We start from the raw sequence: 72,089 nt of genomic DNA, 5'->3' as shown, positions 1-72,089 counted from the left end.
AGGCATAAACCATGTATTTACAAACATTTGTTTTATTTACTATGAACAAACCATTCATAACTTTGTGAACAAATGCTTTACTGATGATGAATTATGCATGAACAATAAATTACTAATGATGAACAAACCATTAACTAATAATTAACAAATGCTTAATAAATGATGAATTGTGTGTAGTTATTATAAAGTGTTACCGAATTCTGTGAGTTCCTGTTATCAAGACTTAATGACTGACTTATCTCTTGCAGACCCTGTCTTATATTCAGTCATGGGGCAAACACAAGGTAAATATTGCATCTGCAAATCCCACAGACACACTCACATACAAACATGTAGCTCAATGTGTAGCCTAATATCCTTGCTTTCACAGCATCATAGTTTTGTGAGAATCAGTGTTTTAATCAAAGCCTGGCAAATCATTTACCTACAAAACCCACAATTCTTTAATGAGTGCACTTGTTGTGGATTTAAAAGACAAATCTTGAAGCATGACACACACACTCACACAGGGAGAGAGAGAGAGAGAGAATGTTTTGTGTCCAATAATGTTTCCCGGCAGTGCACCATCACCACCATCACCCACCGCACCAGGTAACTATAGCACCAAGGCCAACACCACCACCACCACCTCCACCTGTACCAGGTAACTATAATTAGCCTTATACCATAATATGGTAATATATGGTATACTGTAGTTATATCATATGTAGGGCCCGAGCACCAGGTGCGCCACTGAAGTGTATTGTTTTAGCTCAGATTAAATTTCTTCTGGGCCACGTTTTGCCTTTTTTCACCAACTTGGCATGCTCTAAAACTCTTGAAATTTGGCAGCTGTATGTGGAATTGGCAACGCTACTCAGCGACAGAGCTCTGGCCAAGGGCGTGGCTCAGGGACTCTATAGCGCCACCTAGCGCGTTGTCTGTTGTGGTTGACACATACATGCATGGAAATGAACCAAATTTGATGGGCTTGTATGTTATTGCTATCGCTAGTCAGAGACAGAGCTCTAGCCTAGGGTGTGGCTTAGGGACTCTATACTGCCACCTAGTGCATTGTCTGTTGTGGTTGACACGTGCATTCACGAAAATGAACCAAATTTGGTGGGCATGTGTGTTATTGCTATAGCTATTCGGAGACAGCGCTCTGGCCAAGGGTGTGGCTTAGGGACTCTATAGCACCACCTAGCGCATTGTCTGTTATCGTTGACACACACATTCATGAAAATGAACCAAATTTGGTGGGCTTGTGCGTTATTGCTATCGATAGTCAGAGACAGAGCTCTGGCCTAGGGTGTGGCTTAGGGACCCTATAGCGCCACCTAGCATTTTGTCTGTTGTGTCTGACACATACAGTGCCTATAGAAAGTCATCATACCCTTTTGAAATCAAAACCCATTTAAAAAAAAATCTTTTCCAGTTTTATTTACAAATTTAGCTGTACAACATCAAAATAATGAAAAAAAAGTAAACAGTTCTGAAAATTAATAAAAAATTAAAAACTAGAATAACAGGGTTGGAAAAGTCATCATACCCCTGACTGAATACTTTGTAAAGCTTCCTTTTTCTTTCATTACAGCCATCAATCTGTTTGGATATGTCTCTATTATAGCTTTGCACACCTAGATAGAGGAATATTTGCCCAATTTTCCGTGCAGAAATGGTAAAATTTAGTCAAATTCTGTAGGGAATGGTGATGGACTGCTCTCTTCAAGTCAATCCACAGATTTTCTATAGGATTTAAGTCAGAGCTCTGACTTTGCCACTCAAGGATATTCACCATCCTATCCTTAAGCCACTGCTTTGTTCTTTTGGCAGTATGTTTAGGATCATTGTCGTGTTGGAAGGCGAATGACCTCCCCATCTTCAGCTGTCTAGGAGAGGGACGCAGGTTTTCCTTAAGAATGTGGATGTACTTGGCAGCATCCATTTTCCCTTCTATCCTGACCAATTGCCCAGTCCCCACTGAAGAGAAACATCCCCACAACATAATGTTGCCCCCACCATGCTTCACACTAGGTATGGTGTGTTTTGGGTGGTGTACTGTGTTGGTTTTCGCCAAACATTGCGCTTGGAGTTCAGTGCAAAAACACATCTGGAATATTCTGCTACCATGTGGAAAAAGCTTTTATGGTCAGATGAGACTAAGATCGAACTTTTTGGAGACTAAGATTGAAGTTTTTGGACTGAGCTCCAGGCGCTTACCAAACACAGTATACACACCCAAACACACCCAAAACACACCATACCTACTGTGAAGCATGGCGGGGGCAACATTATGTTTTGGGGATGTTTCTCTTCAGCGGGGACTGAGCAATTGATCAGGATAGAAGGGAAAATGGATGCTGCCAAGTACACCCAAACTCTTGAGGAAAACCTGCGTCCCTCTCCTAGACAGCTGAGGATGGGGAGGTCATTCACCTTCCAACACGACAATAATCCTAAACATACTGCCTATAGAACAAAGCAGTGGCTTAAAGATAGGATGGTGAATATCCTTGAGTGGCAAAGTCAGAGCCCTGACTTAAATCCTATAGAAAATCTGTGGATTGACTTGAAGAGAGCAGTCCATCGCCATTCCCTACAGAATTTGACTACATTTTAACATTTCTGCACGGAAAATTCCCCTATCTAGGTGTGCAAATCTATAATAGAGACATATCCAAACAGATTGATGGCTGTAATGAAAGCAAAAGGAAGCTTTACAAAGTTTTAAGTCAGGGGTATGATGACTTTTCCAACCCTGTTATTCTAGTTTTTATTTTTTTATTAATTTTCAGAACTATTGACTTTTTTTCCATTATTTTGATGTTGTACAGCTAAATTTGTAAATAAAACTGGAAAAGATTTTTTTTTAAATTGGTTTTTGATTTCAGGCTGTAAGACAAAAAAAGTAACTATTTCAAAAGGGTATGATGACTTTCTATAGGCACTGTACATTCACAAAAATTAACCAAATTTGGTGGGCATGTGTGTTGCTCATGCACATGCCCACCAACACGCACAAGTTGCTTTGTTAGATTCTGAAATGTCACAGGTCCTCACCGCAGGTGCTCGGGCCCGCCATCGCTGCTTGCGGCTATATTTAGAAATGATGTTGCCCAATCTCAATGAGAGAGTGTCACTTAACAACATTGCCGAAAAAGGTGTCCTGTGATTCACCACCTTAACAGAATACATTGAAACAAGTCCTATAAAGCACCCCTGTTACAGACAATGTGTACATGTAGGGATGTGTGTGTATGTGTGCATGCCTATGTGTATATGTGTGTGTGTTCAGTGTGAGTGTGACTGACGTTCAGTTCTACTGTAAGTATAATATGAATATCAGGCCTACGTTTGGGGCAGAAAAAGGCAGAAAAAGGTTGATGTGTGTAGGTGTGATATGCAAATACATTATTGTAAGTCGCTTTGGTTAACCCTCATGTTGTCCTAAAATCTTACGACGTTCGTTGTCCTTGGGGTCAATTTGACCCCAGCTACAAAAAACTCTCAAAAATGATTAAAATTATTTTTTTTACCCAATTTTTTTGTGGTAGGTACTTAACAAGAGTGTAATAACCACTATCAAAAGCCCTACAAAACAATCCCACCCCCCCACACCCCTTTATGAACCCTGGAACCCTGACTGGCAATATGGCCAATCCAGTGTCAACAGCCCAAAGGCTGACTTTTTGGACTTTTTCAGACCTGCCAAAATAACTTATATGTAATATGTACTTGTATATGAAATAATGATAATAGCTACATGTTCTCATACTATTACAATAATAATATCCATAATTTGTCAAATATTCATTTTCATCATGTTTCATAAAAATGGGGTCAAATTGACCCCAATACCACCAACGTAACTATTTTTTTTACAGGACATTGGAAACATATTTTTGTGCAAATTTCATGTTTACTCTGTTGTACCCTTCAAATAAGGAAAAGTCGTGAAACTTGAAGCAAAACAAAAAAAGTGAACCATATATTTTATGATGTTAAACACTGCTTGGGGTCAAATTGACCCCAAGGACAACATAAGGGTTAAAAAGCGTCAGCTAAATGTAATGTAATGTAACATTATGTATGATATGATGCGCAAACCTATCACTTACATTTAGTTTTGTTTTTTCTTTGAAGAGTGTCGCGTACAATTAACAAATGTCAATGTGAAAATCGGAGGAAACATCATATTCTACTGCGAGGCAAACACTGAAGTAAATGCCAGTTGGATGAAGGGGACTCAGATTCTGTTGAGTGATGATAGAATCAGCATCACTCAGAAAGATGAGAAGTTCTTCACTCTAAAGATCAGCGAAGCCAGGGAAGAAGATGGTGGTCAGTACACCATAAACCTGTCTAACCGTACTGGCATGGCCTCAAATTCGGCAATAGCCAATTTACAGGGTAAGAATGCTATTTGTTCAAATCAGTCTTTAAAATGTAGCCTAATGTGTAAATGATCAGCACTGCAATAGCTCTGTTCTTGGAATATGTGCTTTTCAATTTAAAATTGTTAAAGAGTCCTATAATATACTTAAGCAATATAACATGAGTGGGAGTGGGTTGTTGCTGGATATTCCCATGGGTGTTGTTCGGCCACAAGGCCGGAGGCCTAATTCGCTAATTTCCCATTATAATGTAAATGTTTAAATCGCTAAAACTGTCTTGGTTGTAGGACAACTTCTTCCCGCCACAAATTTCTCTTACGTTCAAGACAAACTGCCGTTACTACAGTAGTTCTAAATGGATGGTTGCTATGGTCAAAGGCCAGTTACCCAGGGGGAAAAGGGGGTTTTACAGACATGGGCTGCTGTAAAAGGTTGTCATGCAAAAATAAAATCTAGGATGTCCCAGGATCACAACCTGCATGGACAACCCGGTCAATAAGCTGCTGTATGTGTGTTATCGCCCTTTTTATGCCCCATTATAAGTCTATGGACGAATATATTATGGGGTGAATAGGGTAAACATTTTAACAAATAGATATCCCCACAAAAATTCCTCAGATGATTATTTACATTAAGGCAATACTTTAGAAGCGACCAAACACCATGAGCCAAGGCCAATGTGTTTGAGTTTGAAGAAACAACAAATAGCATACTTTTTTCTTTTACTAAATATTGAAACAGTTCTTACAGACCCAAACACCTTACAATGGTTAAACTGTTTGTTTTTGAGTTAGACAAAATAATGAATATCTTCTTTCATGGGTTAATTTGTATAAAAGCAAAATTGCTGTTAGTTTGACTGGGTTAACATTGCACATCTTTTTGTCTTGTAGAATATGCAAAGGACTGGAGGACAACAGATTGGGAGTAAGTGATGATCAAGACTAATGATCATCCCTTTAAAAATCCCAATAGGCCTATACAGTATGTTCCCAAATACAGTGCCCTCCAGAATTATGACACCTCTGAAGTTGACCAAAATCAGGTGTAAAGAAATCATCTTTTGGGGCTTCTGGAATTGTTTTGCCCCTCTCACTGCGAGTATTCAAGCATGTTGTCACATATCTAATTGATTACAACCTTTTAATTATTGTGTGTGATTAGCTGGAACAGTTTTGGGCACAGGCTTGCTACACTCCAGTTCTCCGAGCCATGGCTGGTGTTTTTTTCATAGAATGGATCACTGAGGCTTGGCTATTGTTTACTATCGCTTAGGTTAATCTTTAACCTGATAGTGGAGCTTTGATTCATTTTATCTCTGGCAGTAAAAAAGAAGAGATGATATGCAGCCTAAGGGAGTTTAAACCTTGCAACCCAGAAGTGAAACACCTTCGCTTCCTACTACATGGGCCAGTTGGAGCAGGGAAGTCCAGCTTCATTAACTCCCTCAACAGCACCTTCCGTGGTCGAGTGACCGTAAATGCACTAGCTGCTAAACCCACGGAGAAAACGTTCACCACAACTGTGAGTGGAGAAATGTGGATGCATGAAATTACAGAATCACAACAAACTGCTTTAGTTTTAAAGGAAACATTTACAGTTTCTGACATGAACAGGTTTCATAAACATAGTCCAAAATCAGTAATCATATTCTCAAAATAGATATATGTAGGCTACAAGTTTGCATTTACAACTTCATGTGTTCATAGAAATACCAGAATAGAAACTTGGAAATTGTGACCCCTTCAAATGTGTGTGTGTGTGTGTGTGTGTGTGTGTGTGTGTGTGTGTGTGTGTGTGTGTGTGTGTGTGTGTGTGTGTGTGTGTGTGTGTGTGGAAGTGATTTGTTCCCATTTTTCTTTCTTAATCAATAAGGCGTTTTATCTTTCAGTACAAGACATATGAAATTAAAGACCATCGGAGAAAGGTGTTACCATTTGTTTTCAATGACATCATGGGCCTGGAAAATTATGAAGGGGGGATACGGATTGATGACATTATCATTGCCTTAAAAGGCCATGTCAGTGATGGCTACAAGGTAGGGCAGTTCATTTAAATTAATTTGCAACATACGCTCTATTGCCAGAAGTATTGGATCACTTGCCTTGACTCGCATGAACTTCAGTGACATCCCATTCTTAATCCATAGGGTTTACAGGAGACATACTGTATATGATATATGTTATGTTGTATTATGTTATATATTATGTTATGTGTGATGTACAGAGATGTGTGATATGTTATATGAGACTGTGATGTGAATTCAAATGCTGCTGTCTGTCTATGGAATGTATTGACCTGTGAAGAAGAATATCCTTTAGGACAATAAAGACTATCTATCTATCTATCTATCTATCTATCTATCTATCTAGAATGGAAACCATTTTTATCTTGGTTTTGATTAATTAAGAGAGGTTGTGCATAACCAAAGAGCTATCATGAACATAATAAATGATTGTGCCCTCCTTGAACATTTTGAACAAAGCCTACTTGTGATGTCAATTGAAGTTCAATTGGGGTTGCCAAAGAGGGCGCCATTTTGTCAAAAGGACCATTCATTTCAATACCCAGCCTAAATAGGTTTTAATTGGGCTAGTAAAATTGCAATTGAGTTTATTTTGTATCAATACAACTTATATACATACAGTATGTATATATATATATGTAGAGAGAGAGAGAACACAGTACAATACTCCATTCATCCACTCTATGTCCTCTTCAATATGACGTCGGAAGGTAAGTTAGACATAGTAGTTTTAATTAAGCATTTTCACTTCCTATGATTGAATGAATGAGAGGCATTGGCAATGAAACTGAATTAACTGTGATTGGCTAGGAATGAACAGATGACGTAGCGAGAAACCAGGGGGTCAAGGCTGTGTAGATTAGCTTCGGCATGTTAGCATATGTCATTGTCAAGTATGGCGCTGCATGGAGCCTAGAACCAGCTCCGTGCACGAAAATCCGTGTTGGGCACGAGCTCTCATTCACGTACATGTTGGTGGACGGGTACCTATCCGGTACTCAGTGCAGGACTCCACTCAGACTCAGGTGTGCGTTCCCGAGCAACATTTCCTTTCTTGTTACGCGGCAAGCGATTATGTGCATTATCGCCACCCTCTAGCCTGGGTGTTTACCATCCTGCCTTGCGCGGTGATTTCATTCAAGCTGCTAAGGCAGTCTGGACACTAACACCCAAATTTTCGCCCGATGTTGGTGACCAATCACAGGACATCCGAGAAGTTTCTGTTGCCTTCTTACGTCTACATTCGACGCCAAAGGATTTACACTGGTGTCAATGGCAGCCCTTCGCATTGCATATGAATGCGCGGGGGCACCTTCGGCTTCCGATATTGACGCCAGGGGGCTTGGCATGCGTCCTCGTTCGATGGCATGCGTCCTCGTTGGGTGTGAGACCGTGTTGGATGAGCTATGCGCATTTGATAGACATCCGTGGCGCCCAATGAACGGATCTGGGCATTTTTTCAAATACGAGAAAATGAACGTCTGGTTGCCAGACCACGTCTCATTTGAGAAGTGGTAGGCGCTAGCTAGGCTAGCCACCCTCTGAACTGAATGATGACTCTCTTTTTACAGAATGTCCAATAAAAATCAGTGTAGGTCCAAGCGTCATTTCCAGCTTGGAACTTTGCGCATGGTCAGAGCCGACTGGCACTGGATCGGAGCTCCAGTGTTCAGTATGGCCAGAGCCCATTTATGGAGAGCCGGTCCACTCGCTATTAACTCCAGTTCCTGTTGCAGTTCCACAAGGGGCGATCACGAGCAATTGATCAAACAATGGGGGTCTATGGGGCTAGACGGCTAAATTGGTCTGTTTCACCTGATTGTCATTAAAAAATCGAAGATTGGATTTTAGTTTCTGCAAGCTCGATATGGGTTTTAGGTCGAAAGTTGAATGAACAATTACTTATGGCCCTTTGGTTTCTCACAGGCTTGGTCGTTGTTGCCCATAACACACTAGCACCCTGCTAATGAATGACGTCATTGACACGTTTGAAAGGCTTTTTAGAGCAATTAAGGGACTTAAAAAATCTAATACTCAGCCGTGTGTATTTTCCTTGACCCCCTTTCACATGCAATATTCCGATTTCTACACAAAAAATCGTATCCAGAGAAAAGTGGATTTTAGGAGAAACTCAATTCACCTCCATTCATTCTCCACTTGCTCACGATCTCCCTCTAGTTGCAGTACCATGCGGAAGTATTCAGCGAGTGGTTGTTCTCCCCTTATTAGACATTCTCTGGTATGGCGTTGACTATGAATTGGCCGGATTTAGCCCCCGCCATTTATTTGAATGGAGGGCGAGACTAGTCACGCTCTCCAGTTATATATAATACCTCCATGCGAGAAACTTGCTAGTAGTACTTCTGCTTGTGTTTCAAACTGACATAAATGTTAAATTGACACCATATTCCTTTTCAACAAATTTGTACAACATGATGTGTTATATTTACTCAGAAGTGATTGTAGTGATTTTTGAAAAGGCCCCTATACATTTTTGCGTTCCTAATTGCACACAAATATTTAAATCCATTACTGGATAGTCTTAAACACTAATCAAAGTGAACTTTTTTGTATTCTCTCCAGTTTAACGCCAGGTGTCCTTTGATAAATGGGGACCGCAACTACAAAAGCTACCCCACTCTAAATGATCAGGTTCACTGCCTGGTGAGTGTGATTCCTGCAGATGCTATCTCTGAACTACCTGACACTAAAGGCAGCATCATGAAGATGAAAGAAATCAGGAAAGCCGCCAGTGACTTGGGTGAGAATCATGGACAAGTATCAAAATACTTGACGTTATTGGTATGTTTGCATGCACAGTTGAAGTGTAATTTGATCCCAGGGTTTTTTCAACATGACAACGAGTCAAAGACTTCCTTGAAATTATATTAAAGGAGTACCAAGTTTGACCAGCTTTAGCCCTTACTACCGACATGGCTGACAGTAAACATATCAAAAATACTATTTTGTTTATCGATTAATAATGCTCAAAAAACATAATTTGATGTTGTTTGAATCAGAAATGCAAAATATATTGTTGAATATCATTAAAAGAACCACACATTGGCTTTTGCCGATCTAGCTACTCCCCTTCTCACACTGAAATCCCTTTTTTGTAGGCACACCAGCGCAAATGTCAAATAACCATTAAAAATTCCACAAGTGGTGTTTGTCTTCTCTATCATTAAGTTATTCAGTTAGGCTAAACATACAGTAGCCTTAACTATTAACAGGTGTTTTTGTCGTCATACCTGCTTACTGCAGGTCATAATATTCTATATCCATTCATTGAATGCTTATCTGGAATGATCTTTTTCACTATCAATCTATTTTTAACTCATTGGTTGTCATTATCAATTGTAAGTTTTTGCCTGAAATTGCACAGTGCCTGCTTCAGGGATCATCAGGTGATTCTACATTAAGGGTTTCCCGCAACCGTCATTCGGTAGCCTAACTGACCGACAAATGCTAAAGGCTAACGTATTCTAAAGATTGAGGCTGAAACTTTGCTATCGCCATATAGCCGTATGTATTCTGAATGGCAGATTGATTTGGTGATGGAAGTAATTACACAGGAATGAACACATCTTTTTTGGAAGAAAACATGTGTTTTTGCTAAGAATTGACCAAAACAAATACACAGTGGAGCTTTAAGTAAAGTGTATATGATGACTTATTCAGGACTTGAAAAAGATTGGGACATGGATTTGAACTTGACTTGTCCTTCTCTGTCTATACTTGGGACTTGACTTGGACATGACTGCTACAGTAAGACTTGGGACCTCTGCTTTCTACCAGATTGGATAACAAGCATCTATGAACTGACCATATTTCAGCCCTCTAGGTAACTTAAGGAAACACAACTGAACCCTACAGTAGCATCAGATCTTGGGAAGCTGTGTGCAAAAGTAGATCAATATAGAAGAGAATATGAGTACTTTAGACCATATTTGCCAATGTATGCTCAAAGTTTTGTGAAACACCCTCTGTAAACTCCCCATAGGACTTTTGGTTATCTAAAATGCATGCTGACAATGAAATGTTTGGTCTCAAATGAAAGGTAGGCTAACACGTTAAGTTTCAGGCTTGCATTTGGATTATACCTAAGGGTTTCTGGTATGGAATGACTTCACTAAATATGGAATAACAATACACAAAGAAACACAAATAATCTTTACAATTTCTATTTCAATTAAATTGGTGTGAATAAGATGGACTATACATATGCACAACTGCTATTTGATAAAATACATGATTATTCCATATGCATTTTTGTGAATATTTCTTGACCCAATATGCAGTTAGAAGGTAAACACAAAAAGTGGGGGAGGGGGAAGAGGGCATTTTTGATAAATATAACTGGGGGGACTGTTGGACAATGCGGACCTTGGAGCGGTCCTGCTGCAGCCAAGTAATTGTTCATTTTCAACAGGAATACAATATTCTGAACTGTACTAGTGCCAACTAAATGTTACAAGGCCTATACCAAAAACACGTGTTTTACTTTCTCTCTGATTCATGCATTAATATATCCCACAGGCATCCCACAAGTTGTGTTTCTGACACATGTGGACGAAGCTTGTCCTTCTGTGAAAGAGGACCTGAAGCACATCTACACAAGCAAGAAGATCAAAAAATGTGTAAGTTACCTATCTCTATCTGAACCATCCATTAGATGCCACCTGGGATCAATTTGTAATGCTTGTTATAAAAACATAAATGATTATAGAAATGATAAATCACTCAGCTATGGCCAAAAATATGTTTCTATTATTTTTCTTATCTAACGTATGTGCGTTAGAAGATTAGTTGTAATTAACTAATTAAAAGCACACATACTGCACATTTACAGGCAGGAACTGAACACACAACATTCCAGGCTATTGTATTGTATGCTTGCCCAGTGCCTTAGCCACTACCCATTACTTAACCACTACTTAACCATTACTTAACCACTACCCATTACTTAACCACTACTTAACTATTACTTAACCACTACCCATTACTTTTACATGCTACATGGTTTTAAATGGTGTCTTTATGTGTGTTTCAGATGGAGGAGTGCAGCAACAAGCTGGGAGTTCCCATGAACTGCATCTTCCCGATGAAAAACTACCATGAGGAGAAAGATATGGATGATCAGATCGACATTTTAATCCTCTCGGCCCTAAAGAACATAGTTAATTTCGCTGATGACTACATTGACATTTAGAGCAAAGGAACATACTGAAATACTTCTCAATATTGGATACTATAATAGAAACCTGGTGGTAGCACATGCACAGTGGATGATATTAGGCTACAACACATCACATTAACAGGCGAACATCACAAACATACTGTACATCAGATACAGAATGAGGCAGTAAATTCGGTAAGGGCAAATTAAATGAACTAATGTATATCCTTTATCAAAAGGTCTGTTAGGATTCCAATCAGATTTTGGAACCAAAATCCTGTAGGATTCAGTAGCAACAATCTTATAGGATTTAGGAATCCTGTAGGATTGTCCAAATATATATATATATATATATATATATATATACATACAGTCATGGTTGAAATTGCTGGCACCCCATGCTAAAGTTGACTAAAAAGAGGAATATAAAATCATCTTTTGGAAATTGATTTGAATGGCTTAAGTAATAAAATTAGGAAAAATCCAACCTTTAAGGACACACCAATTTTCTTTGTGAATGAATAATGTATCATAAATAAATAAATGTTCTTCCCAAAATACTGGGGTCAAAAATATTGGCACCCCTATGTAACCCTATGGGAATTTAACTGTACTGTATGTTGTGTAATCATTTGCTTCTGCCCACAGCTTTGTCAGATGGTTATAATCAATGTGGTACATAATTGACAGAATGCCATAAATCCTTTTCATGGAAGAACAATATACACTATAATATGATAGACATAGGTCACATAATGTCACTGCTTGTGTAAATGTTGTGTGGCAGTAGCCCCTTTACATGGACATTTTGTTTTGTCATTAAAGGCGTCAGGAAAATAGATGCTCTAACTGGCTGTTTTGCTGGTCTATTGCCACATATGAGCACATTGTGATCATCAGATATTCTATTCAGGAGACACAATCCTGGTAGTTATCATTTTGTGTCTAGATGACAAACTCAGTTTCAGCTTCTCAGCCTCCTTCCTCATATTCTTGATTGCCTACTGTATATGACATACTGTCTTTAGTGATGAGTGTGGAAATTGTAAGCTAGAACTTTTTTTCTCTCATTTGGTATCTGCATTGCTTTTGCATTAGCAATCAAATGTTGCCAATGTGCTAGTTGATAGTGGGCAAGCACATGCACGGTGGATTACAACAGATTACAATAACATCACTAATTTACATCAGATACAGAATAATCTAGATCACAGTCCTAAAAACAAGTATGTTGTGTAATCAATTGCTTCAGCCCCCTGCTTTGTCAGGTGGTTAAAATCACTCTGGTTCATGATTGATATAATGTCATAAATCCTTTTCATGGAAGAACAATAGACACTACAACATAATAGACACTAGGTAACATTTTTGTATGTGACTGCTTATGTAAATGTTGTGTGACAGTTAGCCCCTTTACATGGACATTTTGTTTTGTCATTCTGATTAAACTTTTCCAAATGAAAATTGTGTGTGTGATCTGTTTACATGACATACATTATATATACGTGTTTACTAGAACTTGCTGTTTTGCTTTTGCTCGAGAAGTAATGTTTTGAGGGGGCTAATTTCCCCTATTTTTATTTGACAATAGAAAGACATTTCTTCCGTAATTTTGTTTTCTGGTTTTTGATTACCCTTTGGTAAGGGGGATTTTGACAGCCCCTATGTATTTTCCAGATTACCGGAAGTGGCTTCTGATGAAGTATCTTACTCTGCCTTAGCAAACTTTAGGTAGATGAGCTTTGTGCACAGGTAGATCTAATAGGAATTTTGCTGAAGCCAAACTTTTACATCTTTGGTCAGAATTATGGTTGGACAGGTGAATTCAGCAAAGTCAGCTGTTAGAGTATGTGTTCTTCCATGACATCAACCAAGATTAATTTGCTATTGTGTCTAGATATTGGACCTAACTGTGTCTGGACCATAAACTGGCTTTTTGAACCCACTTAGGCTTCCCTGTCACTTCAAGCTGACCTTGTTATTGAAGAGTTTTAAAACTTTATCATTTGGAGGAACTGCTGACTGATGAGTCTTCTTTGTTCTCAGTGCACAAGCCTTGTCCCATGTGACTGTCTAGATTACTATATTGTTTTATTTGTTTTGGCCTTCCTTTGGTCAGAGCTTAGCCAGGTCACTCCAGATCTCCATCCCACACACACATACGCACACACACACACACACACACACACACACACACACACACACACACTATGTTGTTCTCATCACTCAGTGCAGTTGCAAGCAAACAATCAGATAATTATTTACTCTGATTAAAAATATTATGTAAACAGAGTTATCTGACCTCCTATTTTATGAAATCAGATAAGATATTTTGGATTTTTGATTTCTATCTATTATTTTTCTAATTTGTCATGTAACCAAATACTCTGATAACAATTGGAGTTTATGAACCTTGGAAAAAGGCTGTTCTATTCTCATTTGCTCTCCCAAAACGAACACAATACAGTTAACCTCTAAGGATGACAACATGACACCATGTCTAAACTGACTATATACAGTTAGTTAACTACACCCCAAAATATGAAATGAACACAACATATATCAGTTCCAATTAAAATACCATTTGTATGTAACCATATTCCACAGATAATTTATACTGCTAAACACACTGCTAATTCACAATATCTTCTTACACCACTTATGATGAAGTGTCAACCAGCTAGCATGAGTCGTTATTTGGGAGGTGTGGTCATAGCCAAAGTGTGACCAAGAGTCAGGGCTGAACTAAACTATGATCCTGAGCTTAACCCTTTTACTGTAGGTGGCAGCGTAGTTCATTGGTTGTCTGTGTTAGATAAACAGTAGCTCATTCTCCGTAAAACAGAAGATAGTGCAATTTCAAAGTGTTTTCCAGGTTTTCTGATGTGTGCATGAGAACTCTGCACTACAAAAAAATCCCAGAAGTCAGCGGCCATTGAAAGTTTATAGAGTAAAGCACTGTGGAGTGAGAAAGCAGTTTCACAGGTAAGTCATTGGCTTAAACAGCGCACAAAAGTAAAAAGGCTAGTAAAAAGTGATAGATATCAGTTATCAGATATGCAATAACCATGACATTGGAGTTTTGTGACTTCAGGTTATGTAACCATAACGATATTTAATGTGATTTGTTGTTGTTGTTGCTACCCTTCTTGGGGATGAATAAAGTATATCTATCTATCTATCTAGGCTATTCCATCAACCTTGTTAAAAGTCAAAGCCGGCTTATATTGAAGTGTCCCTAATTTTAGTTTTAATGAAAGTTCCGTTCCATTAGTGTGGTTAACATGAATCTCAGCTTGCTAACTATAGGGATTTGTGCCACAGAACTAATCCGGTCCTTAGCAGGTTAACTTCCAAGCTTAATCAAGCTCTGTCGCAAAAAAACAGAATCAGATGGATAGAATCACGCTATCTGGCAAAATATTCTTTAGTCACCGCTATTTACCAATTTGCAGGTCCATTAACACACAACACCACTGACTTACACCAGCAACCATTTCACTTTGACAACCATTTCACTCAGACTACATCTTGGTAGCCTACAACACATACAGTAAGAATAAGAGAATTTGTCTCGCACAATGTGGAGAAATCTCGGGAGGAGGAATATCCACCATCTAATGCCGCCATCTGGTGGCCTGAAATGGTTGTTGAGGTGCTATATAGCAGGCTTTAAAGAACCCTTTGGGGTTCCTTTGATGGACCCTTCAAAATGGTTTAAAGAACCATGTAGGGGTGCCATAAGAGTGTAGTTCGGGCCAGGCTACTTCTGATAAAGGTGAACTATGCAAGGTTTTTTGGCTTAATTTACCTTAACTAATCAGCTTCGGAGGCATTGGAATGTTTTTTTGTCTTCTTTCGGGTTGAATGACTGCTGTCTCGCTTCCCTCTAGCGCCTCTGAGCGGAAAAATCACGCATGCAAGTTTGTGCCACCGGGACAGTGGCACTGGAAAAACAAAAAGTCTCCAGCCTCGCGATCATGCTCATGTAAAGGCAGACTGATCGATTGAGGAGTGTTGTAAAATATACACGCTAACGTTGTAGGGGAAGCTCTGCAGAGAAATCTGCAAGCGTAAAAAAAGCGAAAATGAAAAGCGAAACGAAAGCAGCGATGAAATCGCCAAACCTGCATAGTTTCCCTTTAAGCACTGCCTTCAATTAGCGAGGTTGATGGAACACCCATCTTGTTGGGGAGGCCAGCTATACAGTGGCTCACTGGTGAACATTTTGATATTGCATTAAGTTGCATTAGAAGTAGTCTGTGAATATATGTTATCAAGACTTCATGACTGACTTAATCTGTTACAGACTGTCTTATTTTCAGTCATGGGGCAAACACAGGGTAAATACCCCCCCCCCCCCGCCCCCCCCCCCCCCCATCTCATTAACTTATCTTAATCTAATTACATAAATTTGCACACACACACAATACACTCATGTGTTTAATCATTTCTCTCCTGGCAGTCCACCACCACTACTACCCATCACAAGCACCAATTTCACCAGAAGCATCAGGTACATTATTTCCCATAATTACTGTAATGTGTTACAACATATTCAGCGCAGTGTAAAATAATTCTTTAACTTCAGTTAAAGATACAGACTAGACTAGTAACACGAGTAGTCACACGACTAAGTATGGTGAAACAAAATAAAACGTGGTGCATTTCTAAGCGGGTAAGAGGGATAGCTATGTTGTGTGGCGGAATAACACTTCGGAGCACTTCGACTTGGCGCAGTTATATCATCACTCTTGCACTTTCAGTTTCACTTTGGAGTGAGGATATTACTGTGCCGAGTCTAAGTGCTCCCAAGTGTTATTCCGCCACACAACATAGTTATCCCTCTTACCTGCTTAGAAATGCACCATGTTTTGTTTTGTTTCACCATACTTGGTCTTGTGACTCCTCGTGTGACTGTATCTTAATAGAGAGCTTGACTGGCCTGCACAGAGTCCTGACCTAAACCCAATAGAACACCTTTGGGATGAATGAGAGCGGAGACTTAGAGCTAGTTTCTTCGTCCAACATCAGTGTGTGACCTGACAATACCTTCCCAGAAGATATGAAGCTGTTTTGGCTGCAATGGGTGGACCAACGTCATACTAAACCCAATAGATTAAGAATGGATGTGACTTAAGCTCATATGTGAGTCAAGGCAGGTGACCCAATGTTTTTTGGCGATAAAGTGTATTGTATATACAGTACCCTCCAGAATTATTGGCACCCTTGGTAAAAGTTGACTAAAAATAGGTATAAAAAATAATCTTTAGGTGATTTATTGTACTCCCACAATGAAAACAATGAGGAAAAATATACCCTGCAAGGCAAGCAAATTTATTCTGAGAAAAAGGAAAATCTCATAAAGAAATAAATATTTTTAACAAAAACAGCTTGCTCACAATTATTGGCACCCCTGAAACATATTATGTACAACATTTAACAGGAGCATTTTCCTATGTAAATGCAACGTTTTAAAGTAAATCAGAGTGTCTGTGAACTTTCAGAAGTAGTTCATGACGTTCTTTTTCACTATGGTATGAAAATGAAGTCACTCAGAGGCTATATCCTCTAGTCATTTTTCAACATTGGAGAGACAAGAGAATACACTAAATTGAAATAAAAAGAAATTGTGTTGACATTTGTAAGTAAGAGAATGTCTATGGAAACTAGGTATTTTGTTGAAAATGCCTATATTTCCAGTTAAAATGATGACTAAAAGGTTCTAATCATCTGGAAATGTGGCAAACATGCTTGGACAAAGACCCATGGCTATTTTGCTCCCACGCACAGTATGGAGGATGGCATGATAGGCAAAAAAATCCATAAGAACCACTGTTGAGAGTTACAGACAAAGCTATCATCTTGGGGTCACCAAGTCCCCCCCAAAAATCTTCAAAAGTGACCTCACTGCTAATAGATTATTTAGACAGCATGTCAGGTTAAAGCCAGTAGAGTCATTTAATGAGCAATGTAAATGGCAGGAGTTACTGAATGGTACCATGACATGTCTGGGAGTGTGGTCTATTGTCAGATGAAAATAAAATTATGCTCTTTTGCTAAAAACACTTAAGGTGTCTTTGGCGTACATAGAAGAATGACTATACTAAAAAGAACCCCATGCCTAATCAGAATTATGGTGGAGGGGCTGTGCTATTGTGGGGCTGTTTTAATTCCCAAAGGCCTTGGGAACCTAATTAAGGTGCATGGCATCATGAACACCAAGAAAAACCTGAACATATTTCAAAGGAAATCAAACAATCTCTGCCAAGGCCCTAAAAGTTGGTCATGATTGGATCATTCATCAGGTCAATGAACCAAAACAAATGCACAGATCAAAACAAATATGGTTTACTGAACACAAAATCAAGCTTCAGACATTGCCATAGCAGTCCCCTGATCTAAACTCCATAGAAAAACAGTGGGATGAGTCAACGAGAAGAATGCACAAGTGTGGACCTAGCAATCTGGACGATCTGGGGAGGTTTTGTAAAGACGAATGGTCTTAAATCCCTTACTTTGTATTCTCAATCTTTATGGGGTGTCAGAGAAGAATATTACATGCTGTTTTATTGACAAAGGGAGTTTTAAGAAGGTATTACAAGTAGGGGTGCCAATAATTGTGAGTGACGTGTTTTTATTAAAAACATTTATTTCTTTATGAGATTTTCCTTTTTCTCAGAATAAATTTGCTTCCCTTGCAGGGTGTATTTTTCCTCATTGTTTTCATTGTGGGAGTACAATAAATCACCTAAAGATGATTTTTTAGACCTATTTTTAGTCAACTTTTACCAAGGGTGCCAATAATTCTGGAGGGTACTGTAGATAATGTGCTGAGCTCAGTGGCAAGCACAACAACAATCTTTGGAACATTACATCAACCAAGTGTAACATAGCAGTGAGCGCAGTGCATACCGTGCACACATATTACAGCTACCGTTTAGCGACCAAGTACACATTTTATTATTATTCTTTTTTTTTATCATAATTCACCACCACTTACCACAAGTGAAGAGGAAAGCTGAGCAGGTTGGAAGTGAAGCAGTCAAACTGGCGTGCTGACTGACTGAAAGTTCTGTAACGTAAACAGCTATTTAGACCATTCCAAACAAGTCCATAGATGACTGAGATTTTTTTTTACTTAGATGTTTGTCTATCACCGTAAGAAAACGCTATTGTTTGAAGACACAATAGACTGGGATGAATGTCATATATTAATACAATACTTGAAATATGATTTTATTAGACCAAACTGAGACCAGAGAAAACCATTCAGTAACACACAATAAAGGTGGAAGGACGGAGTTGAAGATAAATGAAAATACAGGACAGACAGACAGACAGCACTTTGATGCCTTTGAAAAGTCTAAGGGTAAGTAAACCTTGGAATTCTTGACAAAGCATAAGGCACAACATATTGTTTTGCAACTGTAAAGTACTGGGTATTTTATTATTATATGACACATTTTAATCTAACATTGCTTGGTCAGTGTAAGCAATTGTTGTAGTTAACTGCATGTTTTCATGAGACATGAATGCATTGACTGTCCTCTGTTTAACAGCACTACCTGCACCTACCACACTACAGCTACAAGGTCATTTATGGTTTAATCGAAAAGCAAGCAAACACACACACATGACACATACACAATAGAATAGTGATCTGAATGTGTTATCTGCACAAGTATTTTAAGGTTTAAACGAAAAGTAAACACACACACACACACACACACACACACACACACACACACACACACACACACACACACACTGACACACACACACAATTTGATGTAAATTATCTGTCCCATGCCATGCTATTGGGGAATACACCTGGGAACTGTCGAACAATCAATCAGGATCTGCAAAGGTTCAAGTACTAGATAGGTTTTTAAAGCATATGATTTCAATTCGCCTTGGTCAATGTAGTCAACTTTGTTGTTGTATTCTGGAAGTAGTGATTATTAACAGATGGAGCAATATTTTCATTTTGTCATTCATTTACAAAATGTGCAGGAACGAGTATCTGCCCTGGATGTTACTATATTGGTAAAGAGTAGAAACTAATGCAATGACTGATTTTTTTTTTTTTTTCAAATTGAACGCTTTTTAACAGCACCACCTGCACCTACCGCACCACAGCTACAAGGTAATTTAAAGTTTAACCAAAACACACACAAACACACACACACACACACACACACACACACACACACGCTGTGTGCCTGCTATTGAGATATCACACAAGCACTGTATCATTAGAGTATTTGTCAAATTCAAGGTAATCTGTATTTCTTTTTTTTTTTAATTCATCAGACCAAAGTGTAAAAAAAGGAGAAGACATCACTTTTAGCTGCAAAGCAAACTGTAATGTAACTGGCAAATGGAAGAAGGGGAGTCAGCCGCTGGAAACTGGTGGCAGAATCAGCATCACAGAGAAAGACGGAATCAAATTCTGCCTGACGATCAAAGGTGCCAGGGCAGAGGACGTGGGGGAATACACCTTAGAAATGTCGAACAGTCAAGGCAAGGCGTCAGGATCTGCAAAGGTCAATGTACTGAGTAAGTTGACTTTTGAGGTCATTTCAATTCACCTGCTTACTGTAAGAAATTAAATATGTTGATAGTTGTTTAGTCTTTATATGTTCTCTCTTGTTGCCACTGCTACGTGTTCTTGTTTTACTTGTTGTTGCCACTGCCATCATTGTTTGCTTGAGTAAGTGTCTATCAACATTCAATTAGGGATGGATGGTACACCACTTTCAATGATTCACACAATGTTAACATAAAACACTCTTAATATGACCGCCGGGCAGCGCAGGTTTAGTCAGATTTTTTTTTTCTTTGTTTTTCGCATGAACAATTTTCCGTGACACTGAAAGACCAGGGTGCATGGAACTTGGTGGGCATGTAGCCCCACAAGGATAGCATGGAACCATTGTTTTTTGACTGGACCCCTAAAAGGAGGGTAGGGCGGACACAGTTTTCAGTGAATATCTCAAGAAACATAAGGCCTAAGAGGACTAGGTTGATATGGTAAAAAATGCACAAAATTGGCAATTTTGGATCATTTTGACACCCTCTGAATGCACATTGTTTTGTGGAATTACATTCATGGGGGGGGGGCATACAATAAATTAATTTATGTTACTGTACACCAACTGGAAAGAAGGTGGCCGGACACAGTTTTCTGTGAATATCTCGAGAACTGCAGGGCCTCGGAAGACCACCTTTTTTTGTATATTGGTCTTAAGGGGCCATTACCATTACTTTCTGTGAAAAGTGTGTGACTGACTGGTGGACCCAGTGTAGCCTGGGCCTGACTCTTCTGAATTATCTCTGCAGGAAATGTACTTCTCCTTGAGCTTTGGCATACTACAAACGCCCCAAAAGACTTCATGAAACGTCTCGGGTGGGTGAATGAAGTAAAAGATATCCAAGCTTGTGACTTCATCCTTGCGTTTTGTCTGATTATCTCTCGCGTGGGAACTGACATGGAAGCTGCCCTCAAGAGAATCCCAGGTAACGTTGGCATGGGAACAGGGAACATGTGTGACTATGTTAGGTGCATTCACTCCATAAGTTTATCAACCGTGTTGTTTGTGTTACAGATACAGACAAACCCGTCATTCTGGTGGTGCTCCACAGGACTTTTGACAGAGACTATGTCATACCAAGCACGCGTAGGTTTGTACAGCGAACCAACATCACAACGATCGACTGCCTCTATAATAAGGATGAAGGACTGCTGCCCTGCTCTAGGAACGACACAGCCATAGGCACTGTGAAAGCTGAATTTGAAAGACTGCAAACTGAATTTAAAAGACTGCAAGCTTAGCATGCAGATGTACTCTTTTTGTCTAATAATGTAATGTTTTATTGCTCCATTTTCTGTTTTACCTTTCCTTTTTTAGTCTTGGCAAAGGTATCCCACGCTGAGAGTTTGTTCAACCACGTTGTCACTCACAAGGCTGATAGACGCTGAATCTGTCACTCTCAAAGAAAAGGCTCTCACACTCTCTGCAAGCAATCAACAAGTAGATCATTCTCTTTCATTAGATTGTAATCACATCCAGTGATTACTGACCTCAGAGCCTCACTTGTAGGTTGTATTAGCGCTACAGAGAGACAGACCCTCCTAAGGGCTCCACTTAAAAGCATCACAAATGGCATGCAGGTCTGAATTTAAGTGAAGCTATAGGGAATGAAATGAGCTGTGGACTCCGTTTGCATTTATTGTGGTGTTGTTGTTGATGATGTTGTTGTTAAAATAATAGTGTAGAATGAAAAGAATGATGAAGGTGATTGTGATTGTCACCTGAATGCCATTTTTCTTCTCAAATTCATTTTTTTCCCCTTTCTAATTTATATTTCATATATTGTAACCAATTGTTTGTGTACTGTTAATTGGTTGCCTATCTATATGTCTCTATAGAGTTAATAAAAGTACTGTAAGTAAATGCATTTGAACAGTAAAGTCATTAGGTAAAATTATTGTACTACTTAAGTCCTGTTGTTTACTATTATATCAAACCCAAATGAGTTTTTAGTGTACAGTAGAATGTAAAATGTTGAAGTTGCTTAGTCGGCAAAAGAACAATGTGACAACACTGAAAGACAAACGTTTCATTATGTACTAAACTGTACCACTATTTCAGTATGTACTAAACTATACCACTAAACTATACCCGTATGTACTAAACTATACCATATATGCTCAAGAGGTGATGTTTTATGGACCTGTCGTTCCATTTTAGAATTAAATGTTTTGCCAATTATAGCCACTAGGGAGAGCCAAATACAAATGATAGATTTGTATTTTTGTAGGCAAACTTCAGAGGCCTAGTTTAACACATTCTGGGGTAAGCTGTGACATACAACAAATGGAAACCAGGCAATATGCTTCAACCCCAGGGTCACTGACTTATAATAACGATCCCAAACCATATCTGCTGTGTGTGTGTGTGTGTGTGTGTGTGTGTGTGTGTGTGTGTGTGTGTGTGTGTGTGTGTGTGTGTGTGTGTGTGTGTGTGTGTGATACTATTTGCTATTTTAATTGCTAACAAAACAGCACAGTTAGTCTACATAATGTCAGAGGTTTATCATTTAAATTGTAATAGTTAGTTTATGATCATGGCATAGTCATCATTGCTTGCTTATTCTCTGTTCTTTATGATGTTAGACATCTAGACAAGGAAGCACTCACTCATGGATGCAAATGCAAATGTTAATTCAGTTAGTCTGCCATTCAGTTAGTCACCCCATTTACCCTGATTAGAAATGAAATACTTCACTTTCTTGTTTGTCTCTGTTATAAGTTGTAGCACAGTTGATATGATTAATTGATTTGGACATATAACTGTTTTACTAAACGTCGGATCCTGAAGTAGTCTGAGACTGACTGTCTCCTTCACAAAAGGCACACGGCTTAGGGCATCAGCGACAACATTCTGCGGATCTGGAACAATGGTGAACATTGGGTGGCCAAGCTAGCAGGCTACAACTTTGATATTGAGCATGAACTGTTCAATATCAAAGTTGTTGTAGCCGGCTATTGGCCACCCAAATGTTGACAGCAATCCAACTTGGGCTTTGTCATGATGTGTCAATGCATTGTTGTTTTTCCTTCTACAGCGTGAACACATGGCCCTTAAACCAGTGGCTGGACACAGATGACCCACTTCAGCGGCGCCAAGAATTGTAAATGGTATGCTGGGTAATTCTAGCCTATAGATTTATATAGGCTAGGCTTCACATAGATATATCTATATCTATAGATATCAAGACACCCCTAGCAGCAGCAAATGGGGTAGTCTAACTCTTCGTTGACTTGAGAGCTGGAAAAAGTAGACTTCTATCAGGCCAATCACATTGTGTGTAGAGTCGGTAGGTGGGCTTAACATAATGTTGACTGACCTGCGACCAGAAGTTGTGACCATTAAGTGTGTGAATTCCCCATCCTGCTACTTGAAAACAAACAAGAAGGTGATTTGTTGTAGTGCTATCCTATTGCGTCGAGAGGGAATCTGAAAGACAACCGTTTATCCCACCCCTCCGATTGAGCCCTGCCTATGGTGAGTTCCACATCTTGATGTGGGTCTGGCTCGTGAAGCTAGGGTAATTCTTCTGAGACTGAGAAAATGACTTGCTGGAAAATACAATGGGCTTTTCTTCTTCCTTTATCTACACTTGAAAGGCACCAATAGGAGGCAAGAGTCCAGTCAGTGGTACTCAACTACCTGCTCTAATACCTGTTTATTCATTGGTTTCTGGTTACATTTTTGTTTCTGGCCTGACAACAGAGAAAAGAGGGGCTTAGCAATAGCTGAGTAATTGAGTACAAAGTACTGGTAGTGGTTGATAATTCCCAAGAAAGACCAGGACCCAACAACAGAGAGAAGAGGGGCTTAGCGATGGCTGAGTAATTGGGTACAAAGTGCTGGTAGTGGTTAATCATTCCCAAAAAATGACAAAGGCCTAAATGCAAATAAGTATGACATTGGCATAATAGTTTCTGATTCTGTTTGTCTAAGTGGACGCTCAAGAAATGTGGTGACCTTTGACCTCTAGGATAGCTGAAATTAGCAAAAATGCATGTTGACTTTTAACTTCTGACGTGCTAGAAATGGAACCTGCTCTGTCAGCTTTCTCTGATGGCCATATGTCTGATTGCAGCATTGAGTTGCCAACTGCTGTTAACTGCTTAGCCCCCTCAGTGCTGCTTGCTAGCAGTAGTACAGTGGGTACGGGTTGAGAATGCACCTTCTCCCGCGGGACTCCCGAAGAGATCCCGCAGGCCGTCAAGCCGATTTTTTTCGAGCCTAAGGCAATGTACCCAAACAGCCACCAGGTGGCAGAAAGTTTCATCCCGCATTTCAAAATGATAAAGACCGCATATCCGTCAATAGTCGACTCCTTAATCTCATTTAATCATTACAATGAAGGTGATGACTGGCGAAATTATTCAAACAACGTTTCAATGAACCATTGTTGAAATGAATGAAAATGGTTATAGAAAATCGCCTACAGCCTAACGCCGACACAGCTGATTCTTTGATTGATTCTAAGCTGTTTTGATGTAGGGGATGGGTAAACTGGCGCGCTACAAACATGCTACCAATCAAATGTAATATTAGTAGGACTAGCCTACTTAGACACTTTAGTCATAGGCAACGTTGCCATGTTAATTTGGGCTAGAAGTGCTTGCTTGTGGTGGCGCTCCTGTCCGCTGCTTCTCCCGAATTGTGTGGCAAATTTGTCAGCAATCAGCTTAAATGTCAAATCATATTTATTTCTCTTTGTCGCCATGGTATTGGGGGAAACGCGGAGAAACGAGATGGTCAGTCCTCGTATTTTTTCTTCGCGTTTCGTTATAAGAAATAGGCTATATAAGTAATGTAATGGTCAATTTGCTGCGCAATTGACCAAGCAACCGCGGACCGACAGAAAAAGAAAGCAAACGTTGCTGCGGAAATGCTTGCTAATTTGATGTGTTTAAACGTAGAGCCATACAATAAGGTGTGTCTGTTATTATGATAATTTTCGAGCATAACTGGTTGTCCATAGCTCAGTGACAGGTGTTAATAGCCTTGCCATAAGCACTGCTGCAGGTGCTTCTTTTATTATGCGGTTAGAGCATAAGCGCTTACTCATATAGACTATAACTCAGGGACAGGTGCAAAACCACCAACTGGGATGGATCGAAGGGCAAGCAAGCACTGCCACACAACGTGAAGGCCTTTGTGTTGTAAACACTAAGCAGAAAGTTTCCTACGATGGGGAGAAGTGGCCGCAAGGACTGCATCGATAAGATCAACGAATAGCCTACAGTAATGTTTTACAACCCAGCTGGTATCCGCTGTTCATTCCGACATATCCCCACTCGGCGGTAGGCCTAGGCCTATTTAACTTTTTTTTTTTTTCAAACAACGTGCCATTCCGACATGAGGTCATTAATAGGCTATTAATGTCATAACTATTAGGCTATCATTAGGCTTACTATGCATGGCTGTAGGCAGCTATATGAGGACACTGAGATCTGGACCTCATCGGTTTTGAGAGCTGGAAATACATGTGTTTGCTAAATATCGGTTGTTGTGCATGTTACGTTCGCGACTCGGGGAAGTGAAAGCAGTTCTGTAAAGACATTGCAAGTTTTCATGGCGATCATCTGCGCCGCGCTGCGCAGCTGTAGCTGATTGTGAAAGCCGATTGGAAATACATAAGTTTAGAGCGAACGTTTCAACTATGTTTGCCATGGTAGACAAAAACACTCAAATAAAACAATAGCCTAACAAATAACTGCATGCGTAATGGACACGGCTCTATATCCTAAATAATTTTCGAGGTTCGCCATTTGGTAATATGACCTATCCTTACTGACAATATTTGGATTGGACAATTTAGATTGAGCACAACTAAAGTTGCACGAAGGCAAAATACAGTCCTAAAAGCCTATTCTATATAGCCTGGCCAATATTGTAGATGTGCAAAAGCAGCATTTGCGTGCGTGCTTGCCGGTGAGGTGTAGCCTACAAAAATGAGCATAACATCTGATTATTAAAGTATGGCTATAGGATATAGGCTAGAAGAGTTGGTTTAAAATTCAAGTGTAGTAAAAAAGTTTGTGCACATCCCCGGTCAAGGTGCAGAACAAGAGTAGGCTAAATCATAAAAAATGGAAAAAGGTTCGCACACTTGAAATCCTTCTTTTTTGATTTTATTTTATTTTCTTTATCACAAAGGAATGACGTTTCGACCGTGTGGTCTTCTTCAGATTAAAATTCAAGTACGTGCGCTATTTAACCCCTCGAGACCGACTGCAGTCTGCTGACACAGCCAGACGACTCTCCCAACCCATTCATTCGATTTGGCCGAAATAACCCATTCATTCGTTTTGTGCGTATATAGATTCCTGCATGCTGCATTACCCTTAGCCTGCCTTGTGGATGATTTTTTCTCATTGGAATACAGCAGGACAGAATGCCTTTTATCTAACAAACGCAAAAGCTGAGATTGTTGGAAGGACTAGGCTACTCAACAAACTTGTTTTTCGTTTCTGGGAGATCTCGTTATCGTTTTGGATTGTCGGATTTTTATACTTATTGTTTGGACTTATGGACAATGAACTTTGAGGGGTGGTTGTTAGTGCTTTACAAAGCTTTGTGTTAATAAGTGTCGGTCCTCCTATCCTTCAGCTCACTGCGCGATGCAGTTGCGCATAGTGGCCAGCCACGAAGTCATTAACTGTTTACGACACAATACATGATATTTGTGTTTTTCGTTTCTTAGATGTAATGCATGTTTGACATGTAAACAGGCCTTCAGTCCGTTAACTTAAGGCCTTCTTTTGCATGGGGTTGCTCGCATCCGCCCGTAACCTAGACTATTATGTGCGTAGTGGCTGCATACTCTTATAATAAGAGGCAAATTGTTACAGGACAACTTAAACTGACTTCCCCAATGCTTCCCTGCAGCACATTACATTTTAATATAGGCTAATATAGGATGAACAAAGTCTATGCTATATTAAATCCAGTAGCCTAATAATTCTATGTGCCACGTCCGATTTCGCAAGTGATGTAGTAGGCTACGTTTAAACATCGACAAACGTCTGTGAGACTACCCATTTCATGAAGAGCAATTGTCTTGTGCGATCATTCCCCCTCCCCCACACTTGTCTAACCAGTTCACTAGACATTATAGCCTACCTGTATGCGGCATTGGACGATTGCCTCCCTCCCCCCTCTCTCTCGACAGACACTTCCTGACACTAGGGCTCGGGATCATGACATCAAAACTTCGCGGGCACAGCCACATTGGCAGCTTCACTCCTTAGTTTACTATGGATTACTATGGATTTACTCCCGCCTTTTAGTGTGTTCCTGTTACTTAGTTTTTGCCTTCTTGGTAGTATGTTGCTGTGTAGTGGGGTGTAACAGTGCAACCCACGATCGCAAGAGGAAAAGAATAAATCGCTACTATTTCTGCTTCTTGTCTTGTGCATTTGAATGAATGGATATTACGTTCAGTGCGCTACCAAATGGCGGCGATATTCCTAGAATGCAAGGCGTGTGCCCGAGCCCTATTATGTAAATGTAAAAATGTGTGTGTGTGTGTGTGTGTGTGTGTGTGTGTGTGTGTGTGTGTGTGTGTGTGTGTGTGTGTGTGTGTGTGTGTGTGTGTGTGTGCGCTGAACCACGAATTCACATATTAACTTTTCTTTTCAGCAGACATCGCAATCATAAAAAAATCGCAAAACTTTTTAATAAAATAATGCCTCTTGTCTTAATGGGTTCCGGAGGTTCGTAGAGTAAGTTTTGAACCCCGGTCGCTGACGTATGATTAAGAAGCCTCAACCATTTACGCCACAGTTCGAGTGTCAATTTCTTCGCACTTAGCCAAGAAATATAAAGGATTCAGTCAGTCGAGTTCATTTAGCCTATTCGCGGCATGCACTTGAAACGCCGATCAAAAGTTCTGACATGTTAAACTGACGTTAGTCATTAATTCACCACATGATAAAATGCTGTTATATTGACGCACAGTAGCCCACGGTAGTCTATGTCTATCTCTGAATCAACATGAACATGCATAACGAGATCCATAGGCTATATTCTAAGTTGCTAGAAACTTCTTTTGCGGAGCTAGGCCTACTAGTCGATGGTTACAATGAATCACCCTCACTGCCCTATCGCATATCTGACCATCCATTGTTATAATGTTACAAAATGCGCGATCTTCTCCAATCATGTAGCCTACGGTTATAAGTAAAGTGACATGATAGGCATGTAGGCCTATTAAAGATATTTCTGTTAAATACGTTTTATTTTCAGTTGTCAAAAGTGGTGGGGACAAAATCTGTGATAAAGTGCTGGGTAAGCTACCCAGCGTCGCCGGTTAAAATGAACATGCCTCCGTTTTAAAATAGCCTATAGGCCTACACATTTCTAAGTATTCCTAACATAAATGTAGCCTAAATGTCCATCTTGTCCATCTCTTTCGTCTTCGCCTTGACAATAATAGCCTATTCACGGAAATGCGGTCTTGTAACCGTAATGAATTAATGAATTAATCTAAGGTTGCCTATATCGAGTCTTTCAGGTTGAATTGAAGGCTTCTAAAACCATTTTCATTAATTTCAACAATGGTTTATTGAAACGTCGTTTGATTATAATTTCGCCAGTCATCACCTTCATTTTAATGATTAAATGAGACGGATTAAATGAGACGGATATGCGGAGCATTTCTCTCCCTCTCCATTGACCAAAACGTTGCTCTGGCATCTCTGCTGGACTGACTGAGTTATAGGCTACGTCGAGTGAGAGAGCCAGCTGTGAGGTACGCTGTAAAACATTCGAAAACTCTGAAACTGCAATCTGACATGCCGAGCGTGATGTCTCTTTTCTCCGCTTGTCACCAGCGCGGTGTCTTCGGGTTTTTCCGTGTTTTCCGGTATGAGCCGAACCTTCCTTTTATTAAGGCGGTCTTATGTTGCCCCCTTGCGGTTGCAGTTTTAATTAAAGTCCCGATGCTTCGGGAGTCCCGATGTGCGGGAAAGAAAGGAGCATTCTCAACCCGTACCATCTGTAGTAGTAGTATTTTATTACAATTATATATAATACACGTTTGTATCACTAATTGTTCTGCATTGTTCTGCAAACATTTTGGTGTAGGTTGTCCAGCCATCTTAGAGCCAGCCATGTCCAACGGTCCACCCCGCGTGGCAGCGCCTGTGTGCCTGATTGAGAACACAGACAAGGGCCTGCAGACGGTGGAGTCGTCCCTCAAGTGCATCTGTGCTTATCATGTAGGCCTAAGCCTGGTGATTTATCTGGAATGTACTATAGGGCTATTCCTCTCCGCAACTTGCAGCCAGCCTATGAGGAAATCCACAGTGTACTGTTACTCAAGGACTGCCTGTCCATATGGCCTCGGCTAATAAACAAATCGCAGCAAGCATTAGGCTCATGCGCAGATGGCTACTTGAAAGTGAAAGTAGTTGTTGGAGTTTTCCGAGAATTCAGCCGATTCATGTAACAGTGACCCCCCCCCCCCCCGGCCCCGAGCCTATTGGAAAACGAATAACAGGGTGGAGCATGGCCCAAAACTGATTTGTATTTATTATTTTTTCAGTGGCCTAGCGTTTTTGTGTTTGTGTGTGCCGTTTGCATGCTGACAACCGGTAGGCTATAAGCGGTATACAACCCCATTGCGTCCATCGGGGTTTCGTGTGATTTGTTTAGTCACTTTTGACTAGATAGCATGTGGTTTAGGCTACTCATAGCCCCATGTGTGCGTCTTCAGTGAAACCGTTACGTGTTTTATAAGCAGCGCAGTCGGTTTCATTTTCATTCTGCGTCTGCACTGCGCGCTGATCTGCCATTCTGCAACAACTGAACGCCTGTAAAGTCTGAATATCTCCGGTCGACAAGATCTTAAAGGTAAGTTGGAGTCAGGCAACAAAACTATGTTGAACCTGTGTTTGTTTTAACATTTACATTTCCCCGATGTTTCTCGCATTACATGTAGGTTAAACAATTATCAATGATAACATTATATCAATGGGTTCACCCAAAATAATCGCTCGCTAAGTGGAATGATTTTTGCATAGGCTAATGTGTTCAGACCTTCGAGGCTTACCGTGCACTTGATGATACGATTCAGCTGTAGGACATTTGGGTATCGTAGCCCTACGAGCGTGTACGTATCACCAGCGGATATAGGCTATGTGTATTGAAGACTGCAGGCCCACAGCAATGGGAATCCATGGCATACGATTACTGTTAGGACAACTAATGTTTCTCTTTAACAAGGTTTTCTGCGAGTCCCATATTGCCACTTTGAACAGTTAAAATTATGTTGTTGTTGTTTAACAATTGGTCTACTTAGAATGGGGATGCTTGTGCAGTTAATAATGTTGGTAGGCAACAGATTGATGTATCGGTGGATTGTTGATTGCCTGTGTCCTAAGTGTATTTTGGGTATAGTTCTGAGATATTCATATTTAAAGTTTTAGAATTCCATAGAGTTGTATTGGTAAGTGGAACATGACTCATAATGCCCAACAAAGTGTACAACTTCAAGAAACTCCTCACCTTACCCTATGAACCTTATAAAAAAATGTCCGATAACCTGATAATTCTAAGGGGACATTGTGTCCTGTTGGCCTCCCCACACCCGCCATGTTCTCCTCCAACAAGCTATAGGTTGTCCTTTCACTTCACGATCAGATATGAGACTTACAGCCTGCACTATATTGTTTCAATAAGGAAGACTTTAGCAGGTACAGTGTAGCAAACAATGAGTCAGGTTATGGTGAAGATCATTCAAATAAACAATTGGTCTTTCCTTTGTCTATGCCCTGATGAAGGCCAATATGGCCGTAACGCGTAGGCCTATGTGCTTTTAAATACCCAGTGCTTGCCATGAACCATTAAAGGCTTTTTATATTTTCTAAAAATCTCGGAGTGCCTCTGCTAACCCTTTTTTCCATTGGATTCTAACCTCACCCGTAGCAGAAGAGCACCTGAGTAGGCTTACTAATTTATAGACTCCTGAGCGCCCTAAGCCCTTTTGTGTCTAAACAATTGGTTTGTTCCATTTATTTATCAGAGACCTATTTAAGCAGGAGATTTGTTTGTTTTGTGTTTAAGTTGTCCAGCCATCTTAGAGCCAGCCATGTCCAACGGTCCACCCCCCATGGCAGCGCCTGTGTGCCTGATTGAGAACACAGACAAGGGCCTGCAGACAGTGGAGTCGTCCCTCAACCTCCTGCGGGGGATCCAGCAGCCCGTGGTGGTGGTGGCCGTGGTGGGGCTCTACCGCACCGGCAAGTCCTACCTCATGAACCGGCTGGCCGGGAAGCAGTCAGGTACACTTGGCACACATGAAAGTCGATAGAACAGACACACACATACAGTACCATACTCACAACACACAGGCACAAGCAAACACACAGAGACAGAGAAATAGGAGACACACATACAGACTCGAATGCGATATTAATGTGATTTTTAATAGTATTGCGATTCGATTCTGGGATGTATTGCTTTTCAAATCTCCCATGTTATTCGAAGGCATTACAAAAATAAGGAAAATAACACTGTTCAACTCACTTTGTCATGGCATGATGCATGTCAAGGTCCTTACTGTTTGCTTTTTTGTTGAATACCCACACTTTCATTGAGCGTGATTTCAACATGCCATAAGAAACAAAAAACAAAGTTGATGCAAGTGGTCCTACACATACATGATTGTAAAAACTTCATATCATATGTACAGTGGAAAATGCACATGTTGGTAATTGAATCCAGAAGTGATGACAAAAACTAGGTAGTGACATACAGAGTTTCATGACAGTGGTGTTATACAATCTAATGGCAGATGGAATAAAAGACCAGAGGTGGAAAAATCCAGTTTCAGTGAGTAAAAGTCCTACAACATATCTGTGCCAACCATTCATTTAACCAGCATGATTCTGATTAGCACAACTCTCCAGCTAGGTAGAGCAGCTAATTGATGAGATAACCTGTGCTAAGTGCCGCCAATATATTGTGCATCTCTAATTATGACTATATTCAGTGGAAATGCTATCTAACCCTATCTGTCTGTTTAAACACACAGTTTCCACACTGTGGTAATCAACCGTGATAATTCTGATATTTGAAATGAAAACAGTAATTGTTATCGTCAACATTTTTATCAGTTTACCGTTACACCGGTAATTGTTACATCCCTAAAACGACAGCAACTATTCTTTTTGGAAACAGACCTCTGAACAGCAGACATGATGATAAACATTACAGAACTAAACTAGAAAAGCACTCAGAGAGTGCAGACCTCCGCCTGTATTGTTCTTCCTAAGTTGCCATACATTTGAACCTAAACTATTCAGATTGCCACCACGTGGCCATACCATGCCATTACACCACTAAGCGAAAAACATAAACGGCTCCCGCCCGGTGTTACGGATCACTCCCAAAATGTAATCGTTTCTTCCTTGGGTCATTTCTGACCTTCCCTGAACATGTCATTGAAATCCATCCATCACTTTTTGAGTTATCTTTCTAACAAACAGACAGACAGACAAACAGACAAACAAACAAACCCAGATGAAAACATAACCTCCTTGGCGGAGGTAATGAATGAATCCAGTGTTAGTTAGAGGTTGAGGTAGTTAATTGGTAGTAACAGTGAATAGCCTAATACAGATCTGGCAGAAGAAATATAGCACTGGACCTTTAAGGGTGCACATGTCACCATGCAACAGTGTTATGACTGTTGTGACTCCTCAACCCTATGAACCCTAGACTATTGTAAGGACATTCTCACTACCTTTATTTAAAAAAACATTTATCCTAGTCATTATAAGTGCCATTGACACTTGCCATGTTGTTTGTAGATTTTTGAGAGATTGTTTGTGATCTCATGTTGTGGATAACAGAGGCCTACTGTAGGCCACCAATCTTTATAGACTTAACAAATGTGAGATCCATGATACAGTGTACATTCTAGCTACTTTGTTGCTAGGATGACATCTATAATGTTTTGTAACGTTTTCTTTCAGGCTTTGCCCTGGGCAGCACCATTGAGTCTAAGACCAAAGGCATCTGGATGTGGTGTGTGCCTCACCCCTCTAAACCAAGTGAGCAAATCTACCTTCATTTGTTTATTGGAATCCATTTGTGATTTACTTTACTTAAAGCAATGGCTCAGTGTACTCACAACTTAGGGATAATTTGTGGAGGATAGCTATTTCAAGCCTATGTGTCTTTTTAGTGGCTAGAACTGACAGAGTAGGTAGCTGTTCACTTTCACATTCACAACATTTATAACAAACACGTATGGATCTAACATTTAAAAAAAAATGCACATAAAAACGGTTTTGTGTGGCAAGGCACATTTAAGGAAAGACTTTACTTTTACTTTTTAGTCAAATACTTTTTGACAGTGAACACAAGCCAGAACTGCACGTGAACTAACATGCTTTGTAGAAACAACAGCACATATTATTTTGTATCAACTAGATCCACTAGTTTAGATGTCTATGTTATTTGAACAACAGTGGTGAATCACAGTCAACTTGACAAAAGAAATAGAAGTGAAGTTAACGAAATATTTTTTACAGTGTAGTAGTTTATCTTGTTTGCCATGTGGTAAACTATCAGTGGGCTGCCATCCACTGGTTAGACGGTTCATGGACAGCTCTGGTTCAATGCATCAAAATTCAACCTTTACGTTCAAAATTGGACATGGTCCTTAACAAAAAAAACGAGGAAAATAAAATAAAATAATGCTGGTTACCATGTGCAACACAAGTAGGCCTAGTAACATTCTGTGTCAATTAAATTACTTCTGTTTCAGAACACACGCTGGTATTGCTTGACACTGAAGGACTGGGGGATGTCGACAAGGTGAGGTTAGCAACTTTAAGGACAATGTTGAACTATTTGGTAACACTTTACTTGACGGGTTCATTCATAACACATTCATAACAGCTGTCATGAACTTCACATGAAGCATTCATGACTGATTCATGAACCGTGACTCAACATTCATACCAACACTTTCATCAATGTGGAAGACAAATGACGAAAACTTGTCAAAATAAAAGTCCAACAATCTAGTAATCCATATACAGGGTATTAAGCTGCATTCACATACGTCGCTACTCGCCCATCTCTGAGCGAGAACTGACAATGTAAAGTGAATGTGTTCTAGCTGAATGTGGCCAGGACAGGCGATGCGAGGACTGGCGATGCGATGTGGGCGGGTACGAAGTTAAAATAATTTTAACTTCCAGCGATGCGAGTGAAGCGAGTACCAAATCAGAATGTAGAATAGAGATGATTGACAGTTAACTGAAGCGAGGAGCGATGTGCGAGTAGCGACGTATGTGAATGCCCCTTTATGAATCCTCGCCAGCGTTTGTAAACATCTCATGAATATTTTATGAAGTCTACTTCAAATGTCACTTCACTATACAAGTTGTGAAGTATTCATCATACTGGGAAGTGAACTAGGCTACTGACCATTTGTGGACCTCTGAATGGTTGGACATTCCTGTTTTATATATCTATTTATAGTCAATTTTGCATTCTTCAGAGGTTACTATCATAAAATAAACAAACAGACAAACCAAATTCTCCTGGACACTGGACTTCCCCGTTGACTAAGATGTGACATGATCAGGTTGGCTAAAACAAAACAGACAGCAATGCTCCTTTGCGATTGTTGGACTTTTATTTTGACAAGTTTTTAACGTTTTGTCTTCCACATTCATGAAAGGGTTGGTATGAATGTTGAGTCATGCTTCATGACACAGTCATGAATGCTTCATGTGCAGTTCATGACAGCTGTTATGACTGTGTTATGAACGAACCCGTCAAGTAAAGTGTTACCAACTATTTACATATCGGAAATTATACTGAAAATGTTTTGTGACTATGTGATCCACACTGCACTAATTTTTTAATGAATTAATGTTGATATCCAGTATTTGATTTCGATCATTACACAATTCCCATTTTATTTGTTCTGTTTTTTGTTTTTGTTTTATTTTTAATAAGCCTACCTCCATTGGTTTGGTCTCTGGTGTGTTTATTCCTCTGAAGACACTTTTTACTGCAACAGTATGAAGAAGTTAAACAAAGATTGAATCCTGATTATTGTAACAAAACCTACAAATCAAAATGTTGAACCTAAAGAATTCCTGGTTAATCAAACCATAGAATAAAGAGTAACAAACTTATATCCAGCACACAAAATAATTGATGGCACCTTGTCATGTATGGAAGCAGAAAGAAGAACATCTTGATGCAGTTATCACTATTGAAAAAATCAGAGGTGAAAAAGTCCAACATCAGAGAGTAAAAACAAAGTAATTTTAGGCAAGCCCCCTGAGGCCAGACTTTTACACCACATGAATGTTCCTCATTAAAATATAATGAAATTGTGTTCTTAGGGCGACTCAAAGAATGATGGCTGGGTCTTCTGCCTGGCTGTGCTGCTCAGTAGCACTCTGGTCTACAACAGCAGAGGCACCATCGACAACGATGCTGTAGAGAAACTGCAGTATCCTTTACAATACATGTGCACTGACACACACACACACACACACACACACACACACACACACACACACACGCGGTGATGAACACTGTTTACATAATGAAGTGACAGCTTTGGCAAAGCACGTGGCAAAGCACGGCGTTTTCTTTCTGCTCATGGAAAAACTCGGTATTGGCACTTTCTTTGTACATACATTATGGTCCGAAATGTTGTGTCACATACAGCAGTGTTAAAAAAAAGTGCTGTGGACAAAATTAATCCAACTTGGCTTGGAACTGCAGCTTTATTCACGACACTAGGATCCACAGGAAATGTCAGTAACAAACCCACGTCTCTGTAGTTGAAGTCTCTTCTTATACCATTAACATAAGCACAGAGAATTCACAAGATACACCCCTAATAGTGTCAACCAGCTGATTTTAACAGAGATACGGAAATTTTACAAAACCCCTTAACCTCCTTTGGACCTAGGTCACATTTGTGTTATTATCCCACCTGGGGTCAGCACTATACACCACTTTGCATAACAAAGAAATGAAAAAAAGTGTAATCATCCACGTGGCCCACAAACTAGCAATAGTTAGAATCACAGTAACTAGTCAACTGTTGAGTGGGAGCAGCTGTTTCTTTAGCATTACTTAAGGGATATTCCACCATTTGGGCTCATTTTCCACCTCTCCTCGAGCAAAACAATTGATATTTACCTTTTTCCCGTTCATCCCTTTCTGTGAGTCTGGCGATACAACTTTTAGCTCCAGCCTAGCATACTGTAGACCATTAGACCATTAGCATCTCGCGTGCTAGCATCCTGCTTAAAAGTGACTAAGATTTCCGGTAATTTTTCCATTTAAAACTTATTTCTTCTCAAGTTAGAAAGTGCAATAAGACAAACTGAAAGTGAAACCTGGCGATTTTCTGGGCTGATTTGACATGGAACTACACTCTCATTCTGGCGTAATAATCAAGGAAAGTTGCATACATACCAAGGGCGCAGTGATATGTTGTTTTGCTCAAGGGGAGATGGGAAATGAGCTTTAAAATTCCCCAAACTGTGGAATATCTCTTTAAGACTGAGTGGGAGATCAAATTTGTTAGCTAGCCTCCATTTTGTTTTTAACTGCTATGTAGTTCATATCTGAAGAGTTGTTCCTGAACAAATCACAGCTATGTGACAGAGCTATCCAGTTTGATCCAGGTCAAGTCAGCAGGTTCCAGTAATGATGATGAAGACAACCCAGATGAGTGTGAGTTTGTCTGTTTCTTCCCCAACTTCGTCTGGGCCGTTCGGGACTTCACTCTGGAAAGAAAGCTTGACAATGAAGAAGTGAGTGAGGACAAGTACCTGGAGTTTGCCCTGAAGCTAAAGAAAGGTTAGATTAAATGAATTACATGTTTTTTCCTAAATAAAAATATGTTGTTCCCTTTGTTATATATATATATATATATATGTATGTATGTATGTATGTATGTACATACTGTACATACATACATACATATATATATATATATATATATATATATATATATACAGTATATATATATATATATATACAGTATATATATATATACTGCATATATATCAAAGTCTCTCCTTGTGTTAAAGAATGTGATGGCTAAAATGTGATGGGTTCTGAATGGCTGTTAGCTTTTTATCGTTCTCAAAATTGCTCTGAAAGTGATGTCCACCAATAATGTTCTTCATGTTGTTATCATAGTTCATGGGTGGACGTCATCATTCATATTAACGACAATAATATGCTTTTTTTATGGTTGTATATGTTGTTCCCTTTGTTATATATATATATGTATGTATGTATGTATGTATGTATGTATGTATGTATGTATGTATGTATGTATGTATGTATGTATGTATGTATGTATGTATGTATGTATGTATGTATGTATGTATGTATGTACGTACGTACGTACGTACGTACGTACGTACGTACGTACGTACGTACGTACGTACATACATACATACATACATACATACATACATACATACATACATACATACATACATACATACATACATATATATATATATATATATAGTATACATATATATATATATATATACTGTATATATCAAAGTCTCTCCTTGTGTTAAAAAATGTGATGGCTAAAATATGATGGGTTCTGAATGGCTGTTAGCTTTTTATCGTTCTCAAAATTGCTCTGAAAGTGATGTCCACCAATAATGTTCTTCATGTTGTTATCATAGTTCATGGGTGGACGTCATCATTCATATTAACGACAATAATATGCTTTTTTTATGGTTATCCTTATAGTTATTGTTCTCGGTGTGAATGGACCTTAAATAAAGGTTAAATTAATGAATATCAGCAACTGAATCTGGATCCACAGGTCGGAGTAAGGATGTGAGGGACTACAACTTCACAAGAGAATGTATCCGAAACTTCTTCCCGACCCGGAAGTGCTTCACCTTCCCGTTCCCTACGGAGCCAAAGAAAATGTCGCACCTGGACAACATGGCTGAGGCCGACCTTGACCCGGACTTCCTGAATGTCGCTGAGCGTTTCTGCAACTACATATTCACAGAGAGCCGAGTGAAGACTGTGAAGGGAGGCCATAGCATCACCGGCAGCCGTGAGTAACAGGACAGAATTTTAAAAGGCAAGGGTTTGAAAGTGATCAGAGATAAAGTCCTACTGTGAATGTGAAAATCTTATAATCATAAACGAAAGTTTATGAAGGGGGGTAAGTTAACCCATCCAATTAGCATATTATGACTTCACTGGATGGCAACCACCACATGAGCAGTTTTACTTTCTTTTTTTGCCATTTCAACCACATAACAAATTGACGTAACAAAAAAACAGTCAAATGTAAACCAAACATAGTAAATTATTACTATATCCACAAACCCTATGCTACTAAACGATAAAGTAGCCTGGTCAAATCAGTTTCTATCATACAGTAGCTGACTTATTGCCCGCTTTACTACCTCTACTGTCTGTCATCCATTACAGATGCTATCATCACAATTCAATCAAAATAAGCATGGTATGCATAGTGGACACGTATTCACACAAAAACACACCTCCATTCACAGACGCAACATGACTCACTGTCAAGACACATTCTCCTCCAGAATTAGAATAGGTGAATAACCTGCGCTTCATTACAAACACATGCACGTCTTATTTGTTTTTCTCGTATGTACAGTTGGCCTAATACAAGTTGCCTACTTCCTGAAAACTTTGTGCAGCGAATTTGGGCTTGAATCAAAGCTCTGGATGTCTGGCAACTAGTGGTGGAGAGTAGGCCTACAAATGAGATGTGTCACCGTACTTGGATCTATCATCTGTTTGTGTCGTTGTTTGTCACAATTAAAAATACCCTCCAGAATTACATTATTATTTTGACATCAAGTCGTTGGTCGAACCTGGGCAGGGAGTTCGAGACTGTCATGGCTATCTGAATTCTCTGATCTGAACTTTGTTTCACTTTAAAATAACATTTCCAAAATAATTTTGATGGCAAACTCTTGATAGGGTGAACTTCTGCTGGATGCAGTATTTGTGATATAGAGTAAGCAAGTTGCTGTAGCAGGGAGGAACAAATATGCACAACTGTATGCCTGACTTGCTTTTGGCTCACTGTTTGTAGGATTCAGCTGTCTTGTGAAGAACTACGTGGACACCATCAAAGATGACAAGGTTCCCTGTCTGGAGAATGCAGTGATTGCCATGGCAGAGATTCAGAACCACTCGGCTGTGAAGGAAGCTTTCCAGCTCTATGATCAGGGCATGGAGAACCTGAAGAAGAACTTCCCCATTGATCTTGGACCTCTCTCGACGGAACACCAACGCCTCTCCACCACCGCTGAGAAGGAGTTCCTGAAACAGTCCTTCAAGGATGATGAGAAGAAGTTCATAACCCAACTACATGTGAGTTTAGAAAACCGCTTGAAAATACCCGACTATGTTGCAGTTCAGCCTGGTGTATTCACAGTGACTATGTTGCAGTTCATTCTGGTGTATCCAGGGAGAACAGAGCAGGGGTGTCGCCTCAACCCAGAAGTGCTGGATTTGTGTCCAATGTAGACTAGTATTTTTGCACATAACAAAGTCCAGTTTGTTCCCATCTTTGTCACAAACAGTTGAGAAACTTCTCCAAATGTCAGACTTGCCTTGCTTTGTTTTTGTGGAGTAAAGACCTCCTTTGAGGTTCTTTTCCACACAATTTATTGACTCCATCCTGTCGCCAGGCTATAGTCGCTAGGCTATACCATGTGATTGCTGGGTCTGCACCAACTTACTTTAAGTGCTTTCATAAAAGCTGATGTAACCCCTAGGTACTTGCAGTGTAAGACTTTAGGGCTGTAAGAGCTAAAGACGGTCAAATTCGGTACTCCTTCGATTATCATAATCTAGCTTTCTAGGTTGTGTTCAACTCGTCATAGTTAAAAAGACCCTGGGTTCAAAATACTCCTGAATTGCACTTTAAATCTTACAATGCTTAAATGTTAGTGTAAAACCCGTTGACACTTTTTCAAAATACTATTACCGGTAAGCATCAGCAATATTGTCAGTGAATTTTAGTGCTTATAAGGTTACCATCTCGAAAGTAAGCCAGACTGTGACTTCAAAACCGAGGTACACACCGAACCATGATTTTCATGCACTGTTACAGACCTGTGGCTTTGCTATGGTTAAAATACATGTGGTGGCTCCCCCTTCCCCTCCTGACAGGAGAAAGTGGCAAAACTCTACAAGGACCTGATTACTCAAAATGAGGACAAGTCAGAGGAGCTTTGCCGGAAGCTTCTCTCTGATCTGTACGCGCCGATGGCCTCCAACATTCAGCAGGGCACCTACGCCAATCCAGGCGGGTACAAAATCTACTGCAGCGACCGAGATGCCATGGTGGCCAAGTACCAGCAACATGGCAATAAGGGCGTTAAAGTGAGTGCCACGGCTGTGTGTGTGTCTGTGTGTGTCTGTGTGTGTGTGTGTGTGTTCAATTTGATGCAATGTGATTCTTTTTAGATATTGCGAAAAAAAAGAGTGTTTGTGTGCTTATATGAGTATACTGTACGCATGTGTGTCTAACTCCCCCCTCCTAACCCTTAAGAGTGTACCGTCACACCGGTGTGTTTGGAATGTTGGAAAATTAACATTCTAAAGAATGTCTGGGTTCATTGAATTCTACATAGAATTTTAGAACATTGAATTGTTGCGGAATGGAATCTTGTGTTAGAATGTTCAAAACCCACCCTTTTAAAGGCTAACTGTGTGTTCTGTCTTGTCCCCAGGCAGAGGAGATGTTGAAAGAGTTTCGTGAGGAGAAGAGCACTGAGACCAATTCCATCCTGATGGCCGATAAGAAACTCACAGAAGCCGACAAAAAGATGGCCGGTATGATTGTCAACAAAATACAGGCAGTTTCAGCCTATCACAGGAAAGCTGCAACCGTAACAGCCAATCACAATACATTTTCTAATTGATACCTCTTTCTTTATTTACATACTGGTGAAATTAGTGTAGATGGTAAATGAGCCTTGTTCAACTGTTTTGGCTTTTGCCAGTATGGTTGTGATAGAGGCCCACAAATCTGAAAGGCAGAGTGGAACAGTGTGTTTTACAGAAGCCTTAAAAGAAACCAGAGCGACAGCTTAATGTTCAGTCCTGCTTGACTTGTCGGCTACGTACGATACAGTTAAATAGCAACTTGCAGGATGATTTCATAACTGAATCTTGTCTGAAAATGTCTTTAAAAATGTATACGAATTGTACAAAACCTACCGTCAGAAATTTAGAAGAAAGTGCGCCCATTTGAAACTATCTCCTAAATGTGTGTTTCTTGTACATAACGCATCATACTGTATTACACAGGATGGGAGATACTAGTCTTAGCAGTAGTGTTATGTTTTTTTACGGTATGTTTTTTTTGTGGAAAGTCATAATGATTAATCATTGTGTTTGTACTGGTTGTACTTATTCCAGCTTGTCAGGACATCATGTCAAGCTTAGCTTGAAGGCTATTTCCGGCTATATGATTTCAGTCATAGAGTTAAAGTCTCAATTTGCTGTGATGAGTTTCTATCAAGATAACAACCAGTAAACAACTAAGCTGCAAACAGCTACATTCTACAGCTAGCACTTCTTACATGCAAGCTGCTAACTGCTGACAACTTTGCCTGTTAAACAAGTTTTATCTCTGCGATTGATTTCCGATAAGAACAAGTGCAATTTTGTAATTTGCATGACTATTGAAATACACACAAAATACAAATGCCCAAATACACACACACACACACACACACACACACACACACACACACACACACACACACACACACACACCAATCCCCCAATACCCCAATCCCCCACATGCTATTTCATCATAAACCCCCCTCCCCCCCAATCCACAAACACCTTTTACTCCTACCCACACACACTTACACAATGCATCGTGTGATCCTGTTGTCTAATGTCTTACGAGTGGTAAATTGTTTGAAAAAACGGAAGTTATGCAAAATTACGCAGCAACACGCTCATTTTTCAAGTTGACTGACGAAAGGCAATCTTGTGCAAACAAGAGGACCCCCCAGTTCGGAAGAGAGTTCATATGAATATCCGTTTAGTAATGTTTCTGTGTTGCTAGACAGCGCTACATTACTCAAGGTGAATGCCATGCTCTCTGACTCATTTTGTTGTGATGTGAACGTCAATGCAAACCAGAACCCTTCTTACGAGGAAGTGACATCATTTCACAATAGCTGCGTTTCCGTTACAAATATGCGCAAAAACTTTGTCGATATAGGGAACCTAAGTGACGCGCCTCTACTTCCGGGCTATTGGACCTAACTCTCGAAAAAAAATGAATGGGAGTCAATGGAGAGATAATTATTATCTGTTGGTCCCGTTCGAATTGTACTATGGATTTCACATATGATGTGTGAGAATTTAAAAGATAATTTTTCACGTCAATAAAGTACTGTTATTCAATAGACTTTAAAAGTTATGTTAGTTTTGTGCGAGTCCGTCCAGTGGACTACATCTCTCGTCTCAAACTATGCACGTCACCAACATTAAACGAGCGGCTCGCTGGTTAGCCAGTTGTTATGCTAGTTAGCGGTTACATCTTGCTGCCAACTATGTCACTTTACTGTAGTTTATGTACAGTCTATGGACGAATACAACTTATTTGGAGTGTTTAATGCCCTCACTCATGGTATTTTCACCGGCAAGGGGGGAAGTTCAGACTGCTGTTGCTGGTGCCGGTGGCTGTGGCTGACTGCCTGTGAAGTGGGCTAACGTCACTAACGCGACTGATGTGTTGTAGTCGTTGGAATTAAGATATTTCACTATGTTGTAATTCACTAGTTACGAAATGAACTGCAAATGTCTTTACATGAAAAATTGTCTTTAAAATTGACATCATATGTGTAATTCATGGCACAAGACGATCGGGACCAGAAAATAATTTATATTTCTCCATAGACTCAGTTTTTTTCCGATCTTAGGTCCAGTGGACCGACCGGAAGGGGCGGTCACTTAGGTTCCCTATTGTCTTAATGTCGAAAATCACAATTTTCGCAATTGCGGTGTTTCCATTACATTCGGCTAACTAAATTAAAATCTCGTGTATTCTCGCGTGCTGTAAGTCATTAGGAGACATGGCGGTTATCAACATAACCCAGATTTACACTAAATGCATTCAAATTGCCACCACGGCACTAACGCTGATTATCAGTCATTAGGCTATAAGCCATCAGCGGAGGAGGCCTACGTTTTGGTGGGGCAGAAACATAAAATTAAGAATGACATTTCACAGGAGTTTGTTGTAGGCTTATGCTTAAATCATGTCACAGCCATGTCAGTGGAATATTTCGCAGATCAGCCCAGTTGATTAGTTTCTAGAACTAGAATCTAGAATCTAGATTTCTTTCAGCACCGTTCTCATCACGTTAAACCAGCAAAGCATAAACAAACAAAACTAGTTGAGCGGTTGCATATGCAGCGTTTTTGAGAAAGTGTTGTCGGCGAGTTCACATAGGAGCTGTGGATTCAACATTTTAGAATGACACAAGCCACTTTTAATGAAAAAAAATATATTTTTTACATTATTCTCCCGGTACCACTTCCTGTCGACAGTCTTCTTCGTCGTTTTCGTTCCTTTTAACATCCTGTTGTTGGATCACGTGAGTCGTGTAATGCGGAAAAAGTGTTTCCATTGCAGTTTTGCGATATATACACATTTCAATACGCTCCAAAAACCACCTCACCCGAGCGCAAAAACTTTTTATCGAAAAATGTGAGTTTTTTCGAAATTTGCGTGTTTCCATTAACCACATTTCTTTTCGCAACTCTTAATTTGCGCAATTTAATGGTCAATGGAAACGCAGCTAATGATGTTATTTTTCACACACTATCAGCATGCACAGTAGGATCACACGAGTACTGAGTGGCCAGTGGTGTTATGTTGGTTGTTCCATTTGAGAATGATGGAGGCTTCCGTGCTCTTGGGCATTTTCACTTCCTTCACACACATACAGAGCGAGAAAGAGATACTGTACATACTGTATATACATACAGTGTACACATACATAACCAAACCAAACCTTCTCTCATGTGGCTCTTTCCTCTTTCCCTCTCCCTTTTCCCCTTTTATTCATTTCTGGGCCTCCATTACCTCTGCACACCCTCAGAGGCCCGTGAGCAGGCTGCAATTCAGGAGCAGCAGGCCAAGGTGGTGGCACAGCGTCAAGAGGACCTGCAGCGCGCCCTGGAGGACGAGAAACGCAACCAGGAGGAGCGCTTGAGACACATGGAGGAGAAGATGGAGGAGGAGAAACACCTCCAGCGTGAGGAGCTGGACCGCGCCCTGGAGAGCAAACTGAAGGAGCAGCAGGAGATGATGGAGAAGGGCTTCAGGGACAAGGCCGAGATCATGAGTCAGGAGATCGAGCAGCTCAAGAAGGAGAGGGAGAAGGAGAAGCAGGAGGAGGCCGACCCAGGGTTCTTCAATAAATACTTCATGCCTGTGGCCAAGCTTGGCACAGACGTCCTCTCCTCAGCCCTTCAGTACAAAGCAATGTCAATGATGAGATAGACACATTTTTTACAATTTTACACCTTTGTACTTTAGTTAACCATTGATCTTAAAGAAAGTGAGTCTGACATCTGGGCCGAACTGCCTCCTGGACAGGCCAGATGATTAGAGACCATCTTATCATTATTAAGTGCTACCATTATTTAGCTGATTAGGCACTGATTTAGATGCAGGTTCAGCTCACCTTTACTATATCTTACTTGTTATTCACATTTTGCAGCACTGACTGCAGTAATTGATGCCATTTCATTGTTTGCCATTTGATTGATTTGATTGTTTTAATTTTTATTGTGATTACAGTGCTAAGTTCCATCCCTATATCTGATGTCTGTTATTTAGTCAAAGCGCTAAATAGTTTTTCCTTTCTAATGTGTTTGCCATTTGAACTGTCCATGAACATTGAGAGTAACGTAGGTTTTGTGTATGATTATTGTCCTCTGTGAACAGGGCTGGACTGGGACCAAAAAATGGCCCGGGCATTTTTGGCCATAGTGGCCCACCATGATAATTTACATGATACAACATATATGTGCACACTGTTTTGTTTGTAAAAAAAAAAAAAAAAAGTAAACCGCAGTAGCCTGCATGGAAGCGAGTAACCTTGCTAAAAAAAAATATTTCTCTCTCTCTCACACACACACACACACACACACACACACACACACACACACACACACACACACACACACACACACACACACACACACAAATAAAATCACATACCCACTAGAGTGACCTCTAAACCAGCAAGGATGAGGTTGTGCACAAAACTCATATGCTATTGAATGCTTCACTAAATAAAACCTGCAATAATTTCCTATGTTGAGCATTTGCATAGTTTTAGCCAACAATTCACCTTGATACTATTTAGTGAAGATGTATAGACTACACATCCCAAAACATTTTCATTGTTAATTCTATGGGCTATCAACATTCCTGTTTCATTCCATGCGTCTGACTGAATGTCTGTGGGTGTCTGCTTGTCTGCGCAAAGAAAATTGATAGTTACAGTAATTGTTGTAGCCTACTGCGTCAAGATTGAACACAATTTCGACCAATCTCGACTGTCTTAAGATCTCAGAAGGTTGATGGCGTTCTTAAGCCGACCACTCGTTAATTATGACCGCCGCTAGCATAGCTAGCGAAGCGGTCATATAGTTGTTGTCAAAGTTTTTTTTTTTTTTTTTTTTTTTTTTTTTCGTCATCGGTTCTGAATTTTTGGTCAACAATTCCCGGGACACCGTAACACCGGGGCACATGAAACTTGGTGGGCATGTAGCCCCAGTAGACTTTTACGGAAAAATTTCGTTTCGTCCCCGGGGGTCACTCCCCCCCCGCGCTGGCCCCGCCCGAAGCCCAAAAATTGCAGTTTTTCCTACATAACTACCTGAACCGTGGCACCGAGGATAACACATTTTTTATGGTATGTTGGTCTCAAGAGCTCGGATCAACTTAGCTTATAACCAGTCATTTGTGAATTGCACCCCCATGGTAAAAATTGAAAATGTAATGTAATATTGCTTTAATTGCCCCTATCTTCAGATGAGATGCTATGAACTGCACCAAATGTCATGTGTATGATTAACCTGACACCCTCTGGGAGTATGCCACGTTTTGTGGACTTTCATCCATGGGGGGCTATAATAAATGTATTTATGTGTGCATTTAGTGAATGGTCCCTCAACGTGGCTGCTCTACACTGAAGCCTAGAATGGCCCCATGGCCCCATGTAGCTGTGTCACTGGCACCCCCGTGGCTACCCTGTGCTAAATAAAACAATTATGTATTTATTACGATTTTATATGAGAACGTCAAAAGCAGAACTAATGCAACCACGTTCAAACACTGCAGCCTGCTGCCACTGGTGTGTGGCGCTGGCGCTGCTCAGTGAATGATAGATCAGACCAGAGAGAAGAAGACAAACGAAGAAGATGGAGTTGTGATTTCTCAGTTCCGAATGGCGGCCATATTGGAATTTTCTTTACTGTCGCTAGTTTCACACTACTTGATTTCTCATGTTGCAGTAAGCTAAACGATTTCATCTCTTACGTGACTTGTTGTTCTTGCACGTAACTGTGTAACCGTCTGACTGATAAAGAAGTTGTTAAATGTCTTTACGTTTCGAAACATAATCAAGCAAACTCATCCAAACAGATGCGAATAGCCTACAATGTCAGTATTCAAACCACCAGTAGCAGGCTTAGGACTAGGTAAGTAAAACATCTCTTCTCTATATCGCTACTATTTTCATTTTAAAAACTGTATGTAAAGCGTAATTCTAGCCAACACCTGTTTCCAAAATGTATTTATAGAGTCTGTACATGTGGTCCCTAGCTTGGTTTGCCCGAAAATTAAGTGGAAATATCCTTTAGAAGTGTTGACTTTAGCCGCTAGTTAGCATGTAACAGCATCTGAATTAATGAACTGGCATGGTGCATTTATACCTGACGATCTCTTTCAAGTAATTTAAATAAAAAACGGACCTCATGGTTAGTATTTATAGAGTCTGTACATGTGGTCCCTAGCTTGGTTTGTCTGAAAATTAAGTGGAAATATCCTTTAGTAGTGTTTGTACTCTAGGCGCCAGTTAGCATGTAACAGCATGTGAATGAATGAACTGGCCACTAGCATGGTGCATTTATACCTGACGATCTCTTTCAAGTAATTTGAATAAAAAACTGACATCATGGTTAGTATTTATAGAGTCTGTACATGTGGTCCCTTGCTTGGTTTGTCTGAAAATTAAGTGGAAATATCCTTTAGAAGTGTTTGTACTTTAGGCGCTAGTTAGCGTGCCAGGTGTCATACCATTGCAGTAATCATCTCACTAAACACGTCTTTTCATATCCAATCTGTTCAACAGAGTTTGCCAGTCAGACCACTACACCTTTGCCAGCACCACCACCCAGCAAGCTTCATCAACTCATGCCGGTAAATACAGTGCCTATTGACAGCCTACACAACCCCTGTTCAAATGCCAGTAGCTTTGTCCATTGTTAAATCCCCGTTGTTCTGAAATGTGTTATTGTGTTTCGGAAAGGTATTGCATTACATTACTCTTCACCTTTTGCTTTTGTAGTAGAAAACATGTTGATGGTAGTGAAAAGGTAGTAAATTCAGCTAATTTTTTTTGTATGAACCCTGCCATTGCAGTAATCATCTCACTAAATACGCCTTTTCATTTCTAATCTGTTCAACAGAGTTTACCAATCAGACCTACACCTCTGTCAAATTCGCTCACAACGCTGCCAGTAACACCCCAGCAAGGTAGAACTGCATTTTCATTAATCTGGCACCAATATCAAGGGAGAAACAAGCCATGAATGTCTGTCACAACTTCTTTGCATCTTTACTTTCCTTACATCTGAAGAGTGTGTTACATATATCATTATTACAAATAATTTTAATAAATTGTTTAAGCATGTACAATAAATAAAGCATGTAAATGAGCATGTAAAATAAATAAACAAAAGCAAGTAAAATAAATAAATAAACAAAATGTATTGAACCTAATACTGTGTGTGGTGAGTCTGTGTGATAGTTGCTGAGGATAAATGTTTTATATTGGATTATTAAATTACAGAATACATTTATAGGTTTCTCATCAGCAGGCACTGTCTTCACCTTAGTAAATTTGGTAACTTTGGTAAGTCCTGTAAATAATTGTAAATTGTTCTGATTGAGGGCAAATGGAAAGTGTTATAATGTATTATTGCTATTTTAGTGCATCATTTTCATTATTATGCCCATAAATAAGGCCAATTAGAAGCTGGTGGGTAGTAAGCGGCAAAAGGGTGGCCCTTTATCTGGAGCCGCTTCTGAGCCGCCGGTGGACAGCCAGAGAACTGATGAGCAAAACTCCAGCGGGCCACTGGTGGTTACCGCCGTTGGACCGCCAACTCTGCCGCTGGTTTGTAACAGTAACTTTAGCATTGCCCATTAAATGATTGCAAAATATTTATTGAGGTGAGTTTAACAAGTGTAATTTCATTGGCATATAATTCAGGCCTATAGTAGATGGCTAAATGGCTACAGTAGAAGGATACACGAAAAGCCCAAACTACCAAAATCTTCATATTTTATTACCACAGTTTCTATCTATAGGCCTCTCTTATTTGGTATACTGACTAGACATTATTGAACAAACATAGGCTATTCATCTGTATTTCAGTATCTCAGTAGGTTAAAGTATTTTTTAGATACCTCCCTGCAATTACTTTTTGCAGGTTGTGATGTCTTCTATACGTTCTGACGTTACTGTTAAAATGGCGTAACTGTTAAATTCCAATATAGTGAGTAGGCTATTGGCAAAACCGATTGGCATTTTTATGTTGAGCCGGCAGGGGGCTCAGTTTAAAAAGTAACTAAGTTCGCACACACACATCAACAGATTCACACGCACAGATAAACACACTTCCACGGATTCCACACACACACACACACACACACACATGCGCACACATGCACATTCACACACACAGACAGACACACACACATCTTTATACAAGCAAACTCACACATGCACACACTCATATACACATGAGCTGCAAGAGTAGGAGATATACATACAGTATATTGCACAAATCGGTGATAAGGCAGGTTTAGACTTGCTGCAGACAACGCGTTCGTGTTCGTATCATGACTGCCTCGCGTATTTTGCGGTCGTTTGGTGCGTCGGTCGTGCACGTCGTCGCAAGCGAACATGACGCGTCCGCGAGATGCAATACTGATAAGAAAGTAGGGGGCGATCACTACAAAAAAAGGTGACTGCAAGATGCATTATCGACATCGAAGCTGGGGGCAATCATGAGAGTAAACAATGGCACATGGCCACATCCACATCTGATGTTACTATTCTCCCCCTAGTGAAGACCTCCAGTAGGGTGCGTAATGCTGCAGCGAGTCTGTACACCGGACACAGCAGGTCGCACATGGGCGCATATGCTTACGGTTGGTCTAACAGCAAGTATAATCCCAGCCATACAGGAAAGTTGACGAGCGTAATTCGTTTTGGAGAGAATGTGCAGAACTGAGCGGCGGTCATATTGTGTACCGCTATGCGGTGCATCTAGTTTGATGGGTAGGCCTATCGCAATTCAAATGCATGCGAGAGTGGCACACACATAAAAAGACGCTCTCACACAGTAAAACTTTGTTTTGCTCAACTGGGTGCTGAATCCTACATAGTAGGCTAGGCTAATACATCCAAAAGAAGCAAAGGCAAGCAGCAGTCGCAGATTTCATGTCAAACTTTTCGTTGTACGTCCAAAAAGTTTGAAATCTGTGAGTGCTGTCCTTGCTTCTTTCAGAGTATAGACTTAATAGGGAAGTTATGTATATAATTGAAGTTACGTTCCACTGAAATCAATTGAACTGATTACACCAGATATGTGTTTGAAAACACTGTTTTTACTTTTCTGGGTCTGACTCTTCCCAGACAGCACATTCAGTCTTGCCGACGTCGGCAATTGGAGGGCACCAGCGGCAAAGGATCGGCAGGGTTTTTTCCCCATGCACATCAAATAAAACTTGTCAGTTTAGGTGGGCAAATCATCGGCGGGACGAGTCTACCCGACAGCGCACATTGGAGATCGGCGGAGGAACCGTGAAGAACCATTTAGCCGATCCCGCTTCTTTTTTTTAAAATGCTGCCTGCTGCCGACGAGTATGAGAAGTCCGTTCGTTGGTCCACATCAAGCCGGCTGTGTAAGCACGAAGGTACGTTGAGCTTGTGTAAAATCCGTATGTCGCAAATGATATGATGATTTAATATATGATATGATATGATATGATTATGATATGATATATGATATATGATATATGATATGATATAGCAGCTATGATATATAATATTTGGTAAAATTAATACGGTGTAGATTAACCTTTTGAAGATAATAACGTTAGCAGCTAACGGTTACACAAGACGTTTCTCAAACTATCTGGTTGGCTGCTAACTGCTAACTTACATGAATATATATGGCTAACTTAGGATAACACATAAGTAAACTCATTGTAGAAGTGTTTTAATTCAGATATTGTATCCTATGACGTCTGTTGTGGTTATAAAATGCTTTAACGGGATGTGTTTTTAGCAAACGTCAGGTAGGTAGCTAGCGCTAGCGTTAGCGTTAGCGCAAGCATAATTATCTTGCCACTTTGCTGGCCGTACACAGCGAAATAACCGGAAGTAGAGCGGACGCCGCCTGTAGAGATGGAAAACTCCAGCTTCAGAAAGTAAAAATCCAGCCATGTATTGGTTCCACCTGTGCACTTAACGCAGGTGATCTCATTAATTAGCTGCTGTAGCTGAAGACTTGTGGTAATTAGAATCAGCTGGTTTAAGTGAATGGTTGGCATAGATATGTGCACATATATGTGGCAGGACTTTTATTTTCTGAAGCTGGACTTTTCCACCTCTGCATGTCTGTGAGTGCTTGACTAATAAGTAAACTTGTAAGTTTCTTTATATGTGATGCATTGGGTTAGCTCTGGATGATGATGTGCTTTGTGTAAAGGCTCTTTTTCTGTATTTCCTAGTGCCACAAGATGATTGGCAGCAAGAGTCAACCAGTGATGAAGGGATGCGCTCAACTGAATACAAGGTAATTAACACACGGGCACAGAACAGAGTCTGTTAAACAACTTTAATTGCTTACAAAGTTGTCACACAGACACTCAGTGCGGTTACATGACCAGTCCAGTCTAGTCATCTAGTCTATTCTGCAATCTGACTAGTTGTCTTAGTCTAAAACTACATATAGTCAAGTTAGTTTGACCCGAGAGCATGGTGGCTTGCTAGCAGGTCTCTTTAGATTAAAGACAATATTTCTACTATTAATTAATATGGGTAGGAAGTCTCTCTCTCTCTCTCTCTCTCTCTCTCTCTCTCTCTCTCTCTCTCTCTCTCTCTCTCTCTCTCTCTCTCTCTCTCTCTCTCTCTCTCTCTCTCTCTCTCTCTCTCTCTCTCTCTCTCTCTCTCTCTCTATGTAGGCTAGGCTGTGCAGAGTGCAAAAAGGCTGCCCTCATTCATACGGTCATTCTGACTGAATCTGATATGATCTGATACTGATAACCTGAAAATCATTTATCTTTGTTTTAACCGTTTTAATCTTTGTGTTTCAAGTGTCTGTGAACACAAACATGCAGCAGAGTCGTGAAACCCCTCAATCCCGTCCAGGCCTTCCAAACAGGACTCCTCTAAAGCCTACCTTACATTGCCAGACTTTGCAAAGATTTGGAAAAGATTTTTGAAAGACTACAGTCTCAGACCCTCTCACATCTAAAGACAATTCATTGAGTTTTTAGTCACAGACTAGTCACAGGCCAGTCTCAGATTAGGATTTTGCAAAGACTGTGGTCACTATTTACAAGACTGCTGCTAGATTCCTTCAAATTATTTCCATCGTGCACTAGGCTATACGTCATCATCAACAGGAACTCACATGATAGGCTACTCATATCAAAGTAATTTTTTTTGCGTTTCTGCAGCATTGTTTGATAGTGTGACATCACTAACAGATATAGAGTTGTTCTGTCACGTAGAATAGCCGACTAATAAATTATAAGAAATGAAATAACAAATAATCATAGGCTACAGCTGTAGCCTATTTTGCCCCTTCCGTTTTCGTGTTCGTCGACCGAGGTCACTATTGGTTTTTAATGTTCACGTCACTATTTGCATGAGCCACGACTGAAAAGACTTACGATAATATCAAACATGTTTGATATTGTCGTAACGGCAAAACTAGAAAAAGACTGACTCCGACGGACTTAAAACCGCTAAGATTGGCACCTTACACTAAACGATTTAGATGACGGGAGCGCGCCGAGATTCTAGTACAACTGGCAAGATTTCCGCCCGATTTTGGAAAAGTAGTCGGCGACTGTTAAAACAGACCAAAATCGTGCAATGTAAGCCAGCCTTAAGTAAGACATTTTAGTGTATGATGTGTTTTATGTGTCTATACTTCTTAAGGGCCGTTCACACCAAGAACGATAACGATAACTATAACGATAAAAGCGTCCACACAGGCCAACGATAAGAAAAGTCGCTCATGTTAATGAATGTGATGGCTAGAATATTATGGATTCTGATTGGCTGTTAGTTTTCTATCGTTCTCAAAATCGCTCTGAAAGTGATCAACAACGATATTGTTCTTCATGTCGTTATCGTTATAGTTTATGTGTGAACGTTGTCATTCATATTAACGAGAGCGATATTTATTTATAGTTATCGTTATCATTCTTGGTGTGAACGGGCCTTTAGTCTGTGTTATGGTAGGCTAGAGGCTGACACAGATGGGACTTCGTAGTCACTAGAGTAGCTGGCAGCCTGTTTCGTTTTTAATTTGGGTAGGAAGAAAAGTGTGTGTGTCTGTCTCTCTCTCTCTGCCGGTTCTTTGATGTAGGCTAGGCTGTGCAAAAAGTGCAAAAAGGCTGCCCTCATTCATACAGTCATTCTGACTGAATCTGATATGATCTAATACTAATTACCTGAAAGAATCAATCTTTGTTTTAACCATTTTAATCTTTGTGTTTCAAGTGTCTGTGAACACACACGCAGCATGGTTGTGAAACCCTTCAATCCCATCCAGGCCTTCCACACAGGACCCCTCTAAGTAAGACATATTTTAGTATATGATGTGTTTTTATGTGTCTATACTGTGTTATGGTAGGCTAGAGGCTGAGGCGGAGATTGCACTTGGTAGTCACTTTTGGTCTCCTTCACACACACACACACACACACACACACACACACACACACACACACACACACACACACACACACACAGTTCTATTAAAAAACAAGACATTTCATACTATGTATTTTTGTTAACCTCTATGGTCAAAGATCAGAAAGTGCTAGATCAGTTCCTGCTGGATGCACAGGTATTTTTGGCAGGTTCTCTCTGCTGTTGTCAGTAAACTACTGTATTATACGCATTGCTTGTTAAATGTATGTTGTCTAATTTTGTGTATTTTCTTCCTGTACTTTCCCCAGCTGTTGAAAGGCTCCTTTTGGAGCAGGTTGGACTCCAGCTGAAAATGGACTATGTAATACAACTCCAAAAAACAATGCACAATACACCTTCATTTTGACAATAGGCCTATTTCATATTTTATAGCCGATTCTGGTTATTTTCCAATAATCTTCTTTACACTAGATTTAAATGTAATAATGTAAATTAATAACATATCTAGCTTCTGTTTAATAAAAACATAACAGCTGCATGTACACTATACTGGCCATCCCCAAACTTCCCACAAAGTTGGGAGCATGGAATTGTCCATAGTCACGTCTGCAGTTGTCTACATTAAGTCGAATCCACCTATTGATTGACTGACTGACTGTTTTATTTTAAACTGACAGACTATTTGAAGGGATTTGTTATTTTTGTTGTATGTTTCAATGTGATTAGGTGAGTGCTGAAATAAATATGAATAAAATAAATGAGTTGAGTGTTGAAATAAATGTTTTGATATTTTGCAAAGACCAAGTAAAATAAATGTCAAGGTCATCTCCAGATGCCCTCCTATTTTGTTATTTCTTCCATTAGACCATCAAACTTAATTTTATCATCACTGATCCATTCTTGTTTTCTGTTAGACTGGCATTCCCAGGTTGCTTGTAGCCTAAACGGGCTTTGCTTGCTTCTCAACTAGCTCCCGTCAAATTGTTAAGGAAGACGTGTCACGTTATTAGTAGAATATATAACTGTTGTTGATGCACAATACACTCTAAAAAATGTTGGGTTAGATATAACCCAACCTTAACCCAGCTGCTGGTTAACTATTGGACCAACACCGCGTTGAGTTATACTAACCCAACACAGTGGGTACAAAATTAAACCCAGCAGGTTGGGTATGATTCTAACCCAAAACGCTGGGTTATATCAACACAACAATAGTCAGATTGCCACAATAGATTGGGTAAAATAAACTATTTGCTGGGTTATAACTATATAATTGCTGAGTATTATTCACACAGTATATTGGGTATAGATTCAACCCAAACCACTGGGTTACATCAACAGAACTGCTAGTTAAAATTACCACAGCCAAGTTTTCCAAACCCAGTAGGCTATGGGTAGCATTGAGAAAATGGGCAAATAAATACAATTCAACATAATTATTTACTTGACAGTTTACTTTATTTTTGAACAGATAGTCTAGTAGTCACAAAGGCATGTGATACTTCCACGAAGGCAGGCAGATTCTACAGTCCGTTTTGGGGGTCACCCCTGTCAATCAAAGACAGAAAAAGTGCATTAGTCACTGTACAGAACTTTACGAAAACTTCCATGAACCATTATCAGTGAATGATATTAACAGATATTAAAAATCCACCAGGAGACAAAATATTAGTGCAACACACTCAGAAACAATGACAACCTGATAGTATGGAGTTGTTTTAGGAGATGATCTGGAGCAGACGGACAAACACAAGTTCAGTAACGTTAGCCAGCTAGCTGCTAGCAGCTAATGTAAACACATTGGCTTTGACTGTGTTCGCTAACATTAGCTGCTAGCTGACAAACGTTAGCTAGCTGCTAGACCAAAACGAAGCATATAGCTGTTGTTATGCTATGTAGCCTAGTTCATTGTAAAAGTTCGTTTTGATCCTGTTCAGCAGGTTATACTCAGTGAAGACAGAACTATGTTTTCATGAGTCTGTCTTTGTGTAGATGTAACATTAACTGTAACTGTAAGTCTAATCTAATGTTAGCTAGCTGGCATGAATGACACGTCCTGCTTGAGGCTGAAATTGGCAGGCAGGTTATTCGTATCACATCCACCCTCTGGGTGGACTCTTAAAATCTGTTTGAATGATAATGCAATAAAATAAAGGTTAAAAGCAGATACATACCTTACGAAATGGCCTGATTTCCATTGCATGTTGACAGCAACTGTTGGACTGGACGGTTGGAAGAATAACGATTTTTCTTTTCAAATTTTAACTATGTAGCTGAGTAAAACCAACCCTATGCTGGGTAGTGTAGTGGGGGAGAGGAGGGGCACTGTTCTAAAATACAACCCAGAAAGCTGGGTTACCGAAAATAACACAACTTGAGTAAAAACAACTCCACAAAATGACCCAGCAGCCTAAACCCAGCAGTTGGGTAGAGAATATAACCCAGCATTTTTTAGAGTGTAGGAAACGTGTGAACACGATCTGACAGCAGCTAGCCTAAGCAAATCAATAAGACCTAATAGGTGGGATCCTAGTAGAGTGGCGGAAAGCATTCAAACGTCTCGCTCCTTTTGACTTAACTTCGGAAGGCCTGATTTTCGAGAGACGTAGCCGAAGATCAGCTGTTCCAGTGTTAAGTCAATGGGAGAGCGGCGTCTGAATGCTTTCCTCGCTGTAGTGGGACCGCGCCGCATAGGTCATGATAATATCGGGTTTAGGTGGGCTCACGGTCGGCGATCATTCTAATGCCGACATCTTCCCGACATCTTGCCGATTAGCTACCGATCTGCCTAAGACATCGCGCCGAGGCATTTTATGTCGGCGCAGGCACACCGCCCCGACGTCGGCAAGAGCTAAATTGCTGTCTGGGTTCTGTGTTATCTCTGCAGCAAATGTACTTCTCCTTGAGCTTCGGCATACTACAAACGGCCCAACAGACTTCATGAAACGTCTCGAGTGGGTGAATGAAGTAAAAGATATCCAAGCTTGTGACCTCATCTTTGCGTTCTGTTTGATTATCTCTCGCATGGGAACTGACATGGAAGCTGCCCTCAAGAGAATCCTAGGTAACGTTGGCATGGGAACAGGGAAACATGTCTGGCATGTCCACTATTGATAAAGGGTCATGCACATTTAGTAGCTTGTTCAGTGACAGTACAGGCTATGTCAGTGGGGTATATCTGATGCAAGCCAGCCTATAGCCTTATTCTGTAGCCTTTATAGGCACCTCGGTGCTCGGGCCCTAATAATAATAATAATAATAATAATAATAATCTCTACAGAAACAATAGGGCCTTGCACCTCGGTGCTCGGGCACTAATAATAATAATAATAATAATAATAATAAATATAGCTGCAAGCAGCAATGTGGGGGCCAAGCAGGCAGGACAAAAAGGCCAGAGTTGCCATGGTAACTCAATGCTGTTACGTCAGGCATGTAGTTTTAAGCAGTCACAAGAATTTTGATGTCAAACAACCCAAGATTGGCCGAGATGCGAGCTCACTTCCTGTTCGGTGGCTTCGCCGCCAATTTCGATTGGCTGTTGCGGGCGAACAGTTTAAGATATCATTCCAAAAAGCGAGGCTTATATTGGACTCGGGCTGAAGATCATCTGTGTGAAATTTCGTGAAGATCGGACACATTTCGCGACCTGTGGAAATGTTTAAGGGATTTTGATTAAATCCAATATGGCGGCCGAATCAAATACGATGATGTCACAATTTGAGCTGGGTCAGCCTAAGGACCTCCAACAGTATAACCAGGCACCAGTAGCAAGTTTAAATTCCAAACACATCAGCAGCTATAGGCCAAAATGCCTTTTTGCTAATTGCAGCGCCCCCTAGAGGTCAAATGTCACCAACTTTCTTGAGCCTCCTTCTGATGGGGTCCCGAGTCCATGTACTAATTTTGGTTTTGATGCGTGCAAGGGTTGCTGAAATATGATCCCACTTCCTGTTTGGCGGCTACGCCGTGGATTTCGATTGGCTGTTATGGGCCAACGGTAAAAGTTCCGAAGACGAAAAGCACGAGCTGAATTAGTCTTGGTCTGAAGATGCTCTGTGTCAAATTTGGTGAAAATCAGAGAAAAAATGTGACCTCCAATACATTTTAAGTGTTTTTGATAAAATCCAAAATGGCGGAAAATCCATCATGGCGGAAAATGACGTCACAGGGTGCGTTGAACTCGGGCAGGTCCAAGTATTCCAACGATACCTGACTTTTGAAAATTGGACTTACGGGTCAAAAGTTACGTGCGTGAACGCACATCGAACTTTGACCTGTTGGTGGCGCTAGAGGGTTCAAGGTGCCAGCATGAAACTTGGTGACATGAATGATGGGACATTTCCGAATCAGTGTGCCAAATTTCACAACTTTCCCGTAGTAGCAATGTGGGGGCCAAGCAGGCAGGAAAAAAAGGCTAGAGTTGCCATGGTAACTGAATGTTGTTATGTCAGGTATGTAGTTCTAAGCAGTCACAAGAAATTTGATGTCAAACAACCCAAGATTGGCCGAGAAGCGAGCTCACTTCCTGTTCGGCGGCTTCACCGCCAATTTCGATTGGCTGTTGCGGACGAACGGTTTAAGACATCCCTCCGAAAAGCAAGGCCTATATTAGACTCGGGCTGAAGATCATCCGTGTGAAGTATCATAAAGATCGGACACATTTTGCGACCTGTGGAAATGTTTAAGGGATTTTCATTAAATCCAATATGGAGGCCGAATTAAATATGAAGATGTCACAACTTGAGCTGGGTCAACCTAAGGACCTCCAACAGTATAACCAGGCACCAGTAGCAAGTTTTAATTTCAAACACATCAACAGCTACAGGCCAAAAGGCCTTTTTGCTAATTGCAGCGCCCCCTAGAGGTCAAACGTCACCAAATTTCTTGAGCCTCCTCCTAATGGGGTCCTGAGTCCATGTACCAAGTTTGGTTTTGATGCGTGCAAGGCTTGCTGAAATATGATCACACTTCCTGTTTGGCGGCTTCGCCGCGGATTTCGATTGGCTGTTACGGGCGAACGGTTAAAGTTCCGAAGATGAAAAGCACGAGCTGAATTAGTCTTGGTCTGAAGATGCTCTGTGTCAAATTTGGTGGAAATCAAAGAAAAATTGTGACCTCCAATACATTTGAAGTGTTTTTTATAAAATCCAAAATGGCGGAAAATCCATCATGGCGGAAAATGACGTCACAGGGTGCGTTAAACTCGGGCTGGTCCAAGGATTTAAAAAATACCTGGGTTTTGAAAATTGGCCCAAGGGGTCAAAAGTTACGTGCGTGAATGCACGTCCAACTTTGACCTGTTGGTGGCGCTAGAGAATTCAAGGTGCCGACATGAAATTTGGTGACATGAATATTTGGACTGTCCCTAATCAGTGTGCCAAATTTCACAACTTTCCCGTAGTCGGTTCTATGGGTTGCCATTGGTTTCAATGCACAGAGGAATAATAATAATAGTTTATAAATATAGCTGCAAGCAGCAATGTGGGGGCCAAGCAGGCAGGACAAAAAGGCCAAAGTTGCCATGGTAACTCGATGCTGTTACGTCAGGTATGTAGTTTTAAGCAGTCACAAGAATTTTGATGTCAAACAACCCAAGATTGGCCGAGATGCGAGCTCACTTCCTGTTCGGCGGCTTTGCTGCCAATTTCAATTGGCTGTTGCGGGCGAACGGTTTAAGACATCGTTACGAAAATCGAGGCCTATATTAGACTCGGGCTGAAGATCATCTGTGTGAAGTTTCGTGCAGATCGGATACATTTTGTGACCTGTGGAAATGTTTAAGGGGTTTTGATTAAATCCAATATGATGGCCAAATAAAATATGATGATGTCACAAATTGAGCTGGGTCAGCCTAAGGACCTCCAACAGTATAACCAGGCACCAGTAGCAAGTTTTAATTCCAAACACATCATCAGGTACAGGCCAAAAGGCCTTTTTGCTAATTGCAGCGCCCCCTAGAGGTCAAAGGTCACCAAATTTCTTGAGCCTCCTCTTGATGGGGTCCTGAGTCCATGTACTAAGATTGGCTTTGATGTGTCCAAGGGTTGCTGAGATATGAGCCCACTTCCTGTTTGGCGGCTTCGCCGCGATTTTCGATTGGCTGTTATGGGCCAACGGTATAAGTTCCGAAGACAAAAAGCACAAGCTGAATTAGTCTTGGTCTGAAAATGCTCTGTGTCAAATTTGGTGAAAATCAGAGAAAAATTGTGACCTCCAATACATTTTAAGTGTTTTTGATAAAATCCAAAATGGCGGAAAATCCATCATGGCGGAAAATGACCTCACAGGGTGCGTTGAACTCGGGCTGGTCCACGGATTCCAAAGATACCTGGTTTTTGAAAATTGGCCCAAGGGTTCAAAAGTTACGTGCATGAATGCACGTCCAACTTTGACCTGTTGGTGGCGCTAGAGAGTTCGAGGTGCCGACATGGAATTTGGTGATATGAATAATGGGACTGTTCCTAATCAGTGTGCCAAATTTCACAACTTTCCCGTAGTCGGTTCTATGGGCTGCCATTGACTTCAATGGCAGAGGAATAACAATAATAATAGTTTATAATAATAATAAGAAAACTAACAAACACAATGGGGTCCTCGCAGCTTCGCTGCTTGGCCCCCAAATATAGCTGCAAGCAGCAATGTGGGGGCCAAGCAGGCAGGACAAAAAGGCCAGAGTTGCCATGGTAACTGAATGTTGCTACGTCAGGTATGTAGTTCTAAGCAGTCACAACAATTTTGATGTCAAACAACCCAAGATTGGCCGAGAAGCGAGCTCACTTCCTGTTCAGCGGCTTCACAGCCAATTTTGATTGTCTGTTGCGGGCGAACGGTTTAAGATATCCCTCCGAAAAGCAAGGCCTATATTAGACTCGGGCTGAAGATCATCCGTGTGAAGTTTCATAAAGATCGGACACATTTTGCTACCTGTGGAAATGTTTAAAGGATTTTCATTAAATCCAATATGGAGGCCGATTCAAATATGATGATGTCACAAATTGAGCTGGGTCAACCTAAGGACCTCCAACAGTAGAACCAGGCACCAGTAGCAAGTTTTAATTCCAAACACATAAACAGCTACAGGCCAAAAGGCCTTTTTGCTAATTGCAGCGCCCCCTAGAGGTCAAAGGTCACCAAATTTCTTGGGCCTCCTTTTGATGGGGTCCTTAGTCCATGTACAAAGTTTGGCTTTGATGTGTGCAAGAGTTGCTGAAATATGATCCCACTTCCTGTTTGGCGGCTTCGCCGCGAGTTTTGATTGGCTGTTATGGGCCAACGGTAAAAGTTCCGAAGACGAAAAGCACGAGCTGAATTATGCTTGGTCAGAAGATGCTCTCTGTCAAATTTGGTGAAAATCAGAGAAAAAATGTGACCTCCAATACATTTTAAGTGTTTTTGATAAAATCCAAAATGGCGGAAAATCCATCATGGCGGAAAATGACGTCACAGGGTGCGTTGAACTCGGGCAGGTCCAAGTATTCCAACGATACCTGACTTTTGAAAATTGAACTTACGGGTCAAAAGTTACGTGCGTGAACGCACATACAACTTTGACCTGTTGGTGGCGCTAGAGGGTTCAAGGTGCCAGCATGAAACTTGGTGACATGAATGATGGGACAGTGCCGAATCAGTGTGCCAAATTTCACAACTTTCCCGTAGTCGGTTCTATGGGCTGCCATTGACTTCAATGGCAGAGGAATAACAATAATAATAGTTTATAATAATAATAAGAAAACTAACAAACACAATGGGGTCCTCGCAGCTTCGCTGCTTGGCCCCCAAATATAGCTGCAAGCAGCAATGTGGGGGCCAAGCAGGCAGGACAAAAAGGCCAGAGTTGCCACGGTAACTCAATGTTGCTACGTCAGGTATGTAGTTTTAAGCAGTCACAAGAATTTTGATGTCAAACAACCCAAGAGTGGCCGAGAAGCCAGCTCACTTCCTCTTCGGCGGCTTCATCGTCAATTTTGATTGGCTGTTGCGGGTGAACGGTTTAAGATATCGTTCCGAAAAGCAAGGCCTATGTTAAACTCGGGCTGAAGATCATCCCTGTGAAGTTTCGTGCAGATCGGATAAATTTTGTGACCTGTGGAAATGTTTAAGGGATTTTGATTAAATCCAATATGGCGGCCGAATTAAATATGATGATGTCACAAATTGAGCTGGGTTATCCTAAGGACCTTCAACAGTATAACCAGGCACCAGTAGCAAGTTTTAATTTCAAACACATCAACAGCTACGGGCCAAAATGCCTTTTTGCTAATTGCAGCGCCCCCTAGAGGTCAAAGGTCACCAAATTTCTTGAGCCTCCTTCTTATGGGCTCCTGAGTCCATGTACCAAGTTTGGTTTTGATGTGTGTAAGGGTTGCTGAGATATGAGCCCACTTCCTGTTTGGCGGCTTCATTGCGAAGTTTGATTGGCTGTTATGGGCCAACGGTAAAAGTTCCGAGGATGAAAAGCACGAGCTAAATTAGTCTTGGTCTGAAGATGCTCTGTGTCAAATTTGGTGAAAATCAGAGAAAAATTGTGACCTCCAATACATTTTAAGTGTTTTTGATAAAATCCAAAATGGCGGAAAATCCATCATGGCGGAAAATGACGTCATAGGGTGCGTTGAACTCGGACTGGTCCAAGGATTCTATAGATACCTGATTTGTGAAAATTGGACCAACGGGTCAATAGTTACATGTGTGAACGCACGTCCAACTTTGACCTGTTGGTGGCGCTAGAGGGCTTAAGCTGCAGACATGAAACTTGGTGTGAAGAATATTCAGACTGTCCTTAATCAGTGTGCCAAATTTCACAACTTTCCCGTAGTCGGTTCTATGGGCTGCCATTGGTTTCAATGCACAGAGGAATAATAATAGTTTATAAATATAGCTGCAAGCAGCAATGTGGGGGCCAAGCAGGCAGGACAAAAAGGCCAGAGTTGCCAAGGTAACTCAATGCTGTTACGTCAGGCATGTAGTTTTAAGCAGTCACAATAATTTTGATGTCAAACTACCCAAGATTGGCCGAGATTCAAGCCCATTTCCTTTTTGGCGGCTTCGCCACCGAATTCGATTGGCCGTTGCGGGTGAACGGTTTAAGATATCGTTCCGAAAACCAAGACCTATATTAGACTCGGGCTGAAGATCATCTGTGTGAAGTTTCGTGCAGATCGAATACATTTTGTGACCTGTGGAAATGTTTAAGGGGTTTTGATTAAATCCAATATGGCGGCCGAATCAAATATGATGATGTCACAAATTGAGCTGGGTCAGCCTAAGGACCTCCAACAGTATAACCAGGCACCAGTAGCAAGTTTAAATTCCAAACACATCAACAGCTACAGGCCAAAATGCCTTTTTGCTAATTGCAGCGCCCCCTAGAGGTCAAAGGTCACCAGATTTCTTGAGCCTCCTCTTGATGTGGTCTTGAGTCCATGTACTAAGTTTGGCTTTGATGTGTGCAAGGGTTGCTGAGATATGAGCCCACTTCCTGTTTGGCGGCTTCGCCGCGAGTTTCGATTGGCTGTTATGGGCCAACGGTACAAGTTCCGAAGACGAAAAGCACGAGCTGAATTAGTCTTGGTCTGAAGATGCTCTGTGTCAAATTTGGTGAAAATCAGAGAAAAATTGTGACCTCCAATACATTTTAAGTGTTTTTGATAAAATCCAAAATGGCGGAAAATCCATCATGGCGGAAAATGATGTCACAGGGTGCGTTGAACTCGGGCTGGTCCAAGGATTCCAAAGATACCTGGTTTTCGAAAATTGGCCCAAGGGTTCAAACGTTACGTGCATGAACGCACGTCCAACTTTGACCTGTTGGTGGCGCTAGAGAGTTCGAGGTGCCAAAATGGAATTTGGTGATATGAATAATGGGACTGTCCCTAATCAGTGTGCCAAATTTCACAACTTTCCCGTAGTCGGTTCTATGGGCTGCCATTGACTTCAATGGCAGAGGAATAACAATAATAATAGTTTATAAATATAGCTGCAAGCAGCAATGTGGGGGCCAAGCAGGTAGGTCAAAAGGCCAGAGTTGCCACGGTAACTCAATGCTGTCACGTCAGGTATGCAGTTTTAAGCAGTCACAAGAATTTTGACGTCAAACAACCCAAGATTGGCCGAGATGCGAGCTCACTTCCTGTTTGGCGGCTTTGCTGCCAATTTCGATTGGCTGTTTCGGGCGAACGGTTTAAGATATCGTTCCGAAAAGCAAGGCCTATATTAGACTCGGGCTGAAGATCATCTGTGTGAAGTTTTGTGAAGATCGGACACATTTTGCCACCTGTGGATATGTTTAAGGGATTTTGATTAAATCCAATATGGTGGCCTAATCAAATATGATGATGTCACAAATTCAGCTGGGTCAACCTAAGGACCTCCAACAGGATAATCAGGCACCAGTAGCAAGTTTTAATTCCAAATACATCAACAGCTACAGGCCAAAATGCCTTTTTGCTAATTGCAGCGCCCCCTAGAGGTCAAAGGTCACCACATTTCTTGAGCCTCCTCCTGATGGGGTCTTGAGTCCATGTATCAAGTTTGGTTTTGATGCGTGCAAGGGTTGCTGAAATATGAGCCCACTTCCTGTTTGGCGGCTTCGCCGCGAGTTTCGATTGGCTGTTATGGGCCAACGGTTAAAGTTCCGAAGATGAAAAGCACGAGCTGAATTAGTCTTGGTCTGAAGATGCTCTGTGTCAAATTTGGTGAAAATCAGAGAAAAATTGTGACCTCCAATACATTTTAAGTTTTTTTGATAAAATCCAAAATGGCGGAAAATCCATCATGGCGGAAAATGATGGCATAGGGTGCGTTGAACTCGGACTGGTGCAAGGATTCTATAGATACCTGATTTGTGAAAATTGGACCAACGGGTCAATAGTTACGTGTGTGAACGCACGTCCAACTTTGACCTGTTGGTGGCGCTAAAGGGCTTGAGCTGCCGACATGAAACTTGGTGTGAAGAATATTCAGACTGTCCCCAATCAGTGTGCCAAATTTCACAACTTTCCCGTAGTCGGTTCTATGGGCTGCCATTGGTTTCAATGCACAGAGGAATAATAATAGTTTATAATAATAATAAGAAAACTAACAAACACAATGGGGTCCTCGCAGCTTCGCTGCTTGGCCCCCAAATATAGCTGCAAGCAGCAATGTGGGGGCCAAGCAGGCAGGACAAAAAGGCCAGAGTTGCCATGGTAACTCAATGCTGTTACGTCAGGCATGTAGTTTTAAGCAGTCACAAGAATTTTGATGTCAAACAACCCAAGATTGGCCGAGATGCGAGCTCACTTCCTGTTCGGTGGCTTCGCCACTATTTTAGATTGGCTGTTGCGGCCGAACGGTTTCAGATATCCTTTCGAAAAGCAAGGCCTATGTTACATTCGGGCTGAAGATCATCCCTGTGAAGTTTCGTGCAGATCTGATAAATTTTGTGACCTGTGGAAATGTTTAAGGGATTTTGATTTAATCCAATATGGCGGCCGAATCAAAAAGGTTGATGTCACAAATTGAGCTGGGTCAGCCTAAGGACCTCCAACAGTATAACCAGGCACCAGTAGCAAGATTTAATTCCAAACAAATCAACAGCTACAGGCCAAAATGCCTTTTTGCTAATTGCAGCGCCCCCTAGAGGTCAAAGGTCACCAAATTGCTTGAGCCTCCTCCTGATGGGGTCCAGAGTACATGTACTAAGTTTGGTTTTGATGCGTGCAAGGGTTGCTGAGATATGAGCCCACTTCCTGTTTGGCGGCTTCGCCGCGAGTTTCGATTGGCTGTTATGGGCCAACGGTATAAGTTCCGAAGAGGAAAAGCACGAGCTGTATTTGTCTTAGTCTGAAGATGCTCTGTGTCAAATTTGGTGAATATCAGAGAAAAATTGTGATCCCCAATACATTTTAAGTGTTTTTGATGAAATCCAAAATGGCGGAAAATCCATCATGGCGGAAAATGACGTCACAGGGTGCGTTGAACTCGGGCTTGTCCAAGGATTTCAAAGATACCTGGTTTTTGAAAATTGGCCCAAGGGCTCAAAAGTTACGTGCGTGAACGCACGTTCAACTTTGACCTATTGGTGGCGCTAGAGAGTTTGAGGTGCCGACATGAAACGTGGTCACAGTCATCATCAGACTGTCCCCAATCAGTGTGCTAAATTTCACAACTTTTGACCAGTCGGTTCTATGGGTTGCCATTGACTTCAATGCACAGAGGAATAATAATAATAATAGTTTATAAATATAGCTGCTAGCAGCAATGTGGGGGCCAAGCAGGCAAGTCAAAAGGCCAGAGTTGCCATGGTAACTCAATTCCGTTTCGTCAGGTATATGGTTTAAACAGTCACAAGAATTTTCATGTCGAACAACCCAAGATTGGCCGAGATGCAAGCCCACTTCCTGTTCGGCGGCTTCGCCGTCAATTTCGATTCGCTGTTGCGGGCGAACGGTTTAAGATATCCTTCCGAAAATCAAGTCCTATGTTACACTCGGGCTGCAGATCATCCGTGTGAAGTTTCGTGCAGATCGGATAAGGTTTGTGACCTGTGGAAATGTTTAAGGGATTTTGATTTAATCCAATATGGCGGCCGAATCAAAAAGGTTGATGTCACAAATTGAAATGGGTCAGCCTAAAGACCTCCCACAGTATAACCAGACACCAGTAGCAAGTTAAAATTCCAAACACATCAACAGCTACAGGCCAAAATGTCTTTTTGCTAATTACGGCGCCCTCTAGAGGTCAAAGGTCACCAAATTTCTTGAGCCTCCTCCTGATGGGGTCCAGAGTACATGTCCCAGGTATGGTTTTGATGTGTGCAATGGTTGCTGAAATATGAGCCCACTTCCTGTTTGGCGGCTTCGCCACGAGTTTTGATTGGCTGTTATGGGCCAACGGTAAAAGTTCCGAAGACGAAAAGCACGAGCTGAATTTATCTTGGTCTGAAGATGCTCTGTGCCAAATTTGGTGATAATCAGATAAAAATTGTGACCTCCAATACATTTTAAGGGTTTTTGATAAAATCCAAAATGGCGGAAAATCCATCATGGCGGAAAATGACGTCACAGGGTGCGTTGAACTCGGGCTGGTCCAGGGATTACAAAGATACCTGGTTTTTTGAAAATTGGCCCAAGGGTTCAAAAGTTACGTGCGTGAACGCACGTCCAACTTTGACCTGTTGGTGGCGCTAGAGGGCTTGAGTTGCCGACATAAAACTTGGTGACATGAATAATGGGACTGTCCCTAATCAGGGTGCCAAATTTCACAACTTTTCACCAGTCGGTTCTATGGGCTGCCATTGACTCCCATGGCGGAAGCATAATAATAATAAGAAAACTAACAAACACAATGGGGTCCTCGCAGCTTCGCTGCTTGGCCCCCAATAATAATAATAAGAAAACTAACAAACACAATGGGGTCCTCGCAGCTTCGCTGCTTGGCCCCCAATAATAATAAGAAAACTAACAAACACAATGGGGTCCTCGCAGCTTCGCTGCTTGGCCCCCAAATATAGCTGCAAGCAGCAATGTGGGGGCCAAGCAGGCAGGACAAAAAGGCTAGAGTTGCCATGGTAACTGAATGTTGTTACGTCAGGTATGTAGTTCTAAGCAGTCACAAGAATTTTGATGTCAAACAACCCAAGATTGGCCGAGAAGCGAGCTCACTTCCTGTTCGGCGGCTTCACCGCCAATTTCGATTGGCTGTTGCGGGCGAACGGTTTAAGATATCCCTCCGAAAAAGCAAGGCCTATATTAGACTCGGGCTGAAGATCATCCGTGTGAAGTTTCATAAAGATCAGACACATTTTGCGACCTGTGGAAATGTTTAAGGGATTTTCATTAAATCCAATATGGAGGCCGATTCAAATATGATGATGTCACAAGTTGAGCTAGGTCAACCTAAGGACCTCCAACAGTATAACCAGGCACCAGTAGTAAGTTTTAATTCCAAACACATCAACAGCTACAGGCCAAAAGGCCTTTTTGCTAATTACAGCGCCCCCTAGAGGTCAAAGGTCACCAAATTTCTTGAGCCTCCTTCTAATGGGGTCCTAAGTCCATGTACTAAGTTTGGCTTTGATGCGTGCAAGAGTTGCTGAGATATGAGCCCACTTCCTGTTTGGCGGCTTCGCCGCGAGTTTCGATTGGCTGTTATGGGCCAACGGTATAAGTTCCGAAGACAAAAAGCACGAGCTGTATTTGTCTTTGTCTGAAGATGCTCTGTGTTAAATTTGGTGAAAATCAGAGAAAAAATGTGACCCCCAATACATTTTAAGTGTTTTTGATGAAATACAAAATGGCGGAAAATCCATCATGGCGGAAAATGACGTCACAGGGTGCGTTGAACTCGGGCTGGTCCAAGGATTCCAAAGGTACCTGGTTTTTGAAAATTGGCCCAAGGGTTCAAAAGTTACGTGCGTGAACGCATGTCCAACTTTGACCTGTTGGTGGCGCTAGAGAGTTCGAGGTGCTGACAAGAAATTTGGTGATTTGAATAATGGGACTGTCCTTAATCAGTGTGCCAAATTTCAAAACTTTCCCGTAGTCGGTTCTATGGGCTGCCATTGACTTCAATGGCAGAGGAATAATAATAATAGTTTATAAATATAGCTGCAAGCAGCAATGAAGGGGCCAAGCAGTAGGCCAGAGTAACCACGGCAACTCGACGCTGTTAGCTCAATGAGACATTATGGCCGTAAGCAGTCAGAGCAAGTTTCATGTCTAACACGTGAAAAGTTACAGGCCAACTTGCATTTTTGCTAATTGCAGGTATCCTAAAGGTCAAAGGTCACCAAATGTCTTGGGCGTCCTCCCGATGGGATCCCAAGTCCATATGCCAAGTTTGGTTTTGATAGACGCAAAGGCTGCTGAGATCTGAGCTCACTTCCTGTTTGGCGGCTTCGCCACGAATTTCGATTGGCTGCGACGGGAAAACGCTTCTGTCAATTGTTACAGAAATCAACACACTCACAAGGCATGGTCTGAAGATGGTCTGTGCCAATTTTGGTGAGGATCAGATGAAATTTGTGACCTCCGAAAACGTATTAGTGTTTTCGATTAAATACAATATGGCGGCCGAATCAATTACGTTGAAGTCAGAAATTGCCATCTGTCCGCATAAGGATCTTCCGAAGTATTACTAGACATCACTAGTATATTGTAATTCTAAGCACAACGGCAGTTATAGGCCAAAAGGCATGCTTCTGAATTACAGCGCCCCCTAGAGGTCAAAGGTCACTAAATTTCTTGAGCGTCCTCCTGACTAGGTCATCAGTCCATCTATTAAGTTTGCTTTTGATACATGCAAGGGTTGCTGAGATATGAGCTCACTTCCTGTTTGGCGGCTTCGCCGCCAATTTTGATTGGCGGCTAGGGGCTAACGGTGATAGTTCCGAAGACAAAAAGCAATGCGTTAGTAAGGCATGGTCTGATGATGATGTTTGTCAAATTTGGTGTCCATCGGACAAAATTTGTGACCTCTGATACGTTAGTTTCACTTTGGCTAAAATCCAAGATGGCGGAAAATCCATCATGGCGGAAAATGACGTCATAGGGCGCGTTGAACTCGGGCAAGTCAAAGGATTCCAACAACACCTGTTTCCTGAAAATCGGACCAACGGTTCAAAAGTTACGTGCGTGAACGCACGTCCAACTTTGACCTGTTGGTGGCGCTAGAGCGCTTGAGCTGCCAACATGAAACTTGGTCACATGACTCAAGAGACTGTCCCCAATCAGTGTGCAAAATTTCACAACTTTCGACCAGTCGGTTCTATGGGCTGCCATTGACTTCAATGGCAGAAGAAAAAAATCATAGAAACACAATAGGTGCCTCCGCAGCTTCGCTGCTTGGCCCCTAATAATAAGCTCATTGGGAGTGATTTACCCACAATGCTCAGCTCAAAACCGTCCAAAACACACACCGTCGCTGAGAAAACTCTGGTGAAGTCGACTATATATAGTGAATGAACTTGCTGGATGTTTAACAGCGAGTAAGTCCACTCTATCCCTTCGGGGCTGCGGCATTGCTAAGATTCACATGGCCTCGGGATGAGGCACGGCGGCGGAGAATCCCAGGTACCCCATCACCCGGTGGGTGGGCAGACCCTGCAGTCATCCAGGAAGTACACGAGGAATTGTTGGCGTTATGTCACATTTCTGATGAATTACATATATTCGCCAACACACACGTTTTTGATAATTATAAAGCCACCGACAGACCAAATAACACCAATTTTTTTAATGGTGCTTATGAGCTCACTTCCTGTTTGGCGGCTTTGCACCCCAGAGGTCAAAGGTCACCAAATGTCTTGGGCGTCCATACTAAGATTGGTTTTGATAGATGCAAAGATAGCTTAGATACGAGCTCACTTCCTGTTTGGCGGCTTCGCACCCCGGAGGTCAAAGGTCACCAAACTGCTTGGACGTCCTCCCGATGGGATCCCAAGTCCATATGCCAAGTTTGGTTTTGATAGACGCAAAGGCTGCTGAGATCTGAGCTCACTTCCTGTTTGGCGGCTTCGCCACGAATTTCGATTGGCTGCGACGGGAAAACGCTTCTGTCAATTGTTACAGAAATCAACACACTCACAAGGCATGGTCTGAAGATGGTCTGTGCCAATTTTGGTGAGGATCAGATGAAATTTGTGACCTCCGAAAACGTATTAGTGTTTTCGATTAAATACAATATGGCGGCCGAATCAATTACGTTGAAGTCAGAAATTGCCATCTGTCCGCATAAGGATCTTCCACAGTATTACTAGACATCACTAGTATATTGTAATTCTAAGCACAACGGCAGTTATAGGCCAAAAGGCATGCTTCTGAATTACAGCGCCCCCTAGAGGTCAAAGGTCACTAAATTTCTTGAGCGTCCTCCTGATTAGGTCATCAGTCCATCTATTAAGTTTGCTTTTGATACATGCAAGGGTTGCTGAGATATGAGCTCACTTCCTGTTTGGCGGCTTCGCCGCCAATTTTGATTGGCGGCTAGGGGCTAACGGTGATAGTTCCGAAGACAAAAAGCAATGCGTTAGTAAGGCATGGTCTGATGATGATGTTTGTCAAATTTGGTGTCCATCGGACAAAATTTGTGACCTCTGATACGTTAGTTTCACTTTGGCTAAAATCCAAGATGGCGGAAAATCCATCATGGCGGAAAATGACGTCATAGGGCGCGTTGAACTCGGGCAAGTCAAAGGATTCCAACAACACCTGTTTCCTGAAAATCGGACCAACGGTTCAAAAGTTACGTGCGTGAACGCACGTCCAACTTTGACCTGTTGGTGGCGCTAGAGCGCTTGAGCTGCCAACATGAAACTTGGTCACATGACTCAAGAGACTGTCCCCAATCAGTGTGCAAAATTTCACAACTTTCGACCAGTCGGTTCTATGGGCTGCCATTGACTTCAATGGCAGAAGAAAAAAATCATAGAAACACAATAGGTGCCTCCGCAGCTTCGCTGCTTGGCCCCTAATAATAAGCTCATTGGGAGTGATTTACCCACAATGCTCAGCTCAAAACCGTCCAAAACACACACCGTCGCTGAGAAAACTCTGGTGAAGTCGACTATATATAGTGAATGAACTTACTGGATGTTTAACAGCGAGTAAGTCCACTCTATCCCTTCGGGGCTGCGGCATTGCTAAGATTCACATGGCCTCGGGATGAGGCACGGCGGCGGAGAATCCCAGGTACCCCATCACCCGGTGGGTGGGCAGACCCTGCAGTCATCCAGGAAGTACACGAGGAAGTGTTGGCGTTATGTCACATTTCTGATGAATTACATATATTCGCCAACACACACGTTTTTGATAATTATAAAGCCACCGACAGACCAAATAACACCAATTTTTTTAATGGTGCTTATGAGCTCACTTCCTGTTTGGCGGCTTTGCACCCCAGAGGTCAAAGGTCACCAAATGTCTTGGGCGTCCATACTAAGATTGGTTTTGATAGATGCAAAGATAGCTTAGATACGAGCTCACTTCCTGTTTGGCGGCTTCGCACCCCGGAGGTCAAAGGTCACCAAACTGCTTGGACGTCCTCCCGATGGGATCCCAAGTCCATATGCCAAGTTTGGTTTTGATAGACGCAAAGGCTGCTGAGATCTGAGCTCACTTCCTGTTTGGCGGCTTCGCCACGAATTTCGATTGGCTGCGACGGGAAAACGCTTCTGTCAATTGTTACAGAAATCAACACACTCACAAGGCATGGTCTGAAGATGGTCTGTGCCAATTTTGGTGAGGATCAGATGAAATTTGTGACCTCCGAAAACGTATTAGTGTTTTCGATTAAATACAATATGGCGGCCGAATCAATTACGTTGAAGTCAGAAATTGCCATCTGTCCGCATAAGGATCTTCCACAGTATTACTAGACATCACTAGTATATTGTAATTCTAAGCACAACGGCAGTTATAGGCCAAAAGGCATGCTTCTGAATTACAGCGCCCCCTAGAGGTCAAAGGTCACTAAATTTCTTGAGCGTCCTCCTGATTAGGTCATCAGTCCATCTATTAAGTTTGCTTTTGATACATGCAAGGGTTGCTGAGATATGAGCTCACTTCCTGTTTGGCGGCTTCGCCGCCAATTTTGATTGGCGGCTAGGGGCTAACGGTGATAGTTCCGAAGACAAAAAGCAATGCGTTAGTAAGGCATGGTCTGATGATGATGTTTGT

General features: G+C 41.1%; 1 protein-coding gene and 1 long non-coding RNA gene across 2 annotated transcripts; both read left to right on the top strand.

The window, feature by feature from the left end:
• Positions 1–29,867: 29,867 nt before the first annotated feature.
• Positions 29,868–45,175, top strand: LOC134100980 (guanylate-binding protein 1-like). The gene is made up of 11 exons (XM_062554537.1): positions 29,868–30,024; positions 31,237–31,454; positions 33,150–33,227; positions 33,947–33,996; positions 35,547–35,656; positions 36,818–37,023; positions 38,021–38,263; positions 39,287–39,567; positions 40,372–40,584; positions 40,935–41,037; positions 44,334–45,175. Exons 2-11 carry the CDS (start codon positions 31,262–31,264, stop codon positions 44,735–44,737), a joined length of 1,881 nt encoding a protein of 626 aa, XP_062410521.1. The 5' UTR covers positions 29,868–30,024; positions 31,237–31,261; the 3' UTR covers positions 44,738–45,175.
• A 5,006-nt stretch (positions 45,176–50,181) lies between these two features.
• Positions 50,182–51,943, top strand: LOC134062200 (uncharacterized). The gene is made up of 3 exons (XR_009935419.1): positions 50,182–50,455; positions 51,275–51,339; positions 51,861–51,943. It is a non-coding gene; the product is annotated as an uncharacterized LOC134062200 (long non-coding RNA).
• The last annotated feature ends 20,146 nt before the right edge of the window (positions 51,944–72,089 follow it).

Source organism: Sardina pilchardus, chromosome 1 (assembly GCF_963854185.1).
Source record: "Sardina pilchardus chromosome 1, fSarPil1.1, whole genome shotgun sequence".
Taxonomy (NCBI): Eukaryota; Metazoa; Chordata; class Actinopteri; order Clupeiformes; family Clupeidae; genus Sardina; species Sardina pilchardus.
The sequence above is the reverse complement of the archived record's forward strand: the minus strand, read 5'-3'. Positions and strand labels throughout refer to the sequence as shown.

What these genes read in the sequence shown, in the direction of transcription:
- LOC134100980 (XM_062554537.1), top strand. Translation starts at nt 31,262, where the DNA reads ATGTCCAACGGTCCACCCCCCATGGCAGCGCCTGTGTGCCTGATTGAG. An exon ending in ATGGCAATAAGGGCGTTAAA is followed by an intron (nt 40,585 to 40,934) that starts GTGAGTGCCACG and finishes TCTTGTCCCCAG; the next exon opens with GCAGAGGAGATGTTGAAAGA. An exon ending in AGCCGACAAAAAGATGGCCG is followed by an intron (nt 41,038 to 44,333) that starts GTATGATTGTCA and finishes GCACACCCTCAG; the next exon opens with AGGCCCGTGAGCAGGCTGCA.